The sequence below is a fragment of the Monodelphis domestica genome, chromosome 2, assembly GCF_027887165.1.
Source record: "Monodelphis domestica isolate mMonDom1 chromosome 2, mMonDom1.pri, whole genome shotgun sequence".
NCBI classification, from domain to species: domain Eukaryota; kingdom Metazoa; phylum Chordata; class Mammalia; order Didelphimorphia; family Didelphidae; genus Monodelphis; species Monodelphis domestica.
In genome coordinates, this window is record NC_077228.1 from 269,921,093 (window position 1) to 269,992,468 (window position 71,376).

Below are 71,376 nucleotides of genomic sequence, written 5' to 3' on the forward strand. Positions count from 1 at the left end.
TTCCTTCCTTCTCCCCTTCCCCTTAATCTTACCCCTCTTTCTCCCTCTTTCTTTCCTTCTCTATCTTTGTCTCCCTCCCTCCTCTTTCCTTCTCTCTCTGTCTCTTTCTCTGCCCCTTCCTCTCTTTGTCTCTAGGCACTACAGAAGGACCTCTGGCTTCCTTCAAGTCCTAGCTAAAATCTCATCTCTTGTATGAAGCCTTTCCTGATCCCTGTTAAAGCTAGTTCTTTGTCTCTCTTGATTACCTCCAATTTATCATATCTCTATCTATATATCTTGTTTGTACATCATTATTTTCATGTCTCTTTCATTATACTATGAGCTCCTAGAGAACAGGGACTGTCATTTGCTTTTCTTTCTATACTCAGAACTCAGTTCAGTGCCTGGCACATAGAAGACATTTAATAAATATTTATTAATTGCTCAGTGGACTAGAGGGTGCAAAGAATAACAAAATCAAAAACATCTGGAATTTTCTTTCATTAGCTATCAGATTACTATTCTATAATTCACTTGTATGATCTAAGGGTTGGGGGTAGCTAGATGGCTCAGTGCATAGAGAGCCATGCCTGGAGTTAGGAGAACCTGGGTTCAAATCTGGCTTCAGATACTTCCTAGCTGTGGGACCCTGGGCAAGTCACTTAGCCCCCATTGCCTAGCCATTACTGCTCTTCTCTCTTGAAAGCAATACACAGTATTGATTCTAAAACAGAAGGTAAAGATTAAAAAAAGAGAAGGCAAGTGGTGAAGAAAGTGTTGTTTAGCTTTTTCAGATTCTTCATGACCCTATTTGGTGTTTTCTTTGCAAAGATACTGGAGTGGTTTGCCATTTCTTCTCCAGCTCATTCATTATACAGGAAACTGAGACAAACTGGGTAAAGTGACTTGCCCAAGCTAACACAGCTAGGAAGTATCTGAGGCCAGATTTGAACTTAGAAAGCTGAGTCTTTCTGGCTCCAGGCCTGGTCCTCTATGCACTGCAATACCTAGAGCTTCACAAACCAGTACATTTGAAAGGTCATGAGAGACCTCCAGGGTCTCAATATTCTAGTGCCTGGTGTTCTAGGTGGAGTGTTACAGGCAGCTCAGCACTGATGCTCAGAGGAGCAAAGAGTGACTTTCTGCATCTAGGTCAGAGTTCCCCAAACTTTTTACACAGGGGCCAGTTCACTGTCCCTCAGACCGTTGGAGGGCCAGACTATGAGAAAATTGAACAAATCTGTATACCACTGTCTGGGATAGCGGAGGCTGCAGTGCTGGAACAGGCAGCAGTATACACAGTGAGGAATCCCCTCCCCCAGATCGCTGCTCACCATGCTGACGTCTTCCATTGTGCAGCCCCATAATCCTTTGCACTGCGCCTCGTTCTCATTCAGTGACTCTCAGAACAAGGTGCTGTGCAAAGGATTATGTCACCTGAAGTAGTACTGTACCTGGGTGACGCTGCGCTTTGTGGCGCTGCCACATACAGCGCTCCTCTCACCACCAGCGAAAGAGGTGCCCCCACCACACTTCCGGAAGGGGGCCTGGGCTGCTCTTGTCTCCTCTGCACTCTCCATACTGTGCTGTTGCTCTGCTACAGTTCTCTTTCTGGCTGGCCTACATAGCCTCTAGCAGTTTCTGCTTTTTGCCTCCATCCCCTTTTGACCGTTGCATCCTGTCTCTGTCTCCTTTTCCTTGTGCAATCAATCTTACCCACCAAGACTTGGCTTTGTCTTCTGCTGAGGTTCCCTCAAGCACAGATTTTAGGTCTGCTTCGAAGGCCATGATCTACTGTGAAGAACCAAACCATTATCAGCAAAGCAAGTCCCCAAGATAACCATAAGGGGCCACGGATGAAAATGCTCTCTATAGCTGAAGGAGGGTAACTGTTGAGTCTTGAGTGCACATCAAAGCGTGCCATCTTCCACTCTATTCCTTCATGAGACTTTTATCATATGTGTCATATATCTTCTATCAGGACATGAGGAATGTGGAAATAAGTATTACATGAAAGTGTGGGCATAACATATCAGACTATTCACCATCTCTGGGAAGGGAGAGAAGGTAGGGAGAAAAATCTGAATTTTAAAATGCCAATAAAACAATTGTCAAAAAGTTTTTCTACATGTAACTGAAAAAAGAAGGGTCCCAGGGTGCCACTGCCTTGTCTCCTGGATCCCCAGGTGAGGCCCCCCCAGCCCCAGTTGCCCAGGAGCTTCTCCATTTCTCCTGGGCAGTTCCCAACTGAAGGGCTGGCTCTTGTCTTCCAGGGCTCCAAGGTGAGCATAAACATTATGCAAGTTATCTTGCATGAAAGTCTACTTGCATAGTGACTTAATAGGGTTAAGTAAGGCTCCAGCAGTGGTCGGGGCCTAGAGCCTGCTAGCTTCAGCTTATTTACCAAAGATCAGTTCCACCTGGGCATCCCATTCAAAGCACTTTCTTGGCTGTCTTCTCGTGTGGTCCTTGACTGAACTGAAGGGCTTACTAATAATTAATTTGGTGGTAGTGATCACTGCTTCATCTGCTGCTTCATTTCCACTTCACATCTGCTGCCTTGCCTGCTTTCAACTCCAGGGAGCAAGATGCCCCTCTCAGAATAAGCTCATCACTTTTATTTTTTCTTAAACCATTACTTTCTGTCTTAGAATCAATACTATGTATTGGTTCCAAGACAGAAGAGCAGTAAAGGATAGGCAATGGGGGTTAAATGCCTTGTCCAGGGTCAAAACTGCTAAGAAATGTCTGAGGCTAGATTTGAACCCAGGACATCCTGTCTCCAGGCCTGGCCCTCAATGCACTGAGCCACCTAGCTGTCCCCATCACATCTAAACTCACTACCACAATAATTTAAACCTTGAATGACAACATCTTCTCCCCTCTGATTAGAGGATCAGAGAGCAGAGTACCAAACTCCTCCTAGTGTCTTCCTTCATCAAGGGCAGAAAATAGACTCAGCTCACACATATCTGCTACCCTGCCTGGTTTTAGTTCCATAGAAGATGCCCCTGTGCTGAATGTCCCAGGGTCTCCTGTCCCCACAATTTTCTGCCTCCTTTTGTGTATTGCCTCCCCTTTAGATTATAAATTCCCCAAGGTCGGGGATTGAGTGTATGTGTGTATGGAGAACTGAAGAGTCGTTTACTCTGCCATTTTAGTTCCCTGCATGCCAGAGTGCCATTTTATTCATCGTATCCTCAGTATTTAGCACCATACCTGGCACATAATAAATGTTTATTGGATTGTCACCCATTTAAGTCTCTTTTGGGGAGTTTCGAGTGGCTGAACTCTTTCACATTAGCCTTTTTTTTAACCCATACCTTCTGTCTTAGAACAGATACTAAGTATTGGTTCCAAGGCAGAACCAATACTTTCAAGATCACACAGCTAGTAAGTGTCTGAGGCCAGATTTGAACTCATTCTGGCTCCAGGCTTGGCACTCTAACTATTGTGCCACCTGAATAATTAGAGATGTAGGAGAAATAACTTGGACTGGGAGTCTGGATCTAGTCTTGGCCCTTAATCTGCCTTGGGTTTTGGTTTTCTCTTGAGTAAAATGAATGGCGTAGACTGGATGAGCTCTAAGGCCCATTCCTAGATGAATTTCCTATGCAATATGAGAGACTCTTCTCGATTTTTGTTTACAGTAGGGTCTTTCTCCCTCTTCTTTCAGATACAAGGTGGTAGGCTGAATAAGTGGTGTAAGACTTTCTTCTGACCATAAATCTTGTGCTATTGCAGTGACTCCACACCAGACTTCCCGTTGAATTTCACCTCTACTCCTTATGGTCTCTGTACACTCAGGCAAGTCTTTCTAACTTCTTTGGTCCTCATTTCTCTCTTGGTCATATAATGGGACTGTTCTAAGAGATCTCTAATGCCCTCTTGAGCTCAAATACTTATGTATTTAGGATCAGAAGAGCTCTAGCCTCATCAACCTGGGGACCTCCCAGTGCTGATGGACAGCTCCCCTGGGATCTTTGCTAGGCTGTCTTCATGAACTAGATGAGAGGTAGGTGAAGAGAAGGATGACACAGGACCTCTGGGGGGGGTGAGGTTTCTGGAGATCTACATGTAAAAATTGTAAGGCAGGAGTTGTGGGATTGCACATTTATTATGAAATCACCTTAAGGTGCTCCTCAAGGCCACCGAAATGGCAGGCAGTTCAGAATCATTGGGGAGCAGGGTTGAGTTTTCGGTGTCTTTTATCCCTACCCCAGATAATTACACTGCCCATCTGGCTCTTGTTTGGGGGTTGAAAGAGTACCCCACAAATTGCATATTAGTGTACAGGCCCACCTTCCATAGATGTATAGAAACAGGGTCAAGGCTGAACTCCCTCCCCATTCTTTGGCCCAGGCAGCCTACATGACATCCTCTATTTTAAGCAAATATAGAGGTGTGGGGTAGAAGGGAAAATATAAGGCAATTCAGGGACTGAAGCAGGACTTGGGTCAAGGTCAGAATGGGGGAATAGGCTAGTTAACGGAACTATGAGAAGTGAGGGTTGGAACAAGCTAGGTGAAGGGTTGCCAAGTAAGCAAGCTAGACCCTGGGGTCTCCTTTTGGGGAAGTAAGGAGAGGTAGAGTCCCCACAGGCCAAAGAAACCTGAGATAAGGGCTACAAAGGCAGCCTCATCAGAGTTGGGAAGGGAAGCAGTAGCTTCAGGTTGCCATTCTGAGCCTCAGTTTTACTCTCTGTAAAATGAAGAGAATGGATTGGATAGTCTCTATGGTATTTCAGCTCTGCCCCTTTGAGTCTTTGAATCTAGCCCTGGCACTGACATTAAACTTATTACGGGAATAAGTGACTTCCCATCTTTTATGCCTCAGTTTCCTCCTCAATAAAATGAGGTTAGATTAAATCAATTCCAAGGTATCTTCCAATTTTAACCAACCTATAAAATATATCTAAGTTCTGCCACTAATTCACATGATTAAATCAATTCATTTTCTTCTCTAAGCCTCTATTTTTCACTTTGGAAAATGAGGGAATTGGGACTAGATGGTCACAAAAGATTCCAGCTCTAATATTCCACATTCTAACCCTGATTTTCATGTTCTTGGTGGGGAGTTTCCAATTAGCATCTGTTCTTGATAACTATTGACTATTGGCTGACATAATGCCTCTGCCCCACCCTACCCCCCAAACAGAGAGGGGAAAGGTAAGCAAATAAGCAATCTAAGCAAATATAAAAAAACCTAAACTAAACTAAAATACAAAAAAAAAAACCCTCTTCTCAGGGATTAGTGGTTTTAACCCACCTGCCTCCAGATGAATCAAGAAGTTGTGTGTGCATGTATGTTTTGAGGAGGGGGTAGAAGCTACACTCACACAGCTGTGGCCTCTTCTCTGACATGATGATGGATCGAAAAGAGAAGGACCTGTTAGCACCAATAAGAGCTACCCCTGGCTCCTATGAAGATGTCAGGGGACTTGAAGTAACCACCATCCCATTTGTTTGTCATAGAGGCTAGCAGAGGGCCTGACCCTTTTCATCCTGGAGGAGGAATTGGATAGGCCCAAAAGAGGATTGATGGGGGAGGCTCAGGCCTTGTGTCTTCACAAATGCCTCCCCCTCCTGGAGTCAAGGTTGGAAGAATCTTCGGATCAAGAAGCGAACAAAGAGGACCACACCCAAGACTGTCACCACGTACAAGATAGAGTTGTTGGTGAGGTTCAGGGCTGCCACCTAGGGATGAGATGGGCAACACCATGAGGTGAGGGGCAACATGGGAGGATAGAAGGAGAAATCCACAGTCAACTACCCCACCATCATCACCACCAGTCCCCCAGCCCATTTCCTGGACTCTACTTTGATTTCTGAAACATTTCGCCTTTCTCTCTTTTCTTTTCTTCTTTTTTATTTCCCCCTTTTTATGTTTCCTCTTTCCTTTCTTTTCATTTTTTTCTTTTCTTCTTTTTTTAAACCCTTGCCTCCCATCTTAGAATCAATATTTTGTATTAGTTCCAAGGCAGAAGAGATTAGGCAATGGAGTTTAAATGACTTGCCCAGGGTTACATGGCTAGTTGTGTTTAAGGCCAGATTTGTACTCAGGATCTCCCTCTCTCAATCCACTGAGTCACTCAGCTGCTCCCCACAACCCTTTCCTTCTTTTCCTCATCACTGTTCTCTCTCCCTATGCCTCCCTCCCCCCAGGGCCCCATGCTCACCCAGCCCCCATTCTGGGCAATCCAGCGGGCAATGCAGTGATGGAGCATGAAATCAGCCACAAAGTGAGCCACTCGGCCCAGGAAGCCGGTCAGGCCCCGCTGATAAACATGTAGTGCCAACCGGTAGCCAAAGCCCAGCAGGGCCACCACTCGGCCCCAGTTGATGCCGCTCTCAAACAGGCTGTGGGGGGCAGAAATTCTTGAGTCAGTCTTTTCTCTTCTTATCCCTTCCCCTTAGTCCTACCCCCTGACTGGAGACTAGAGAAGGATGCTCAGGTGTATGCCACAGCAGCCTGAAGGAAGGAGGTAGGGAGCATCTCTCTCACCACCCAGGCTTCTCCCTGGGGTTGGGGAGAGACTGTGTCTGTCAGTTCCTGGAGAAACGGAGGGCCACCCATAATGTGGGACAGCAATGCCTGCTGAGAGGTCCCCTCCAAAGGATGCCATCATCTTAGTGAAGCAGCTCTTGACCATTTGGGAGTGTAGTCCAGATCCCCATTTATTCAAACCCACTGAGCCTCAGTTCAAGCAAGCATTTATGAATTGCTGGTTAGTGCCCAGGCACCCTGGATTCAAATGCAAGGAAAACAGCAATGCTTCCTCTCCAGGAATTTACATCCTAATGGAGCAAAACTCTGAGTCTGGCTCTCCTGAAGGGACAGCATCTGGGCCTGAGCCCCAAAGAGGCCAAAAGCTGGGCACAGCTAGATCCCCTCCCAGGTTGGTGGTTAGAGACAGTCTCTCCCTGCCACCTACCCACCCACCAGCATTCAACTTGCAGGTCATTTCCAGTACAGTGATGACTCCCACCATTGCTCCCAGTACAGAGTAGCCAAAAGAGAGAGCAACAAGGGAGGGAAGGAGAGTCTGAGGCATCATGGGGGGAGGGAGAAGGAGGAAGGGGAGTTACCTGCAAGCCGAGGAACCACTGCTAGCCTGACATCCCACAGGGACAGCAGGAAGAAAGAGGATAGAAGAGGAGGTTAGGTCCTGGGAAGCTCAAGTGGGAATGAGGGGAACACCTCAGGGAATGGGGAATGGCCCCCACTCACTCCCCTGAGTATCACATTCCCTGCCCACCCCTGGAATCTGAGCCAACAAACATCTATTCCTAATGTCAACAGTAAACTTAACCCTAATGAAGGATAAGGTAGCTTTTTGTTGTTGTTGTTCAGCTATTTCAGTCATGTCTAACTCTTCTCGACCACATTTGGGATTTTCTTGGCAAAGATACTGGAGTGGCTTTCAGTTTCTTTTTCCAGTTCTTTTTACAGATAAAGAAACTGAGGCAAACAGGGTAGAATGACTTGCCCAGGGTCACACATTCGTAAATGTCTGAGGTCAGATTTGAACTCAGGAAGATAAGCCTAGTCCTGACTCTAACTGTAATGATAACCCTGATCTAAGTGTCCAGTGTTACAACAGCTCTCATTCCTCATTCCTATTTTCAGGGGATGGAGGGGGTTTTTAGGGTCAGCTGTCTTTAGGGCTCAAACTCTTTTGCTGCTTGTTCAATGGAGACTGGGCTAAAAGCAATCCCTCCTACTCCATCCCTATCCCACAAATTCATGAAGGAAGTCTGTTGTTTGGAAGACCATGGGATTTAGAGCTGAACAAATCCAATAATCCATCTGGAACTATTCAATCCAACCTCTAATCCTACAGATGAAGAAGAAATGACTTCCCCAAAGTCACACAATTAGCAACAAAATCAGAATGAAAACTGTGGTTTCCAAATAGCAAACACACTGTACTTTCCTTTTTATTATCTTGCTTCTCAGGGGAAACAAACAAAAGAGGGAGCCAACCACAGGGAGTGACTGCCTACTCTTGCCCTCCTAACCCTCCTACTTCTGTTCCGGTAGGGCTTTTAAGGTTCACAAAGGGCTTTCCTCACCACAGCTTATGAGGGACAGATACCCAGTTTTCACAGATTCTCAGGAACACAGCCCCTCATGCTCCCAGGGGCAAGGCGTACATTTGTACTCAAATCCTAGCCATGGGGGAGAGGTGGGGAGCTGGGGCTATAGAAAGGGGTACGCCATATAGCAATAGGACAGCACAGAAGCCACACAGGGAGAGAAATTGCCACTGAGACTTGGACAGGGCATAGAAGGGGAAGGAAGGAAAAGGAGTTACTACAAAGCAACCTTGGAGGATTTGGGGGAAGTGAATACCTGGAGGCGATCTTGGTGAAGTACTCATAGGCAGTGTCGGGGGTGGGCTGCAAATGCTGCAGCATGGCCTTGAATTCTGAGTCATACCTACGACTGATGTCATCCCCGATGACGGCAAGCTGTCGGCCCACCTGCTCGGTGGTGCTGGGGCAATGACAGATAAAGAGAGGAGGTCAGGACTGCCACAAGAAGAGCTCTTAATTTGCACCCTAATCTTTGGAAGATAATTCCACACCCCAAAGTGGAGGACTCTGATCTGCAAACAAGTGCTGTGGAAGCCTAAAGATTCTAGAAGTTGGGGGGGGGGAGATGGTTGAGGGCAGAGGAGTTGTCAAGCAGTTTTGCATGCATGAGCAAGTATAGAAAAGGGACAAGAGAAGGAGAAGAACTTGAAGAAGGAGTGTATGTGTGTGTGCCCGAATGTGTGCAAAGGAAATATGCTAGACAGGAAGCCTTTCCAGTTGAACCCTGGTTGCCAGGGCTGAGGCTCTCCTCTCTTTCTAAGTTCTTCCTTTTTCTGGCTTCAGAGTTCATCTCTATTCATCTTACTTGTAGTCTATCTAAGCTAACATCCCCCATCCTTCCCTATGGATGCCATCAAGTCAGGCTCCTGATTATATAAGCTCTTCTTTTTTTTTTTAACCCTTACCTTCTGTCTTAGAATTGATAGTAAGTACTGGTTCCAAGATAAAAGAGTAAGGGCTAGGAAGTTGGGGTTGAGTGATTTGCCCAGGGTCATACAGCTAGAAAATGTCTGAGGACAAATTAGAACCCAGGACCTCCCAGCTCCAAGCCTGACTCTCAGTCCACTGAGCCACGCAGCTGCCCTAGGGCAGGTTCTTGATGTCTCCCCTCCTTCTTATGCCTTCCAGTTCTTAAAATCAGAGTATTTGGAGCCTTCAAAGGAAGGGATCTTAGGGATAGCCTGGGACCAGTTGCCATGATCCCTGGAGATGGCTATACCTATAACAACTTATCTGCCAATACTCCAAACCAGCTTCAAAGTTCATCTTCTATATTTCAAAGTTCATCTTCCACTCTGTACCTTCTTGGTGATTCTGAAGCTTGACTCACTGGCAGGGACCAAGCAGCATTGATACCTTTCCTGTGTTAAACCATTTCTGTTTACCCATCTAGTTTTTTTGATACTTTCCTCCCAACCCTGCCCTTCTTCCTGACTTGGTTCCCTTTTAGTGGTTACCCCACAATCTTCCTTACAATTTAATAATGTTGTTATTTAGTTTTTTCCATTGTACCTGACTCTTTGTGACTCCATTTTAGGTTTTCTTGGCAAAGACTGGAGTGGTTTGCTGTTTGTTTGCTTTTTTAAACCCTTCTCCATTTCATTTTACAGAGAAGGAAACTGAGACAAACGGGATTGAATGACTTGCCCAGGGTTACACATCTAGTAAGTGAGGCTGGATTTGAAGTCAGGTCTTCCTGACTCCAGGATTGGTGCCCTATACTAGATAGATAGATAGATAGATAGATAGATAGATAGATAGATGGATAGCTAGATAGATGGATAGACAGATAGACAGATTAGTTAGATAGATAAATAGGTAGATAGATGGATAGATAGACAGATGATAGATAGATAGATAGATAGATAGATAGATAGATAGATAGATAGATGGAGATAGATAGATAGATAGATAGATAGATAGATAGATAGATAGATAGATGGATAGCTAGATAGATGGATAGACAGATAGACAGATTAGTTAGATAGATAAATAGGTAGATAGATGGATAGATAGACAGATGATAGATAGATAGATAGATAGATAGATAGATAGATAGATAGATAGATAGATAGATAGATGATGGATAGACAGATAGACAGATTAGTTAGATAGATAAATAGGTAGATAGATGGATAGATAGATAGACAGATTGATAAATAGACAGGGTAGATGGGTAGGTGGATAAATAGATAGAGATAGCTAGATAGACAGATAGGTAGAAAGATAGATTGGGTTAGATAGAAAGATAGATATAGAGAGGAATGGATAGATGGAGGGAAGGGCCATTTTATCACTGAATGGTTTTGTGCATACATGCATGTATATGTGTGTGTGTTTGCACACATGGGGAAGTGCTTGCCTGTGCCTCTTGGGACACCTGCTTCCCCCCCTAACCTGCTGAGCTCTTGGGGTAGGGTATCCATCTCTGGGTCTGCAGGGACAGCTTCTCCCTCAGTTTCCTGCTCTTGTTGGTGGCGGTAGTAGACATAGCTTCGGAAAACCTCTTCAGTCTCTCGGGCCACCTGTTCCTCTGTGAACCAAACCCTCGTGTTAGGGCCAGGTAAGAAGTGGAGGGTGAGGCATTTCATTCTGCTTCCCCATCCTACCTTTTTTCCACAAGGGTCTAATGCTATCTCTTTTTCTTTTAGGGAACAGATCTGAAAATACAGACTACAAAATATCTAAGCTGGAAGGGAGAACTTAGCCCAACCTTCTGAGTATGCAGACAAGGAAACTCAGGCTCAGAGAGGGGGGAAAGGGAGGGATTTATCCAAGCTTATATTGGCAGTAAGTGGTCTAGGCTTTGAACTCAGATCTCTGCCTTGAAATCTAAATGTGATTTCCCCCTGCACTTTGCTGCTTCTCAGTTCTGTGTTTCTTTATTCTCTTTGTCTTTAGCTAATCATTTTGTGTCTAGGGAAGCATGCTAGAGAAGCAAGGTACCTCCCTTACCCCTAGAACTCTGGCCCATAACCAACTCCACTGATTTTTCTTTCTTCCCAGAGACCACAGAAGTACATGAGATAAGTCAAATCACAGCAGCCTGGTGCTTCCCCACCCAGAAGAGGCAAAAAGATAAACCCTACGTGTAGTTCCACTTTCACAAACCCACAAAACATTTAGTTTTTCCCATCTTAGGAGGGGTCATTAACACTAAGGAATTAGCATTAAAAGCAGGTTCAAGGGGCAGCTAGATAGCATAGTCAAGCACAGGCTTGATGTCAGGAAGACCTGGGTTCAAATAGGACTTCAGACACTTCCTAACTGTAGGGCCTTGGTCAAGTCATTTACCCCACCCCTCATTGTCTAGCCCTCTCCACTCTTTTGTCTTAGAATTGATACTAAGGGGGAAGCTAGGTGACTCAGTAGATAGAGTCAGGTCTAGAGATGGAAGGTCTTGGGTTCAAATTTGACCTCAGACACTTCCTAGCCCTTGCTGCTCTTCTGTCTTAGAACTGATAATAAGACAGAAGAGTTAAAAAAAGAAGCAAACTCAAAAAAGTCAAGTTGGTCCTACGCAGTTCCTACTCTTAACCCCAATTCCTGCCTCATCTCTTCTCCCTCCTAGAGGTATTCCCAAGAGTTAGAAGGTAGGAGGTGAATACTCTTACCTGCAGTAGATGATGGGGCTCGAACCCGGTTCACCTGCCTAGAAGCCATGCTGTAAGGGATGGTGCCAGCCTGGGACACAGGAAGAGTGATGTTGGGAGAGAAAAAAATTGGTTTCTAACTTTTCAGTAGGAAATGAGCTGGGTACCCTAACTGCCCGCATGCACAGTAACATCCTGGATAATGTAGTATGTGAGGAATTCCTGGTCCATAACCTAGCCCAGGCCCCTCCATCACCCCTGCACCACAATAACCTAGCAGGGCAGGATTCCTTTGTTTGAACCTCCCAATCTGGACCTCCCAGTAATGAGGCAGGGCAGAGGAGGGAAGAGAAGAAAGGGAGAGATGATGGAGAGGAGTGGGGAGGCCATAGGATCAAAGCACCTGGGACTGAGAGGGATACACTTAAGGCGTCATCTAATCCAAATCCCTCCTCTTGGATATGGAAAATGAAGAGTTAACTGCTTGGGACTTGTCCAAGGTCATGTAGATACTGAGTGGCAAAACTAGGATTTGAATTCAGTTCCTCTGCTCCTAATTCCAGCTCTCTTTACATGACTTCCATCATACTCCAGCCTAGGTGAAATCTGGTAAACATCCCAGGTAGTGGGGGACAAGGGGAGGTACAGAAGGAAGGGGCAAGAGGCTGTTGTGAGGATTTTTGGGTGAGGGTGGAGGTAAATAATGCTATCAACCAAGCATTTACTATTGTCTTGAATTGCATTGCTATGGCCTTCTCCACATCCTGCTTTGGGCCACAGAGAAGTTCCACCCCTCTCTTGGACCTCCTCCCCCCAGTCAGGGACCTCAGTAATACTCTGATCTCTCTCACCTAGAACTCCACTAATTCTTTCCTTTTTATTGTTAATAATGACAGCTAGCAGCTTGAAGGTTTGCAAAAGGTCATCTTGAACATCTCATTTTGTCTCACATAAACTCAGAGGGGTTGTCCTATTATTATTACTATTCCCACTACTATTATTAGTAATATTATTATTATTTTGCAGATGAGAGAACTGAGGCAGGCAGAGGTCAAGTGACTATTCAAGTTTCTGAGACAAGATTTGAATTCAGCTTTGCACTACCTAGCTGTCTTGATTAGTGTAGAAATCTTTTCTCTACTTAGATTGAGCTGCTTACAGGTTTCTTGAGAGTAGGGCCCATGTCCCATCTTTGTTACCATCAAATATACAGTAACAGTCGCTCTTAATGTTTTTCAGATTTCTGAGTGAATGTTGCTCCATTGATACAAAGAGACCTATACTTATGGGTCATGGTTGGGTCTTGCCAAGGATGACTCAGTAAACCATCTATTTTTTTTTCTAGGAGACCCTGTAGAAACTGGCACCCTCAGGTTTGGAGATCTCATTACTAACATGTTTATGGGCATGATGAAAAATTTTCAGTCAGTCTGGAAGCAAACAAAAAGGAAAACTCCAAGCCAATCACAGGAATATTGAGAGAGATCAGTGTCTCGCACCTAAGACCCTTGAATGAGAGTTTCCCATCCTTTATATACCCTAACATTACATTGTACACCATCTCAAGAGGCTGCACAAATAAGTCAACCCTTTTGGTTATCCATTCTGGCCAGCAATTCTGGGACAGTTCACACCTCCTGCACTTGGGGTGGTGTTCTACTTCCTTGAAGGGGTGCCTCAGTTTCTTATTGTGTCCTGATTCATTAGGATGTCCCTTAAGATGATACCATAGGTCACAACCTCAGTCATGAAAGGTCCAAGACCATTGCTGCTCCCCTAGATATGCCCTATGGTCAGGAAAGGTCCAAAGCCCCCACCAGTCATTCAGATATACTCTGTATGGTAGTCTAAGATGGCAGACCTTCTGCTTAGAGGGCACAACCTGTCCTAAGAATGAATCACATCCTGTTGCAAAATGCTGGCTAAAGAAAGAAAAATAGCTAAATCTATTGTATTTTTTTTGCTTAATAATCTTATAGATTATATTTACTATAATTCTATTAATCACTAATCAATCATTATCCCAGCTTAATCACTTCCTTTGGCTAAATCCTGATTAATTCTAACACCTGAGGTCTTATTGAAAGGGGTCAGGGAGTCCCATTCTCTTCATGGCCCAGTCTCTCCAATATCATTAAGGAAGCATGTTCCATCTCCCTGATTCCCCAGCACAAGTCAGGAGAGTTGACAGGGCCAATCCAGTCATTTCTGCTTTAATTAAGGGTGAGAAGCCCAAGTAGCTTATCTAAGATCATGCAGTCAATTAATAAACTAGAACCTTCCTTTCTATAAAAATCACCCATAAATGTCTTTGAAGTGCTGCCCTGGTAGAGGATCCTGGGATAAAGATGAGAAGACAGAGGAGCATCCAGGGCAAAATGCACCCTAAAACCTTTCTCTGTATGCTTGAGGTCAGCAGGCCTACTCAGATTCACGCTTATGTCTCAATTTTGTAATCAAGAAGGTTAATTACAAATAATAAATAATAGTTCATAGTGGGCAGCTGGGTGGCATAGTAGATAGAGCACTGGACTTTGAATCAGGAAGACTCATCTTTCCTGAGTTCAAATTCAGCCTCAGACAATATGACCATGAGCACATCACTTAACCTTGTTTGCCTCAGTTTCCTCAACTGTAAAATGATCTGGAAAATAAAATGGTAAACCACTCTAGTAGGTCTGCCAAGAAAACCCCAAATGGGGTCACAAAACATAGGACACAACTAAAACAAAACAATAATGACATATTTGGATTATAGGATCTGAAAGGAATGTTAGTGGCTACCCTTCTCATTTTATATATGAGGAAACCGAGGCCCACATAGGGGAAGAGACTTGTCCAAAGACACCTATAGTAAAAAAGCAGGGGCAGGATTTGGAACTAGTTTTTTTTACTCCAAATCCAATAGTCTTCCCAATCCATCCCCCACTTTAAAGGGTCTTCCCAAGCTATCCTCCTGTCTGAAGGATTGGGAAGACCCTATTGGATTTATTGGTTTACTAGTTCCTGTTCCATAATCACCCCATGCAATAAGCAAGGCAAGTATTATAATCATCCATTTTTTTGGATGAGGAAACTGAGTCTCAAAGATACCCTGTATCACATGGATACTAAGCTAGAACCTGGGCCCTCTGTTTCCAAGTCCAGTGTAATTTCTTTCAGGCTAAAGGACACAAGAAAAAGCAATTGAGATAGGAGATCCTTAGGGCTTGTATGTCTCTTCCCCAAAGCCTCAGAAAATCCTTGGGGCACCTCTGCCAGGCCTAAACATTACCCCACCATCCTGGGCCACTTTGCCAGCCTGCTAATGAGAGGTTGAAAGTGTCTACAGAGCAGCCCATGGAACCACTTGGAGAACTTTTTTCTAGATTCTGGAAGCCTTAGATGGGACCAAGGGGAAGAACCCCTCCAAAATGCTTCTCTGGCCTCTCACCATAGTGCCCCACCCTGCCTGGCATGTGATGTCACCCATCATGCACCTGTGCCACCACCTTGTCCGTCTATTTCCTGCTTACCACTTCCCTACTCATTCCGTGTTTCTTCTTCCCCCTACCCCTATTCTTTGGACCCCAAAGGGGGAAGGGACCAAATTTCCTGAACTTGAGATATTTCACTTTCAGTTTAGGGGCTTATCATCGAACCTTGCTCTTTGCCTCAGCAGCTGCCACCATATCTTCCATCCATTCCATCACACCAAGGCTGCAATTCCCCACCCCATTCTCAGGGAACCCCAGGCCCCTATCCCAACAAAGCTCTAATTCCTGATGGCCCTTATTTCATAGAATTTTAGATTCAGAGATGGCAGGGAAATTAGAAATCATCTAATTTAACTCCATTTTATAGATGAGGAAACCGAGGTCCATAGAGTCCAAGGGATTTGTCCATGGTCATACAGGCAGCTTGGGATCTGAATCCTGATCCTCTTACTACAGTACTGCACCCACTGTTTATGCTCCCCTCCTTCAGGACAAGAGCCATTTTGGAAGAAGTTCCCTCTGGTTTCACCCCCAAGGTACCCTAATTTAAGGGACCAGGAAGCCTGAGAGTCTCAAGTTTTCTCCTCTTTCAATGACCATCTTCCCCAACTCCCCAAACCAAGCTGTCAAGTATATTGAGATCAAGGGATTTACACCAGAGTCAGGCCTCATTAAAACAGACCTTTGCCTGCCACCCCCACTCCCATTCGGTTCCAGAGAAGTTTGTAACACCTTCTGATAAAGCTTTCTTTTCTTCCATCCTCCCCACTCTACTGGTCTCTAACTATGACACCCCATGAGGAGCAGAGAGCCTCCCCAAGACTGTGGTGTACTTTCAGGACCCCAACAACGGGGCTGATTCCAAAGGAGGATTCCAGGTCCAGAAATACCCCCTTTGCCCTGCCAGTGACCTAGCTCTGAAGAGTGTGTTTTGGGGGGCAGGGGAGCCAGGAGAGGTCTTGGTTTCAGAGCCTCAGATTGTCCCCATTTAATGCCAACACTTCTCTTCCCCTTGGGTTCAGAGCAGTTTAGGAGGAGACATCTGGGGAGGGGTGTCCAGCTAGGGGTATACAGCCCCTACTAAGCTTCTCCCCTGCTTTGCCTTGGCTCCCCCCTCTAAGAGACCCAGGAGGCCTTACTCAGGGAGCACTACAAGTTTGGAGCCCGAGGGCATGAAAGTCAGGCAAACTACCCAAGGAGTGGGAGCCCCGACTCAACTCACAGCCCAGGCAGAGGCTGGCTTGGCAGGGCCCTACAGGTACAACCATGGGGTCAGTGGCACTGGTCCACTCCGGAGAGCTTCTCCTTGGGCCAGCGAGGGGTGATCTCTATATCCTGGGGAGGGGGGGTCAGGTCTTTCCACCCCAGCTCTCATAACCAGGCAGAGATCCTAGACAGGGTGGGGATGGGACGAGGCTCTGTGCCTAATGTCCCGGGTCCCAAAGGATTAGGGGTGATGGGGCGGGACTCACCCTGGGACCGCTGCCCTGGTGTCCCCAGGAACAGAAACCCTAAGGCCCCGGCTTACGGAACCGGCAGCTGCGGGCGGTGGTAGTAGCAGGAGCAGCAGGAGCAATGGGTCAGTCCATCCCCCTGCTCCCAGACGCTTCTCTTTCCTGCTTAGCTCAGGTCCAATCACAGAGTGCAGGGGCTGGGGAGGTCCCTCCTCTTTTCAGGGAGAAGTTGCACTTTGATGGCTATTGGCTAGCTCTCTCCTTGTAGGAGTGTCAAGGAGCCCCGAGAGCAGAGAGGATGGTGGACTCCCTCTAGAGGCTCCTTTTCAGGGAGCAACTGATGGTCTGACTCCCCACCCCCTTGTAAGAGTGTCCTGGGGGCCTGGAGAGCCTTCAGGCTCATGTAGCGGCCCTTCAGGAACATCTCACTTCCCCCTGGCTCCTACCACGAATTTCAGGGCTGGTCAGAGAAACAGTCCGTGGGAATACATGATTCTCCTTGACTTTGTCTTCCTAACTTAGCCCTTCTTGTCCTAGCCCCAGCTTCTCCCACGCTCTCTGCTATCTCAGACCTCTTCTCCCTTTAGGCAGCCAACAGATCAAGCATTTGGTGAACTTCTGTGAGCAAGGTCTGTGCCTGAGTTGTTTGAGGACATGAATCTAAGTCTTTGCCTCCCAGTTTATTGTCTAACTGGAAGGGCAACAAGAATAATAATGGCATAATGGACCAAACCCTGGGCTTGGAGTTGGGAAGACCCATCTTCCTGAGTTCAAATGAGGTGTCAGATGGCCTTGTGTGACTCAAAGAAAAGACATCTCCAAACTCTTCTCTTTTACCTTCCTCCAAGGAAGACTTTCATTTCTGTCAGGAGGGCAGCAAGAAGTTAGTGTCAGAGACCACCTCTCTGCTTTCTTGTGAGAAAAAGGGAATTCCTTAATTAGGGTTCATTTAGGAGATACATTTGGGTTTGATCTAATTTTTGATCACTTTATATATTTTGGGGGGAAGGGGAGTCCCAAGAAACCTATTTATTCAAATTATACCAAGTCAAAAATCAGAGAAGGCATAAATAGGTGAAGTTATCCCAGAAAATACAAAGTGAAGGAGTTCTCCCTTTAGGAGTGAGATAGCTCAGCTCAACAAAGAGAAAGGATCCTAGATCTAACCCAAGGGGAAGCTCCTGGAAGCCTCTAGAGTAGCAAGCTGGGAATAGGAACATGATGGAGACTGCCTGCTCCTCTTATGTCTTCCCAGAGTTGTTTCCTTCAGCACCTTGAAGTGGAGTTGACCCCTTCTATCATCTCTCTCAAAGCTAGAAACCAGAAGTAGGAAGCACCTCAGCACCCAAAGACTTCAAGGTTGAGAAGTCCCCAAGGAGACTGGTAAATGCTTGAGTTCTCGCCCTGAATGCAAGCATCTCCACCAATAAAGAGAGAGTTCCATACCAATGGGCTTCGGGAAAGAGGTTCCATTCATGAAGCAGAAGAGAGTCTGGACCTATGATTTAACTGCTAGAATAAACATTTTCTACCCCTGTATGTTACTAACTGTGTGACCCTGGGCAAGTCACTTTATCCTGTTTGCCTCAGTTCTCTCATCTGTAAGGATGAGCTGGAGAAGGAAAGAGCAAACCATTCCAGTAATCCTTTCCAAGAAAACCCCAAATGAGGTCACCAGACACCACTGAAAAAGACTAAACAACAAATCATTTTATGCTAACACCTATTCTGTGACTTATATTCTTTGAGAGCTGCCTCGGGGCCTTGAGAGGTTAATGAGTCAGCCAGAGTCACAGGACCAGCAGCTGTCAGAGGCTGAATTTGAATCCGTATTTTTTTCAATTGGAGCCCAGCTCTCTCGGCACTCTTACACACTTTCTCTCCATTACAGGGCATCCCTGGTTACTCTTTCCAGTACCAGCTGTACATTCATTCATATGCAACTGGCTTTGGTTGGAGACTTGGTTATGCTAATAGCTTCCCTAGGTAGCTAGGTTGCATAGAATGCTAGGGCCAGGAATCAGGAAGACCCATCTTCCTGAGTTCAAATCTGGCCCAAGACACTTAATAGCTATGTGACCCTGGGCAAGTCACTTCACCCTGTTTGCCATATTTTCCTCATTTAAAAAAGAGCTGGAGAAGGAAATGGCTAACCACTCCAGTATCTCTGCCAAGAAAACCTCAAATGAAGTCAAGAAAAGTTGGACATGACTTGAACAACAACAGGTGGCACAGTGGTCACTGAGTTAGAAGACCTGAATTCAACTCTGACCTCAGAGACTTATTAGCTATGTGATTCTGGATAAGCTGCTTAACCTCTGCCTGCCTCAGTTTCCTCAACTGTAAAATGGGGATAATAATAGGACCATCTCCTGAGGTTGTTATAATGATCAAATGAGATAACATATATATATATGAAAGCTCTTAGCAAAGTGCCTGGCCTAAGCACTTAAAAATTCCTTTCTTTTCCACTCTATTTCTTGTCTGTACAATTTTTTTTTACATGTATCTCCTTCATTTGAGTGTGAGCTCCTTGAAGGCAGGGACTATATTTTTCCTTCTTTGTATCTATATCACTTAGCACAGTGCCAGCACATAGAAAGAAATTTATAAATGTTTGTTGATTGTCTAGGAAGTAGGATGGATTCAGCTTCAAGTCTTCCAAATTTGAATCTAGCATTTCTTCCTTGGTAGTTGATTTGTTGCCCTTCATATTGCAAATATTTTTCTCTTCATTTTATAGATGGGGGAAAAGTTCTGAGGGCATCTGTAACATAATAAAATTGTATACCTAGGGGCAGCTAGGTGCCTCAGTGGATAGAGACCCAAGCCTGGATATGGGAGGTCCTGAGTTCAAAACTGACTTCAGATACTTCCTAGTTGTGTGACCCTGGGCAAGTCACTTAACCTCAATTGCCTTGGCCTTATTGTTCTTCTGCTTTGTAACAGATACCCGGTATTGATTCTAAGAAGGCAAAGGTTTAATTTTTTTAAAAGATCCTTTGGCTAGAGGTAGAGTGATATAGTAAAAGGAAAATGGAATCCCAATTCAAATTCTAGCTGTTACTTAGTATCTATATGACCTTGGAAAAGTTATATTCCTCCAGACTTTGGTTTTCTCATCTGTAAAATAAGGAGACTGGAGTCCTTTCTATATTTAAATCTATGTCCCTGTGAAAACTCTGTTCTCTTAACTCCTTTGCAAGGCAGTTGGTACTAATGTTAGGGTCATACCTCCCATTTAACAGATGAGAAAATTAAGGTGCAAAGAAATGAAGTGATTTTAAAAAAAACCTTACCTTCTGTTTTAGAGTCAATACTGTGTATTGGCTCCAAGGCAGAAGAGTGGTAAGGACTAGGCAATGGGAGTTAAATGACTTGCCCAGGGTCACCTAGCTAGGAAGTATCTGAGACCAGATTTGAATCTAGGACCTCCTTTCTCTTAGGCTGATTCTTAATTCATTGAGCCACTTAACTGACACCAAATGAAGTGATTTTATCTAAGGTCACTAGGGTTCGGGGACAAGTTTCCACATTCCAGACCCAGTATTCTTTCTACTACATGACTCTGTCTATCTTTTAATGATATATGGATCTATCTATCTAGCTATCAATCTATCTATTATCTAACCATTATCCATCCTTTCATTTCTCTATTGATCATTTTTCTATCTATCCCTTCATCCCTCTCTTCTATCCATTTATCTATTTATCCATCTATCTGTCTATTTGTTAATACCTCAAATACTTTCCTAAATTTTCAGATACTTCTCTTGTGTCTATACTGAACTTCTGAATCCCTGATCACCTCATGCCCTGGATCTAGAATCTCTGGAAGGTTCCAGTTGGAGGTTTAAATTTGAAAACTCTCTCTCCTGTTCTTAAGCAGTTGGATCTGTGTGGCAGCAGTCAGCCTTCTCTCAGCTCCTTCTCTTTGACACAACCACTGTCTCATCTTCCCCCTACGGATGGAGCTCCCAGCACCAGTGACTCCCAGCTCCAGTCGTTCCTCAGTGCTCCGTTTCTTCAGGAGCCTAGTAGGGGGCAAAAGCAGTCATCAAGACCCTGACCAGACCCTGGTCTTGGGCAGAAGCCATAGCCTCCGGGAACAGGATGTCATCCCACTGATGGGGAAGCAAAATACCCCAGGGCCTAGTCAGGAGGAACTGGTTCTGGAGGCCAAGATGCCCCATACCCTCCACCTGTCAAGACCCAAGGGTTCTCATCACCCATCTCAGATGGATGTTGCAGGACTGGGAATGGGGGACTCTGGCACCCATTCTCCATCAGAGCTCCAAGAGGATGGAATTCAGGGCCCTGAGGAGAAGCAGGCACTGGTGGTTGTAGGACAGGACCTACCCATTGACCTTTTGGAGAAAGAGAAAGAGGAAGAAGCTGGAGAAGCCTCAGGCGATATGGGGACTATGGGCAGGTAGGGAAAGGTCTAAGAGAATCAGAGTGGCCTGGGAAGAGCAAGAAAGATTTGGAGACCAGGGGGTCTTGGGCAATTGGTTATCAATGGGATCCCAGTCTCTGATAGCTTAAATCTCTCCATCCTTTCCACCAGGCTCTCTTTGTTTCCCCAAGTCTGCTGAAGTTTATCTAAATCTTTCCCTAGGAGTCTAGTATTCCTGTCTTATCACTAACAGTTCCTGAGAAGTGAAATCTTGAGTCTGGCTTGATTTTAATCACCATCACTAATTTTCTTGACCTTTTTCTGGTAGTAGTACCTTTTTAGCTCTATCCACCTCCCCAAAGACCAAAGAAATCCTTATAGCAGATGTGGACAATGTGGGAATCTGAATGTGTCTGGACTGTGGGCTTATGGCCTTCAGGAGGGGAATTTAGGTTTCTTCTGATCCCTGAACCCAAAGGGTCCAGAGATAGGGAGAGAACTATGAGAGAAGGGAATGCTTTTCAGGAGTTTCAGGGAATAAGATATCTACCTTCTTTGTTCCCTTCCCTCTGTCTTTTTATTATTATCTCTGTCCCCACTTCAACCCCAACTTGCTAACTGTGCTTTGTGATCAGAGGGCCTTTTGGCCAGGCCATGTATGGGGAAGATGAAAACCTCCCGATGGCCATGGGGTCCCTGGAGATCAGCCCAGAGGCCTTCAAAGCAGAAGAAGAGAAGGAGTGTCTACTCCAGAGTGAGTAGGGTTGACTGATGATGGGAGGGAAAAGAGATAAGAGGTTCAAGCTGCCTGCTTTGCATTTTTTGCTTTGGGGCTGGGATGGGGGAAATGGCTGTCTCTCTGGTCCTAAGGAAGGGATAAGATTTGATGCCAAAGGGAAAAAGAAATGCAGGGGAAAAAATGCAACCGTTGACAAACTACAGAAATAAATATCTTCCCATTTCCTAAGATGGCAAGTTACAGGAGTCCTATGCTCTTGGGATTGGGAGAGTGGCATGGCTTTTGTAGAAAAATGAGGGGGAACTTAATTATTATTATAACTTATTTTGAAACCCTTACCTTCCATCTTAAGATCAATACTGGTTCCAGAGCAGAAGAGCAGTAAGGGATAGGCAATTAGTATTTATGACTTGCCCAAGGTCATATAGCTAGAAAATGTCTGAGGTCAGAGTTGAACCCAGGACCTCTCATCCCCAGGAGTAGCTCTCTATCCACTGAGTCACCTAGCTGCCCTGAATAACTTAAAAGACAGATAGACACTATGATACTCAGTTAAAAGGACCTCTTTCTTTCCCAAGTAGGACTTAGTATAGGACTTATGGTCCATATCCTTCTATATCCCATGTCCCTGTCCCCTCCTTCAGGCCCTGGCTCAGGGCTGTCCAGCTGTGATGGGCACTTCTCTCTGCAGAAGACCTTAGATTGGGCTCAGCAAAAGCTGAGGGAACCCCATGGAATCGACTCCTCAACATGTACAAGCAGCTTCGGAAGCCAGCAGCAACTAAGGTCTGTCTGAGGTACCATGAACGGGCCTAAATGGGAAATGATGATGATGACTGGCCCTTGGCCCCCCTTTAAAGCATCTCCTCCCCTCTGCTCACTCATACAACTTTCTTGACCCCCGCTGGAATACTTGTTTTGAGTCATAGGTCTCTGATGCCTTGGAGTTTGATAATTAAGTCATTTATTAAGCAACTTCTACACACTTGGCACTTGCATTCCTTCCTACATGTATGGGGACCAGTTCCATGAGCTGCCATACTTGATGACTTACTATCCTAGTACCTGACTTCTCACACCTCTGGCTTAGGGCCCCTGGAATCCTATACCCCTCAGTTCCCTCTAACAGGAAACCCTGACCCATCAGAAGAATGAGGAGGATGGAGCAGTAGAAGAGGAAGAGGAAGTAGAGGAAGAAGAGGGCAATTCTTTCAGTCTTAGTGTCCATGGTTTTGCCACTCTCCAGTCACCATTACACAAGACTTTCAAATCTACAGACACAGTGGGTAAGTAGCCTCCTCCTTTCCTTTCCTCTTAGATTCCCTCATCCTACTGGTAGAGACACAGAAGGCATCCTCACACATGTCCCTTCAGCCATGGCCCTTGAAGACTCTGTCCTTCCTTTCCATTTCCTTCTTTCCTTCCCTCCTCTCCATTTCTTTCCTCCCTCCTCTCCATTTCCTTCCTCCCTCCCTCCTTCTTCCCCTTCCTCCCTCTTTCCCTTCCTTCCTTCCTTCCTTCCTTCCTTCCTTCCTTCCTTCCTTCCTTCCTTCCTTCCTTCCTTCCTTCCTTCCTTCCTTCCTTCCTTCCTTCCTTCCTTCCTTCCTTCCTTCCTTCCTTCCTTCCTTCCTTCCTTCCTTCCTTCCTTCCTTCTTTCCTTCCTTCCTTCCTTCCTTCCTTCCTTCCTTCCTTCCTTCCTTCCTTCCTTCCTTCCTTCTTTCCTTCCTTCCTTCCTTCCTTCCTTCCTTCCTTCCTTCCTTCCTTCCTTCCTTCCTTCCTTCCTTCCTTCTTTCTTTCCTTCCTTCCTTCCTTCCTTCCTTCCTTCCTTCCTTCCTTCCTTCCTTCCTTCCTTCCTTCCTTCCTTCCTTCCTTCCTTCCTTCCTTCCTTCCTTCCTTCCTTCCTTCCTTCCTTCCTTCCCTCCTTTCAGCTTGTGGTGACAGAATTGGGAGTCAAATTGGGAGACTTGGGTCAAATCCTGGCTTTGGTTATGGTTTGTTGTCCTTCATACTACTGGAAGTGGATCAAAATGGCATCACTGGGTGATGTCTTTAGACTCATGCATAAATTGGATTTAAATGAGATAGAATTGCACAAAGTCATCAGCTTCACTCTCTCTTCCAAAGTCATTGAAGTCCAGTGGCAAGACAAAAGTCAGTATGACTGGCAATGGCCTGGGATGCCATGAATATCCTTGGATGTCTGACCTAGCTCTAAGCACTCTGTCATGCCTGCTTTTGTTGCTTTCAAGGCCATTAGAACAAATTGTTTTTTATTCAGCCCCTTCATCTTCACATGGTTGGTATAGATACCCCATTAACTCACTGATGGGTTTGAGGCCCATTGATTACCCTCAACTTGGTTATCCCATCTACCAAAATGGTTTATTTGAGGGTGGCTACTAGCATGGTACAGCTTCTTGGAGAAATGAGTATCTGTGTGACCTCTGTCAATAGCATATACAGTGTATTGCAAACCTTAAAACAATATACAAATGCTATCTTTGATTAAGTCATTTTCCATTTCTGAGTCTCAGTTTTTCTTTACATTAAACTTTGAGACTGGACTGGATCATACACTATCAGAGCTACAATGGCAATTCCCTCACTTTACAGATAAAGAAACTGAGGTCCATGGAGTAGGTGGCAGAGCTGGGATTAGAACTCAGGTCCTCTGATTCTAAATCAAACACTCTTTCCATTGTTCTTTGCTGCTTTGCCTGCCTTATTTATTTCTTCAGGTTTGCTAATTCCTAGAAAGAACAATCTACTTCTTTCCCCATTTCCTCCATTGAGCCCTATCCCTGTCTGTCTCTCTCCACTACCAGGAGGATACTTATCGGTTTCTTTCATTGGTTTCTTCTAGTTGGCTATGCCTTCCCTATCTTAGGCACAGAGGTTCTACAGATAAGGAAAACTCGGAGACTCAATGTGCTCTCTGGGCAGTGAGGTGATACAGTGTATAGAGTGTCAGGTCTACAGTTAGCAAGACTCATCTTTCTGAGTTCAAATCCAGTCTTAGATACTTACTAGCTGTGTGATTGTGGGCAAATCACTTTATTCTGTTTGCCATAGTTTCCTCATCTGTAAAATGAACTGGAGAAGGAAATGGTAAGCCATTTCAGTATCTTTGCCAAGAAAGCTCCCAATAGAGTAAGGAAGAATCAGACATGACCTAAGAAAATGAACAACAATGTATGCTCTTGTCTAGCTCTAGACCTATTATAGTGAGAATTTGCCCTCTCTTTGGACGAATGGTGTTTAAGCAAATGCATGCTTAAGGACTGAGAGAACATATGGTTTTCTTCCACCCCACTTCCCTTCACCTTGGGTGAAGTAGGTAGGAACATGACATGAAGGTCCTCAGCACTCTCCCTAAAGTGCTTAGCCATGCCCTCCAACATTCCTGGGCTATGAGGGCAAAGTGGAATGCTGGTGTTTCCATTTCTAACCTAGGCAGACCATGGCTTACAGGCCCTCTGTGTGTCTCTAAAAATGCCAAGCAGGATTTAGATTTCTCTGGGGCATCAGTTAAATGGCAACTTCCTCCCAGAGATTCAAGTGGCAATTTTGCTGGCTACATTCAGGGCATTTCGGAGAACATATCCCCTAAAGGGCTGGGAGGTCACCCTCTCACTCTAATGGCGATGCCATATTTGATGCAGCATGTCTGTCCTTGAGGAAGTGGGTCTCTGCAATTAACCCACCAACCAGTCAACAAGGGCTTGTTAAGTGCTTACCAGGGTTACAAGTAACCAGGCTGTGTTATGGTAATACAAAGAAAAGGCAAAAAATGGTCCTTGCCCTCTGGAGTTCATATATATATATATATATTTAAAAACCCTTACCTTCCGTCTTGGAGTCAATACTGTGTACTGGCTCCAAGGCAGAAGAGTGGTAAGGGCTAGGCAATGGGGGTCAAGTGACTTGCCCAGGGTCACACAACTGGGAAGTGTCTGAGGTCAGATTTGAACCTAGGACCTCCCATCTCTAAGGCTAGCTCTCAATCCACTGAGCTACCCAGCTGCCCCCTGGAGCTCATATTTTAAAAAAGACAAACTAGAGAAATACAAGACAGGAGGTCCTGGGTTCAAATCTATTCTCAGATATTTCCTAGCTGTGTGACCCTAGGCAAGTCACTTAACACTAATTTCCTAGTCTTTATCACTCTTCTTTTTAAAAAATCCTTACCTTCCATCTTGGAATCAATACTGATTGTACTGATTCCAAGACAGAAGCATGGTAAGGGATAGGCAATGGGTGTTAAGTGACTTGCCCAGGGTCACACAGCTAGTAAGTATCTGGCTCTCAATTCACTGAGCCACCTAGCTGCCCCCTTTATCACTCTTCTTAAGGAACCAATATTTAGTATTTAAGTATTCTAAGACAGAAGGTAAGGGAATATACACACACACACATAACATACATATCCTTATATGTACATATGCATTCCCATATACATCTCTTTATATATATACACACACATATACACATACATACATATATATGTTACAGACCCCTCCAGGCTAAGAACCTTTATTCTAGTATCAGAAGACTCTCAAAAGGAGCACATTCGAATTTGCATTCCTCCTGAGCTGACTGTTAAGTGGCACAGTGGATCAAACACTGGGTTTAGAATCAGGAAGACTCATCTTTCTGAATTCAAATCTAACCCCAGATATTTCCTAGCTGTGTGACCCTGGTAAGTCACTTCACCCTGTTTGCTTCAGTATCCTCAGCAGCAAAATGAACTGGAGAGGGAAATGGCCAACCACTCCAGTATCTCTGCCATGAAAATCTCAAATGAGGTTCCAAAGAGTCAGACAGGACTGAAATGACCAAACAATAACAACCCTCCTAAGCAGCTCAGAGTATATTCATCTACCCAGAAGTACAGTGGAAAAAATATTAGTTCTGAAGTCCAACGGACCCAGGATCAAATCTGTTTTCTGAGGCTCACTATATGTCTCTGGGAAAATCACTTCACATGCCTTGGCCTCAGTTTCCTCATCTGTAAAATGAGAGGCCTTGATGGCCTGAGGACTCTTTTAGAATTGGAATGTTTTCAGCTCAGTGTAGCCATCCTTTAAACGAGTAGTATTTTGTGTACATCTGCCATCCAATCCTCTAACAAGCATGAAGCCATTTCTATAGCTAAGCTTTATACTACAATGCATAATAGTGCTAGTTCAGATTATGTTTTGAGATATTTCTTAAAAGATTTGATAAGATAAGATGATAAGCTATTGATAAGAAAAACCTGGAAAGATACATGCACGATCCTCCCTCCTCCCCACCATATTCTGAACCTCACTTCCCCTTTTTGAGTTCATAGTTCATAATAAAAGGAAATAATACATAACTTTTGAGAACTAAGGAGGAAACATTCTCTTTCCAAGATCTAAAGTAATTCCTGGGCAATTTACAAGTGATCATCGATCACAGGAAGCTCTTTTCTGGGTTACCTTACTCCTCTAAGGAATCGAAGAATGTTTTCCTGAAGTTCCTTCGTGTCACCAGGAGATATCTGAAAAAAAAAGAAAAGAAAAAGGAAAAGGGGTGGGGAGAGGAAAGGAAGGATTATGCTCCGACAGTTACTGTGTTCCTAGCCAGTGTCTACCAAAACATGTCAAGGCTTATTCTGATGTAGCTCCTCTTTTCCACCAGCAGAGGTATTTGCTTGCATTTTCTCTTGTGCCAGTGGTCTTCCTGCAGTTTCCAGTAACCTTCTTTATCCGTTTCTTGGTCAGATTAAGACAAGACTTGCAAAGCAAGAGGTAAAGATTTCTCAGCCTTTGGATGCAGAGGGGTAAAAACTCCCAAAGATTTCCTTGTTTAGGGAGACACATTCTCCCTATTCTCATCAGGACTTCTAGCTCATGGGTAGTACAGAATTTTTTCCAAGGAATAGAAAAAGCTGTTAATCTCCAACTCCTAGGAGACCTCAACACAGACACAGATATAGTACCTTCAATTTTTTTTCTCATTTCCATTCCCATTTGCATGTTGACTTTTAAAGGAACATATTAGAGACCTAAAAAAGATCCCTCCAATTTTTACTGTTCTTCTTTTATTTCTTTGTTTCTCTTTCTTTCCTCTTCCTCCTTCTTTTCCTTCCCTTCCCTTCTCTTCTCTTCCTTTACCTCCTTCCCTCTTTCCCTCCCTCCCTCCTTCCTTCTCTCTTTCCTCCCTCCTTCCTTTTTTTCCCTTTCTCTTTTTGTTTCCTGAAGTTCCATGGTGTCACCAGGAGATATCTGGTGATTATTTTTTTTCCTTCTCTTACCATCAATCCCATGACAAAAGATTGGCAAATGATTGGCAGTAAGTGGTGGTAAGTGCCCAGGGTCACACAGCTAGGAAGTGTCTGAGGTCACATTTGAACCCAAGTCCTTCTGACTCCAGGCTTCTCACTCTATCCACTGTGCTACCTAGCTGCCTTTACCCTATCTTTCCTAAGCACCTGGTAAGGATTATTCAAACCACTTAAGGGTTTTACAAAAGTGGAAGGTACACAGGAACTATACTTTTAAAAATCTAGTTTTATTTTCATATCTGTATTTTCTTCCATCTTCACCTCCCCCCCAATATTGAGAAAGCAAGAAAAACACCCCCTTATGAACATGTATAGTCAAGGAAAAATGAATTCTTATTAATTTATTTTAAAATATTTTCAATGGTTCCATGATTCATGTTTTCTCCCTCTCCTCTTCCCTCCCCCCTCCCAGAGCTGACAGACAATTCCATGGGTTATACATGTATTATCACTATTTGATCATCTCAAAAGGGAAAAAAACAGCAATCTGTGCTCTTGAGTCCTTCCTTTCTCTATCAGGAGGAAAGTAGCCTGTTTCCTCATTGGTCATTACATTGGTCAGAATTCCTAAATCTTCTCCAAATTGTTTTTACAATTTTATTATTGTAAAATCTCACTTCACTTTGAAGAAACTATGCTTCCCAGATCTTCTGGTATGTCTTTCTTTGGGAAATACCACTTCTCCTTTGAGGGTAAGGAGGTTACCCAGAACCAATTTAGCTAAGAAGCTTTCTCCCTATTCATCCATTTCTGGTCTTTGACTGGTTGAGCTGACTAGAGGCAGGCGAAACACATCATTACCACAAGGGGTCACCAGATGACAAGATGAGGTGTGACGTTAGGACGTACAGATAATGTGGACATTGGGAGCACAATGTGGTGGGGTATCTTTAATAAGTAGCTGCATTGGCCCCGATTAGGTTAGAAATATGATTTGAGGCTATACCTTTTTTAACTGTAATCTAGTCCTCTTCAGCTGAGGGGACAGGAGGAGGTGAGAGAGGTATAAACTATTGAGATAAAAAGGTTCATTTTTGGCAGGGCAGTTAGGTGGCTCAGTGGATTGAGAGTCCGGCCCAGAGATGGGAGGTCCTGGGTTCAAATTTGACCTCAGATACTTCCTAGTTGTGTGTCCCTGGGCAAATCACTTAATCTCCATTGCCTAGCCCTTACTACTCTTCTGCCTTAGCACCACAGTATACAGTATTGATTCTAAGATGTAAGAGTCTTAGATTTAAAAAAAAAAAAGTTCCGTTTTCCTTATTCTAGAACAACATTCCATTCCCTTGCCTGATACTTTATCTTCCAGGACAGGGATAAAACACAGGTCTGTCTCATTCACCGTACATTGGGCCTATCCCATGGTTATTTCACTTGCTTCGTTGGCTTCTGGGGGCCTCCCCCAGCTTGGGAATGAAAGAGTTAGCTGGCATGGTTTGGTAGCTTATCCTTAGAAGGGTCACAGGTTAGTGGTCAGGCAAAAACAGTGGCTATGTGTTCATGACAAGAGAATGCTGTCATAAGCCAGACTTGGAGGGCACAGACAAGAAGGACCCAAATCTCTGGACCAAGATCCTAGAATGACAGTGTTTGCCTGGAGACACTGAGAATAACCGCTTGTTTTATACTGATATAGTGGAGCAGGATAGAACCTAGGAATAGAGTATGTATAAGTGTGTGTTGGGGGGGGAGGGGCTGAGGGCTTAGTCCCATGCACACTGACTTACCCAGAGAGGGAGGATAACTGCTGTCTCCACACTTGTACAGCCTCTGAAGCTTCCTCAGTGGGTTTGGCCAAAAGAAGACAAAGCACCTTAGTTAGACCTCTCAGATCATTCACTTTATAGTTGGAGAGACAGCCTCAGAGAGGGGAAGTGATGTTCCTGAGTTCCCAAAATGAGTCATAGGGCAGAGCTAACCTTCAAACCCAGGGCCTCTGACCTCAGTCCATGGCTAGTTCTATTTCTCTGATGAGTGAGCACACAATCTGCCCATAAATACTTGGGGATTGTTCTAAGTAGGGGTAGGCAGCAAAGAGATTTGTAAGAAGGGATCATTAGAGACTTGAACAAGCTTACATAGTTGGTGGCTTGTTCTAGAAGTCAAAGGTTATGGGCAAGAACCATGGCTCCATACAAGGGCTAGGCAGGAAAGGAGGAAGTAGCTGTCAATGGCACAGAAAATAAATGGTCCAAACCTCTGGTGAAGGAATTGTAGGGCACCTTTATCCTACTCCTTCTCCATGCAAGTCTTTTGTGGCTAGAGAAAGTTCCCCAGGAGGGTTTGAATGGAGAGTGGAATAACTGTGGGAGAACAGAGATTTGTGGTAGGGTGTTTAAGAATGATGCAACATCCAGGTTGGGGCAATATTGGGCTTGGAGTCAGGAAGACCTGAGCTCAAATCTAAACTTACTAGCTGTGTGACAAGTCACAACTCTGGGCAAGTCACTTCACTCTGTTGGCCTCAGTTTCCTCATCTGTAAAATGAGCTGGAGAAGGAAATAGCAAATCACTCTAGTAATCTTCATTCACCAAGAAAACCCACATGGAGTCACAAAGTCAGAAACAACAGAAACTGAACAAATTCAAGAGTGACAATTTTAGGGCCAGCTCAAAGAAAGGGGTGAATGACTCAATCTCAGGATCCTCACCAACTCTCCAGCTATATTATTTCCCTTTAGCTCTATGCTTCTCGAGGTAGAGGATAAAGGAATCTTGTTGGATAAGTTATTGAGCCTAATGAAGGATCCATAGAGGAAAAGATCCCTGAACATTGAGGGGAGAGACTTAGGAGAGGATGGGGTGTTTCTGTCTGGTCTCTGTTGAGTACTCCCCATCTCACCCCTACCAGCATGCTATAATGGAAGAAGGACCCAATCTAGAGTATAAAAATCTGGGTTTGAATTCCAGTTCAAGCACCATTATTGAGGAGGGCAAGTCACTTAGAGGAAGAATCTCAGATTCTAGGTGTAACGTTTTATTCACTGAGCTACTTAGATGGTCCCTCTCATTTTTCTTCATGGGATTCAGATAGAAATAGTATTAGTCACTGTGTTATTCTCCCATGATTTAAGAAAATACAATGTTGAGATGTAGCTAGGTGGCTAAGTAGATAAAGAGCCAGACTGAGAGGCAGGAGGTCCTGGGTTCAAAACTGGCATCAGACACTTCCTATCTGTGTGACCCTGGGCAAGTCACTTAACCCCCATTGCCTAGCCTTTATCACTCTTCTGCCTTGAAACCAGTACACACATATTGATTCTAAGGTGGAAGGTGAGGGTTTTTAAATATATATATATGTATACATATATGTATGTATACATATATATATATATATATATATATGTATGGTTATATAACATTCTATGGACTATGTGTTAGGTGGATAAATTAATTGCCCTTTATAGTTGCATGAAAGTATTAGGATGTAAATTGACTGTCAGGGTCTCACTGAAAGTATCCTTTGTACAATTCTACCAGCAGACAGGACAGCCTGGGATGATATACACCTCATCCTATTCACACATGATCTGCATTTCTTCTATTGTTTCTACATTTTGAAAAGTTTTCAACCCACATAGCTTGGAAATGTGCTGACTTAGGGATGGTAACATCTATTTAAAACCTTCTTAAATCTTTATGGAGCAAGGCTAGGTCCATGTGATTAAAGACAGAAATTCGGTCTGTGATAATGGTCAAGTTCTGATCTGGTTTATTGGCTGAGAACTCTGGGTTATTTTGAGATATGTATTTTTAATATGAGAATTTGTCATTCCATGAAATACAGTGAGCTTCTGATGTATAACTCTAGCCACCAGGTCATTTCTTGCTAGGTATTTGGTAGGTGTTAACCTTTTATAGCCTGCAGTGATATGTTATGCAACCCCCACTGTTTCCTTCCTGTATTATCTGCATTGGCTCTAAAGTCGGAGCTCCTTAAAATAACCCCTTTGTAGTTTCTGGTGGCAGTGACCTAGTCCTGAGTTGCTGTTATAAACCCTCCATTTCCATGATCCAATTTGCCAAAATGACTCAGCCATTTCTTCAGTGCTCCTTTGTCAAAATAATGTTGGCTGAATTTGAACTAATGTCACCCAAGGTGAGGGACCCTTGAATTCCACTCTTAGATCTTTGCCATTTTTGTTGGCTTTATCACTTCAAAGGTAAATCACTTCTGATTACATTCAGTGCTTAAAGAAAGTCCACCAATCCTCTTCCTCCTTTAAAAAATTATCTCCTTTTTCTCATCTTCCTCATTGGGGTTCTGATTGATACAGTTCTGATATGAGCAACTATTCTGCTTATTATTCTTCTAAATTCTTTGTCCTAATGAAAGAACAATCTATTGTCCCTTCCACTGGGAAAAAAAGGTTGTCCATCTCTTTACCCAATATGCCATTCTGTAGGATGAAGGGTGAGGGGACCTAAGACTTCAAAGAGACAAATGGTGAATAATAAAGAAAATTTGAGTTTCAAAAAAAATCAACAACTATTTTGTGCAGGTGTGTAAAATAGCTACTTTTGGTAGTTGTGTCCAAATACTAAACTATAAGCTCATCCTCTGCAGGCTCACTGCAAAAATCCTTGATTTAGCTCCACCAGCAGATAGGATAACAGGAGCAAGATGTAATCCCATCCTGTTCCCACATGATTTTGATCTCCTTGGCCAGGTCTGTATATGGTAAGAGCTAACTGGTCCATGCAGCTTAGAATTTCTGAATATGAGGATGATGATACTCATTAAAAATGTTTTATGAATCCATATTGGCTCCTGGTAACTGTGGGCAGGTCAGAATTAATATTCTAGTTTAAGTATAATACCTTGGTTGAGTTATCAAGATATCTTGAGAATTTTTTAATACTTTCTGATGTGAAATCCTAGCTGCCAAATCATGGTTTGCTAGATATTTGGGAAATAGTAGATGCTTATAGTCCACAGTGACATGTTTCCTAGCCCCCACCATTCCTTTGAATAGTTTACATTGATTACCAAGTCTAGGCTTCTTCTAGGCTTCTTAACAATGGTCTTTTTTGTAGGTTCAGATGGCAATGACCTGGTCCTGAATTGCCCTCTTGAACCCCTTGATTGCCACAAACCATTCAGTCATCTCCTTGATATTTCTTTGTTGACATATTGTTGGCTGAGTTGATGTGTATGTCACCCATGGAGGGCCTTTTGATTCCACTCTGGATCTTAGCTATTTCATAGACTCCATTTGATGAATCTAATGGCATATTTATATTATTAGCCTTTACTATTATGTGATAAAGTGCTGTCTGTTTATTCCATATGTATTTTTGTAGGTTTTTGAACTATTGACTGTGTACAAAGAATCTTTGTCTATCTTCTTTTTTGGAGTGAAAGTGTTCCACCACCCCCACCACCACCCCCAATAAGCTGTCTGAGGGTGATGGTGCCAATGTTTCATCAATATTCTATAGCTTTTTTGTTAGGATTTTTTAATTAAATGTTTTTAAATTCTGAATTTAAACACTAAATCAAAAAGAGGGAGAACACATAAGATTCTGTGTAAAAACATGAAAATCTATTTCACATTGCTTGCATTTTAAATATATATGTTAAGGAATTGCACATATTATGTAAAATTTGTTTTCAGTTATATGTAGAAAAAATTGACAATTGTCTGACATTTTAGGATTCAGATTTTATCCTTTCCTCCCTCCTTTCCCTCCCTTATCCAGATGGTAAATTGTATGATAATAGGTTATCCCAGTGCTTTCATATAATACATATTTCCATATTGCTCATGTCATGATCGAAGAGATATCACACATAAATAAAAACACTCATGAAAGAAATGAAGTAGAAAGTGGTCCCTTGTGGTTATCTTGGAAACTTGCTTTGCTGATAAAGGTTTAGTCCTTCACAGTTGATCATATAAGGTTTCTATTATTATATACTTTGTTCTCCTGGTTCTGTTCTCTTCACTTTGTATCAGTTCATATAAGTCTTTCCAGGTATTTCTGAACTCATCTTGTTCATCATTTCTTATGGCTACATATTACTTTTTGAACCCTGTACTTCTTTCTGATCTTCCTCCTATGTTTTTCTTTGAGTGAATAAAACAATGTTACAGTGGCTTTTCTCCCCATAACAAATGCTAATCTCCCTTCTCCCCCGATCCTCCACTTGCAATTAACTAAGGGTAAGAAGAGAGGCAGCTTGCAATAGATAAGCATAATAAGGCAAAACAAGTCTTAGAGTGGCCATACCTAAATATGCTTGTCTGTGTCCATTGTGCCTGTCACCTTTCATGTTAGGAGGCATCTTGCTGCTGCTACCTAGGTTCTTTGGAGACATACATTCTTAAGTCTAAAGTAGTTGTTTTTCTTCACAATGTTGACCTGGTAAAAATTCTTCTCCTAATTCAGCTCACTTTGCTCTGGATCAATTCATATTACCCAGAACTCTCAGAAATTATCTTTGTCATTATTTCTTACAGTGCAATAATGTTCAATTGCATTCATATGCAGTTTGTTCAGCCACTCCCTAATTGTCTAATTGGTGATTGGAACTACTTGTTTAGCCCCAAGTTCTTTTCCTTTTTTTCCCTTCCCTTTTAATTCTCTTTCAGAATTAGAAAATTTGCTTTGCTTTGCAGCTATTCCCTCCTTTTTATCATCCTCCCTCTTAATCTTTCTTCTACTACCACTTGTTTCTCCATTGAGTTGTATGGATTTTTCCATTTCTACACCAGATATGTTCTTTGTTACAGAGAAGGGTGAGGTTCATCTGATCCCTAATTCCCTTACTCTTTCTTCCATGATTCTACACTCTTCTCACATATACCGATGACTCAGAGTACCATAGTTTTCACCCTACCTTCTCTTTCCCTTCTTAAACCCTCAGAACAGAATTAATCTATGCCCCTCCCCCAGATTTTTGTTTTTCTTATTTATCTCACTCACTATCTATTTTTAAACCCTTACTTTCTGTCTTAGAATAAATTCTAGGAGCAGCCAGGTGACTCAGTGGATTGAGTGTCAGACCCAGAGACAGGAGGTCTGGGGTTCAGATCTGGTCTCAGATTCTTCTTAGCTGTATGACCCTGGGCTAGTCTGATCTTTTCATCAGAAATGCTTGAAAGTTCTTTATTCCATTAAAGATACATTTTTGTGTCCTCTAGAGGATTATATTCAGGGCAGTTAGGTGGTACAGTGGATAGAAGGCTGGGCCTGGAGTCGGGAAGATTCTTCTTTCTTGAGTTCAAATCTGACCTCAGACACTTACTAGCTGTGTGACAGTGAGAAAGTCACTTAACTCTGTTTGCCTCCATTTCCTCATCTGTTAAAATGAGCTAAAGAAAAATGGCAAACAATCCCAGTGCCTTTGCCAAGAAAACTGCAAGAGATACAAGGCCATGCAAGAGCAGGGCTGTTTGAAGATACAATAACCATTCAAAAAATTAGAATTCTCCTCCTACAATAACCGAGTAGCCAAACCAGAAAAAAAAAAGATCTCAGAATTTACTAGATTTGGGACCCTGGATAAGTCACTTACTCTCCACCTGCCTCAATTTCTTCAATTGTAAAATGGGGATAATAATAACATCTACCTTCCAGGGTTGTTATGAAGAGAGAATGAGATATTTAGCACATAATATCAAATGTTTATTCCACCTATTCTCTCTGAGGCTTAACCACTGCAAGTTACATGTCTCTAGGAAGCTCTCTCCTAATAGGGTTAGCTCTCTGTGTGTGTTAAGATGGGGAGCTGATTTTTTGGATTCTTCTAAGGTAGAAGACACTTATAATTTCTTTCTCTCTCTTTTAAACCTTATCTTCTGTCTTAGAACCAATTCTTTAAAAAATTTTTTTTCTAGATTATGTTGATAAAATTTTTAACATTTCTTTTCTGATATTTTGCAATCCATGTTCTCTCCTTTCCTCTCACTCTTCTCCCCTGCCCAAGAAGGCAGGTAATATGATATAGATTGTACATACATTGTCATAAAGTACATATTTCCATATTCTTCGTGTTGTGAAACAAGACACATAAATATTGCTTACAATAGAGAAAAATCAATAGAGGAAATAGATCACGAAGAATGGTATGTATCAAACTACATTCAGGCTCCTTCTGTTCCCTCGGTGGAGGTGGATATCCTTTTCCATCATGAGTCCCTTGAAGTTGTCTGGGATCCTTGTCTTTTTGCTAATAGTTGAGTCATTCATAGCTGATCATCAGACATTATTGCTGTTACCACATCTAATGTTCTGGTTCTGCTCACTGTACTTCGCATTGAATCATATAAGTCTTTACAAGTTTATTTTTTCTGATTATCTTGTTTGTCATTTCTTATGGCAATTCTAAGACAGAAGAGTGGCAAGGGCTAGGCAATGGGGGTTAAGGAACTTGCTCAGGGTCACACAGCTAGGAAGTAACTGGGGCCAAACTGGAACCCAGGTCCTCCCGATTCTGGGCCTGGTGCTCCTAACTGTGCTACCTAACTACCCTTCATTGTAGTTTCTCCATTAGTTTCTTGATCATTATTCAAGCTGATGTGAACTTTAGGGTTTTGCTGGAGCGCGAATGGGTTATGATGTAGTCATATTGGCTTGATGTCAAAGATGATGTCGACGATAATGAGGAAGATAGTGATACTGATCGTGATGATAATGACGGTTACTATTTTTCTCCAGGCTTTGTGGAAACTGAGCTAAAGAAACTGCTGTCAGTTCAGAGAGAGTCCCGACTCTGGAAAACAGGTGGCCAGGAAGGTAGAGAACTTTTAATCCAGCCTGAAGTCACTCTGGAAGAAGCAGGCATTGTGGATGGCCAGGTATAGTTCTGTCCAGTGACCCAGTTCCCTTCTGGGCATCAAGAAAACTAGGGTGTCAGGAATCCCAGAATCCTAGAATGTTAGAACTGAAAGGAACCTTTGTGATCCTCCTGTCCAATCTGAAAATACTCTAACCAAGACTGGGAAGATCCCTTTACCAAGAGCCCATCCCAGCTCTCCTCCAGCCTAGCCTTTCCTTCCTGAGGGCCCCCCACTTTTTTTCTGGTTTGGCTACTCGGTTATTGTAGGAGGAGAATTCTAATTTTTTGAATGGTTATTGTATCTTCAAACAGCCCTGCTCTTGCATGGCCTTGTATCCTCCCTCTGATATCCTTGCCAACATATAAACACTTTTACACATAACCTGATGGCCCTTTCCTCCCACCAGAGTTTGTATAGACTAAGTTGTAGGTGGCCAAAGATCTGTAGAGGGATAGAGTTCTGGCTCTGTTACCAAATTAATTTCACCTTGTTAATGTTATTATTGTTGTTGTTGTATTAATTTAAAACTCTTGCCTTTGATTTTAGAATCAGTAATAAGTATTGGTTCCAAGCAAAACAGTTAAGAGCTAGGCAATAGGGGTTAAGTGACAGCTAGGAAATATCTGAGGTCAAATTTGAACCTAAGACCTCCCCATCTCTAGGCCTGGCCCTCAATCCACTGAAATATTTAGCAATCCCATTACCATTAAAAAAATACTTTTAACACATACCTTCTGTCTTAGAATCTATACTATCTCAAGGCAGAAGAGCAGTGAGGGCTAGGCAATTGGGGTTAAGTGACTTGTCCAGGATCACATAGATAAGAAGTATCTGAAGTCAAATTTGAACCCAGGACCTCCTGTCTCTAAGGCTGGCTTGCTATCCACTGAACAACCTAGCTGTCTCTCATCTTGTTATGGTTGAAGTTAGTAAGTCAATACACATTAAATGCCTACTATATGCCTTAACACTGTGCTAAGTCATGTGCCTTGGTATATAGTCCACACCTTCACAGATTCTCACATAAGAAATAATAGAAATTGCCATGAGTCAGACTCGTGATCCATTTGGCCCATGGTTCCAGTGCCAAAAGAGGTCCCAAGGAAGTTGCTGTAGGAAAGCTTGGTTGTTCCCCCTGATTGTTAGAATTAGGTATTTTAGAATTAGGTATGGAGGTAGCTACATGGCTCAGTTGATAGAGATGCAGGCCTGGAAATTGGGGGTTCTGGGTTCAAATGTGGCTTCACACATCCTTGCTGTGTGACCCTGCCTGAGCAAGTCACTTAACCTCCAGTGCCTAGCCCTTTACTGCTCTTCTGCCTTGGAGCCAATACTTAGTATCAGTTCCAAGATAAAAGGTAAACGTTTTTTGAAAGGAAAAAAAAAAGATTAGTTTATAGTTCATTTTCTCTTAAAAGATTATTTAAAGTTTAAACTCATAGAGGTAGATAGATAGATAGAGACAGACAGACAGACAGATGGAGTTAAATAGACAGAGATATAGATATAGAGAGATAGGTAGATATAGATATTGAGATAGATAAATGGATAGATAGATGAATAGATGGATGGATGGATGGAGAGAGACAGATAAATGGATGGATGGATGTATAGATAGAGGATAGAGAGATAGAGAAAGAGATGGATAGAGAGAAAGAGAAAGACAGATAGGTGGATAGATATAGACAGACAAATATAGAAATAGACAGAGAGAGATTGATAGGCAGAGAGAGACAGAGATATAGGGAGAGATAGAGACAGATAAATGGATAGATGGATAGAGATAGACAGAGTGAAATGGAGAGATAGAGAGGTGGAGAGTAGATAGATAAATAGGTATGTAGGTAGGTAAGTAGGTAAATCATACAAGATCAAAGTATCTGAAATTTTAGAAATGAAAGATACTTTAAATTCCATGGTGTCCAACCCCATTTTACAGAGGAAAAAGCTGAAGCACAGTTATACACCCAGTTAGTTAGCTATGAAGTAGGATTTTAACTCATCTTCCTGACAGTGCCCAATCTGCCCTACTGTGCTGCTCAAACCTTTTTCAAGCTCATTAACTTGACTCCAGCCTACATCCATTCAATTATTCAACAAATATCTATTTCTGTCTGGATGACCCCTTTTCATAATGGGGAGCTTCATACTGCTATGTGAAGTGAAGAAGACTCTTGCTTGTCTTAAAGTTCCCTTCCAAAGTGTCAGAAGGGCCCCCCATTCCAGTTTTGGAGATCAAGACCCTGTTCATCTTTTTTGATTTCGATCACACTCTCTACGGAAGGCAGCTCCCTCCTAATGGAAGGAGCCCTGAACGGAGAGACGAGAGACCAGGGTTTTCATCATGCTTTTATTAGTTGTATGATATTGGTGTCTCTCCTTCCCCCCAAGAGCATCAGTTTATTCTTTTGTAAAATGTGTGGTTTGGATTAGATGATCTTTAAGGTCTCATCCATTGCTAACATTTTATGAATCTATTGTTTTCTAATAACAACTTATGATACTTAGCAATATGACTCACTTTCATACAACTCTTGCCCAAAAAGTTTCACAATCACACAGACACAAAGACACACATTGCCATGTTTACTCACAAAGCATAAATCCCTCTATGTTCAAATGCCTTTGTCATTCAGGGAGTTGGACTGTGATCCAGAATGGAAACTAAGGGTAGGTGACAGAGGCTTTGTCTCTAGACACCAAGCCCAAAGGATGCAAAAGTGTGATGATTATAATGTTGTTACCCTCTATTGAATCTGTCTTAATTATATGACTTTCAAAGTTGATCAATATGTTTACCCAGGACCTAAAATTTGTAGTTATGGCTCTGTGGAGACCCCTCCTCCTAATGCCAATCCTCTCCTCAACTTTGGCCACTAGGCCTTCAAAACCATTCTCACTCTTAATCCTCTAAAGAAGAGTCCAATTAGGGACAGCTGGATTGAAAACCAGGCCTGGAGACAGGAAGTTCCAGCTTCAAATCTGGTCTCCGACACTTCCTGGCTGTGTGACGAGTCACTTTACCTAGCCCTTACCACTCTTCTGCCTCAGAATCAGTACTGATTCTAAGATAGAAGGTAAGGGTTTAAAAAATGTTTTTTTCAGTTACATAAACAGTTGTTGACAATTGTTTTGACTTTTTTAGAATTCAGATTTTCTCCTTCCCTATCCCACTCCCTTCCAGGTGGTCTGATATAGGTTATACCTGAACTTTCATGCAATAATATTTTCATATTGTTCATAGAAGCCATATTTCACACATGCCCTAGAACTCTCATGAAGGAAATGGAGTGGAAGATGGGTGCTTTGATCTGCACTCAGACTCCATCACTTCCTTCTTTGGCTGTGGAGAGTCTTTTCATCATGACTTTGGGAAGCTTTAAAAAGTGTGTTCTGGAGTAGCTAAGTGGCTCAGTGGATAGAGTACCAGGCCTGGAGTTGGGAGGACCTGGGTTCAAATATGACCTCAGATACTCCTTTCGTGACCATGGGCAAGTCACTTAACCTCAGTTGCCTACAATGTGCCCTTCTGTCTTAGAGTTGTTTCTAAGACAGAAAGTAAGGGTTAAAAGAAAGTATGCTGTCCTCATCTCCTTCTACCCTTAAAGGAACTAGGAGTGGGTAGGATGATACTCAGCTTCAGGGGCATTCTGGGGACCTTGGAAGGGAAATGGCCTCCCTTTGCTTCCCATTTAAAGACAGAAGAGGCATATTGGGTATCAAGGGCAGGATAAACCTGCCCTCCTTGTGCCTACTTTGACTCTCCACCCCTTGTAATGAGGTAAGGATGAGAGTCAAGGTAATTAAGGTGGAGATGTGAGACATGGGGCAGGAAAGCTCAAGCCTTCCCTGTTTATCTGCTATGTGCTATAGAATTCTGGGCTTGGAATTAGGAATCCAGTCCAGGGTTTGACTCCCATCTTTGCTACTTATTAGTTATGGGACCTTGGACAAGTCACTTAACATTTGTTTGTTTGTTTTTTAAACCCTTACCTTCCGTCCTGGAGTCAATACTGTATATTGGCTCCAAGGCAGAAGAGTGGTAAGGGCTAGGCAATGGGGGTCAAGTGACTTGCCCAGGGTCACACAGCTGAGACGTGTCTGAGGCCACATTTGAACCCAGGACCTCCCGTCTCTAGGGCTGGCTCTCAATCCACTGAGCTACCCAGCTGCTCCCTCACTTAACATTTGTAAATGGGACAATAATAACTAAAGTATTTGTTAATTCTGTTTCTAAACCTAATTCTATTTCTAACCCTAATCCAAATTCATAGGGTGGATGTTAACACAAATGAGAGCATGTGTAAAGTATTTTGCCAACCTTAAATCTCTCTATAAATACCAGTTTTTATTGTTGTTATGTGACTGGGAAAGAAGTCATTTCCCCCATAAATGGGTGGGTTAGTGTTAAGAGGGCAGCAAAGAAATAGGGAGATTGAGGTATGGGCTGGCGGTTAGGGTTGAGAAGGAACAAAATGGGGGAGATATAGCTTGGGGTGGGACCAGGTTGGAAGAGGCACATAAGGGGAAGTGGGGAATTGGTAGTAGGGGTTGGATGGATTTGGAAAAAGTGGGTGAATACTGAATCATCCTCCCTCTTCTTCTCTGCCTCACCAGCACCTGCTCCTGGAAGAGATGGATGAAATGGGAAATTGGCCCCCAGGCTGAGACCTGATGGTGGTTCTACTGAGTCTGCTCTCTCCCTCTACAGACACCTCAGATGGGGGAGGAATTGAGGTGGACAGGATGTCCCTCTCTCCATCTGGCACTTTCATGAAGATGGTGTCCTGGGTTGGGTTATTACCTCATGTCTATGTGATGGGCTTGGGTGGCACAGTCTGTTTGTTCTCCCATTTGGGGCATATGACTGCCATTGCTGGTATTCATACCCAGAAGGTGCCCCTCACTGAGCAGACTCAAGTCACTACTATTAAAAATAGTTTGGCTTTGCATATCACTTCCTTTTTGATTTCTGAGCTCTTTCTCTTATTCTTGGCTCCCAAGACAGGCCGGATCTATGGGGAAATTCTTGCTTGGGTTTTTCAGTCTCACTCCTGCTCTAGTCCACAAGGGAGTAGTTCTGTCTTTCCGATACCTGCAGAGACCAGGTTGGGAGTGTAAGAACTCAGGCAGATTTGGTGATGGGATGTGGGGAGGAGGGGGAAGGAGGCTGGGTCTATTGGAAAGAGATCTAGGCTTGTTGGATAGAAGATCTGCATTTATGTTGTGTCCAAGCTCTGCAATTTACTCACTCTCAGCCTCAGTCTCCTCATCTGAAAAGTGAGATGGTTGCAGCAGATGACCTCTAAGTTCCTTCCCACTCCAGAATAAACAATGGCAATCAGGTTGTCCCCACCCACCCATCAAGGACTGCCCCTTGGGAAGCTTGTCCCTAAGGTGTTGTGTCCCAGACCTTCCACAGGGGACCCTGCCTTACAGTCTAGTTTCTTCTGGTCACAGTAGACAGGTGGGGCCAGGAGGATCCGGGAATTCTCCAGCAGGAAGTTCCTGCCCAGGCAGAACTGAGACAAAGCCAGGAAAGCCGCCCCAGGCCCCAAGAGACTAGGCTGGGTTTTTTTTTTCCAAGACCCCTGCCCACTGTGAGGGGTTCCAAGTGGGAAGACTTGAGGGGCTCTTAGATTATTGGGGTAAAGGGGGAGGATATCCCTTGCAGGGTGGAAATGGAGGATGTCTGCCTGCTATAGTATTGGTAACATGGTGCCAGGCTCCTGAGGGTTCTGGCTATTTCAAGATCAATGTTCTCTCTCAGACCTGCAGACTCAAAATGTGAATGGAACATCAAAACCAGTGGTGAGGAGTCTTGGAGGTGGACCAAAGGGACTCTTTGGCCTCTCCTGGAATCTTTATAATAAGGAAGCTGATTGAGAGCTCTGTGATTTCTTAGAGCCTCAGTTTCTCCAAAAGAGAAGGATATTCACCCTAACCCAAACTCCATGGACCAGCAAAATCATGGACATCAATCATAAGCCCTTCAGTGTATGTATGGATCAGCAAATGAAAACACAGAGGAATTAAGTGATTTAACCAGGACCATACTATGTGACAGAGATAGGGAAGGGCAGGCAAGGGAATGAGTATTAAGAAACTTTTGCAGCTAGATAGCACAGTGGATAGAGGACTAGCCCTGAAGTCAGGAGGTTCAAATCTGGGCTTAGACACTTCCTAGCTATGTGACCCTGGGCAAGTCATTTAACTCTGATTGCCTAGCCTTTACCACTCTTCTGTCTTAAAATTGATACAAGATAAAAGATAAGGGTTTAAAAAAAAAAAGGACCTTTGAAGGCAGCTAGTGAGAAGCAGGCCTAGAGACAGGAGGTCCTGGTTTCAAATGTGGCCCCAAACAGTTACTAGCTGTGTGAGCCTGGACAAGTCACTTGACCCCCAATGCCTAGCCCTTACTGTTCTTCTTCATTGGAACTGATACATAATATTTATTCTAAGATGGAAAAGAAGAAGTTGTTTGTTTGTTTGCTAATAAGTACTATACATCAAATCTGGCCTCTGACTCTTCCTGGCTGTGTGTCCCTTGACAATTCACTTAACTCCCATTACCTAGCTGTTACTGCTCTTCTGTGTTGGAACCAATACACGATATTGATTCCAAGACAGAAGGTAAGGGTTTAGAAAAAAAAAATCAGCACTATGCATTTGCAAAAAAATCTCATTAAAAATTGTATTTAAAATTTTTTATTTGTCCCCAATTACATGTAATACTAATTTTTAGCATCTGTTTTATGCAAATTTCTCCTTTGATGAGGATTTGAACCCAGGTCTTTCTAATTTTAAGTCCAGCTCCTTATTCAGGGAAATTACATCCAGCTTCTTTCTGCTAGGGATCCCAGGATGGGACAGTCCCATTTTCTCTGCAGCCTTCCTACTCTGGACACCAGGAGGTGCTGTGGTCTGTTGTGTTGGTGCCACAGATGCTATGAGGCTGGTTCACTCCTCTCTGGACCACCTTCTGAACATCACCATTTCCTAAGGTCACTGAGGATTCAGCAGTCCCCTGCTTCAGAGAGAGACTGTCTATTGAGCCAGTGGAGATGGGACAAGTGGATTGATTAGGGCTTGGAGAGAGGGATTCCCCCTGGGAGAGTTGAGGAGTCACACTCCTCTCCTCATCCTCTACCAATCCCACTTTTAAGAGCCTGGATAGTTGTTATTTTTTTTCCATTGGATAAGAAGGGAAGAGACTCAATAAGCTATGCCAACAACTTCTGTCTGTAATGGTTCCCAGATGCTCATACCTGCCAACTGTATGGGACTCTATGATCACATTGGGATGGATCTCTATTAGTCAATGGGGCCGCTCCCCACCCTGCCATATCCTCCCAGGCCTGGGATCTCCCAGCCCCGTGACCAGATGACTCAGAGCTGCACCCTAATTACTTGACTGGCTAATTATTATTATTCTGTCTTCCCTTGTTGGAAAGAGAAAGCAGGTGGCGGGGGTAGTGAGAGAAGGGCTTTGCAGAGGGGGATAGAAGGACGGTTAAGATTAGACTTTCCAGTTCTTTTCTCCCTCCTCCCCTTGCCCACTCTGCCTTATTTTCTACTGATGTCCCCCAGAGAAGAGGAATTTTCCCATTATCTCAGCTCAGTCCTGGCTCCAGGATCCTTATGCTCAGGCTGGTGAAGGGATTAGGTGAACCCCTGTTAAGAATAGCTGGAAGATGTGTGGAATTGGGGTAAGGCCAATTCTGCTGCTATCGCTCGGGCTCCTGGGTCTGCCTTTGGCACAAAACTGGCTCATGGCAGTGCTATTAAGGAAGGGCTGGGCCCTGGGCTGAGAACGGAGAGTCCTGGAGTGCCAGTGGTATAGTGGATAGAGCCCTAGGACTGGAGTCAAAAAACCTTGACTTCAAATCCATCCTTAGACAGCAGCTGTGTGACTCTGGGCAAGTCACTTAACCCACTTGCCTCAGTTTCCTTATCTGTCAAATGGAAAAAATAATAGTACTCACTTTCCAGGATTGTTGTGAGGATGAAATGATTGAACACAATAATTGTAAAGTGCATATCACAATGCCTGGCTCTGAGTAAGTAATATATAAATATTGGCTATTATTACTGGAACCAATTCTTTTTTGAGGGGGTTTGGATTTCCCTCACCCATAATGAAGGAGCCAAAAAGAAGATTTCAGGGACTTCCCAGGTAGGACTGTAGGACCCTCCATGTGGGGCTGTAGGACCTATACCTGCCTGGAAATCAAATTAAGATCTTGTCCTGGTCCTACTAGTGGCTAGCTGTGGCTAGACTTTGGGAAAACCTTTCCCTCTCGGGGTTTATTTTCTAATCAAATGATAATGTTATTAATACCTGATAAGATCAAGCTGAGGTAATGTTTGAAAGTATTCTGGAAAACTGGAAATGCTTTACAAATGGAGAGATTATCCAACAGAATAGCCCTAGTTTGTAGGGGCAGCTATGGGGTCCCTCTTTGGGATTGCAGAGCCTAGGCTCATATAACTCTAGCAAGACCTGTTTTCTTTTTAGTCCCTTTAAAAATGTTAATTTTAATTTTTAAAACTCTTACCTTCTGTCTTAGAATTAATACCAAGTATGGGTTCCAAGACAGAAGGGTGGTAAGGGCTAGGCAATTGGGTTAAATGACTTACCCAGGGTCATACAGCTAGGAAGTGTCTGAGGACAGATTTGAACCAAGAATATCTGGTTCTCTAAACACTGAGACATCTAGTTCCCCATCCTTTTTTTTTTTAATTAATTTTTAGTGATTTGTTTACTTTGCCTAGTTTTGGCCTTCTTGCCTTCTATCTCCTTCTTTTTCCTTTTTCCAGAAAGTCATCCCATAGAATTAAGAATGTTTTTTAAGGAAAAAGAGAAAAAAGTCAAAGAAGAGGAAAAACCCTCTATACATAGTTATTGTTCAATTGCGCCCCAGCTTTATGACCCCCATGGACCATGCTGTCTATGGGTTTTCTTGGCAAAGATCCTGCAATGGTTAGCCTTCTCCAGTGTATTAGGCAAACCTAGGTTGTGACTTTTCCAGGGTCATACAGTTAATAAAGTATCTGAGGTCAATTTGAATTCAGATCTTCCAGACTCCAGGCCCAGCACTGAGCCATCTAGCCACCTTGAATACACCTCTAACATATCTAATGCTCCATACCCATGAGCCTTTGACATCTAGCAGGGCCACTTTTACAGAAAGATGGAGTAGACATTGAAAGCTACCACCAACCAACCCGCTCCCAAGTAAAAATAGACATTTATCACCTATATCTATCCAGATATTACTTGGGAGAGGTAAACCAGTAAACCATGAACAAGGATTAGTCTATCAGATTAGCTGCTGGCTGTAATCTTTTAGAGCCAAGAACCAGAGAGAGCCTTGAGGGAAAGGGGGACCCAGATCAGGGAAGTGTTGTTGGGGATCAAATTGGTGAGAGAGCAAGAGTATATAATGCTCTTGGGGCAGACTATGTAAGACCACAGTAGCAGATCTTAGGGAGTGGGAAAGGGTAGAGACCATGTAGGTGACAAACTGCCCTAATAAGAGACCACAGGAGGGTTTTGATTTCCAAGAGCCCTCTTCTTTCTGATTATGGAAAAGCCCAGGGACATCCCTTAGTCAGATCTGTCCCAAAGTGCTTCAACAGGGCAAAGAATTCTTTGTCACTGAGTTTGGGCTGGGGGTGGGGGTGGAAAATGTCTTTGACTTTCATGAGAGTCTTGGACAACTATTTGTTCTGGATGGGGTGTTTCCTGTTTAGGTACCAGTTGGATTAGTTGACTTCTGAGATCTCTGCCATTTCTGCGGTTCCATAATTCTATAACCCCTGGATGAAGCTTCCTGTAAAAGGCAGTCTTTTCTTTTGTTTTATTTACATTTTATCTTTATTTTATTCCACTAACGGGTTTACACATAAGTTTTCCAAGGTTACATGATCCATATTGTCTTTCTCCCTCTTCCCTTCTCCTTCCTGGAGTTGACAAGCAATTCCACTGGGTTATTCATGTATTATCACACAAAACAAATTTCCATATTATTCACTTTTGTAAGAGAATAATCTTAGAGAATAAAAACCGCAGAACATATACCTAAATAATCATATATTTTCATCCTCATTTCTGCTCCCACAGTTCTTCCTCTGGATGTGGATAGCATTCTTTTTCATGCATCCCTCAAAATTGTCCTGGATCATTGCATTGCTGTTAGTAGCAAAGCCTATCACATTTGACCAATCCATAATATTTCAGTTACTGTGTGTAATGTTCTCCTGGTTCTGCTTATTTCACTCTGCATCTGTTCATGTAGGTCTTTCTGGCTCTTTCTGAATTCATCCTGTTCATTCTTTAGAGCACAATAATATTCCATCCCCATCATATACCACAGTTTGTTCAGCCATTCCCCAATTGAGGGACAGCCCTTTAATTTCCAATTCTTTGCCACCACAGAAAGTGAAGCTATAAATATTTTTGTACAAACAGATCCATCCCCAATTTTTTCTCTTTGGTCTACAGACCTACTAGTGGCATTGCTGGGTGGAAAGGTATGCATTCTTTTATAGCCTGTTGGGCATAATTCCAAATTGAAAGGCAGTCTTTTCAAGGGCTAAAAAGAAACCAGGCACTGATCTTAAAGGAACTGGGTGAAAAGAAGAGTGTCAACCAGAAATCTGAGGCACAAATGAAAGATTTGATTCCTTTCTTCCTCGCTTCCTACAGGTTTTGAAATCTGCCCTGTAGTCATGCAGCTAATAAACACTTATACCCAGGTCTTAAGGCTACAGAGCAGTTGTTCTTTTAATTATGGTTCTGCTAATGTTGTTCAGTCTTTTCAGTTCCTTCTGACACTTTGTGACTCCATTCTGGGGTTTTCTTGGCAAAGATAGTGGAGTGGTTTGCCATTTCCATCTTTAACTTATTTTTTAGATGAGTAAATTAAGGCTAGTAATGACTTGCCCATGATAAAATAACTAATAAATATCTGAGGCCAGATTAGAACTCAGGAAGATGAGTCTTCCCAACTCCAGGTCTGGCACTCTATCTACTGTACCACCTAGCTGACTTCTTCCACTAAATAAATCTTCATGAGGCCAAATTGCCAAAGATAATCAAGTGGTTTGCCATTTTCTTCTCCAGTTCATTTTACAGATGAGGAAACTAAGGCAAATAGGGTGAAGTGACTTGCCTGGGGTCACACAGCAAGGAGGTGTCTGAGGCTGGATTTGAACACTGATCTTCCTGATTCCAGACCCAACACTCTATCCACTGTGCCACCTAGTGCAGTGGGCTCTCCCTTTAGCCCTTGGCCAAATGAGGATGATCTTGAAAGGTGAAGAGAACCTGACCCTGATGGGCTGAAATACAAAACACAAATACTTTAGAGGGAGAAGTCAATTACTGCAGTGTCCGGTTCTGGGGTTAAAGGAAAGAGTATCAACGTAAAGGCCTTGGACTAAGAGAAATAGTCGGTACCATGTAGGACTGGGCTGCCTGTAACATGCAGATGGAGATGAAGGCTATTTGGTGCCACAGTTTTACCTAGTGCTAGGCTGCCCTCCAACTTCTTCAGTCTCCCTTCATTGCATTATCTCTTATAAGGCAGTTCCTCATGACCTAGATTCTTCCTGCTTTCTCTTGGGGACATTAGAGGAGCTCCATGCTACTCCCAAGACAAACAGAACATCGTGTAGCTTGGAAAGGCATGAGGTCTTGGGGCTGGGAGGACCAGGTATCCTAGGATGGGAATATGCCGGTCAGCCAATGCTTTACCCAGACCCGAGCCATCTTTCTAGAGTCTACATAAAAATACAAGGACCTGGATGGCTCTCCTTCTATCTGCCCCTCATCCCCACTTGCCCAAGGTCAAGATGATGATGCCGAATGCCCTAGGACCTCCTGCTTGCCAAGCACAGGCAGCATGCCCAGCTTACACCCTGTCGATTTCCTCTGATAAAATGCCTGCTGCCTCCTCTTACAGGCACATGGAGCACGATGTGTCTAGTCGCTTAGAAACCCTCACTAGCACTGGACAGGGCACTACAAAACAGGCAGAGGGTAGGGGCATTCATCTTTTTGGCAACAACCTAGTAGAAAGTAGGACCTGAGACTTGAGAAAGAAGAAGCAGAGACTAGCTCCAACCCTTGCCCGCAACTGCCCCCCAACATATATAATGTCCTCCCAGCCCACCCTTCAAGAATATGGACGTCCATAGGTGTTCTATAAGGCCCAAGTTTTTGGACTTTTTCAATGTATCAATCAGTTATGCTGATTTTCTTTCCTCTCTTAAAAATACTATTTGTTATATGGTATGGCTTTCTGGGAGGGCACAGGAGGGCCAGTGGAGGGCCTCTGGACCTCAAGTTAGGAAGACTCATCTTGTGAATGACTCATCACTGTACTACCTAGCTGCACCCCACAGCTAAATAAAACTTCATGATCCCATGAGATTTTCTTGGCAAAGAGATTAGAATGGTTTGCTATTTCCTTCTCTAGTTCATTTAACAAATGAGGAAACGGAGGCAAATAGGGTTAAGTGACTTTCCCAGGGTCACACAGAGAGTGTGACCATAAACACTTCCTACTCTGTGTTACTCTGGGCAAATCATTTAAATGCTGTTTGCCTCAATTTCCTCATCTGTAAAATGAACTAAAGAAGGAAATAGCCAACCACTCCAGTATCTTTGCTAACAAAACCCCCAAATAAGGTCATAATGATTCAGACATGATTGAAAACAACTGAATAACAACAAATTCTGAGAGAGGAAGGAGAAGGATATTTGGGGTGACTATAAATGTATAAGAAAAAGAAAATATCCATAAAAATAAATATGTAAATGCATATTCATGCATACATATATAGTGTCCCAAAGGTTTTAGGGCAGCTTAAAACTAACCTAAGACCTTTGGGACACTATGTATCCTCATCTCTCCTAATGCTAGAGGTACACTGAGCTATTGAGCAGGCTAGTCTCTGAGTCTCCCCACTAGGGGACCTGCCTTTTTTCTCTATGTGGTAGCTGCTATTTTGGGCTGCCAAGTCTTCTAAGCTCTTTCTGGCTCTTCCCATTTCCTCCTGTATCTCCCAAGGACACCTTGGCGTATGAATATATTAAAAAGATCTCTGAGTCTAGGGGCAGAAGGATCCTGACACCTGCTAGCTGTGCGGCTTTAAATTGCTTCCCTTCTCTGATGCTGTTTCTTTCTCTGTCAATAGGGAGGGCTGAACTAGATATCCTCTAAAGGAGAGGTGTCAAACAACTAACACTCCTGAATGAGGCTGGAATCAGACGAACATATCACAGGGACATATTAAATGAAATCAATAAAAATTCCATTGAATATAATGTTAACATGGTTTTCTAAGTAAGCATGTGACTTACAGGAATCCTTATGCACCCAGACCCATTTCTATTTGAGTTTGACATCACTTTGGTAAGGCTTCTTCCAATTCTAAGCCCAACCATCTATTTATAAAACCATGAAATCATCAGAAAACATGAGTTTGGGAGGGTTAAAAGTATCAAGAACCACTTTTCCAGGTGTAGATTTCAAGCTAAGATTGACATTTTTATTAATCTCAGGGCTGGGTCTATAGGAAGACAGAGGAGGGAAATCTCCGTGAATAAAACCCCCAGAACTTATGGAGGAATAATGGTATATCTTACCTCTACAACAGCCTTCAAATCTGCCCCCTTCTAGCCATTCTGGGAGCAATTTGGAACTACTGCCAAAGTGCTATATAACTATACATATCCTTTGCCCCATCAATACCACTACTAGGTTTGTATCTTAAAGAGATCAAAGGAAAAGGACCTTTTGGTACAAAATATTTATAGTAGCCCTTTTTAAAAAACCCTCACTTAATGTTTTAGAATTGTTAAGTATAGTTCCAAAGCAGAAAAATGGTAAAAACTAGGTAATTTGAGTCATGTGACTTTCTCAGGGTCCCCCAGTTGGAATCTGAGGCTCGACTTGAACCCAGATCCCCACAACTCTCTATCCACTGATGCACCTAGCTGCCCTATAGCATCTATTTTTGTGGTGGCAAAGAATTGGAAATTGAGTAAGTGTCCATCAATTGAGGAATGGCCGAAAAGTTGTGGTATATAATTGTAATGGAATACAATTGTGCTAATAATTGACTAGCAGAATGGATTTCATAAAACCTGAGAAGACTTGCATAAACGGATGCAAAGAGAAGTGAACATAACCAGGAAAACATTGTACACAGTAACTGTAATTGTGTACCAGGAATGTCTTAGCTACTCTGATCAATTCAACAATCTAAGATAGTTCTGAAGGACTCATGAAGAAAAATGCTATCCATCTCCAGAAAAACTACTCATGGAGTCTAAATATAGATTGGAACTTAAAATTTTATTTTTCTTAGGTTTTTTAAAAAATCTGTATTCTCTTTTGCAACATGTTTAATATGAAAATATGTTTTATATGACTGTGCACATACAATGGATATCTAATTGTTTGCCTTTTCAAGGATGGGGAAAGGGAGAGAGGTAGACAATTTGGAATTCAAATTTTTAAAAAACAAAAGCTATAAATTGCTTTTACATGTAATTTGAATAAATAAAATTAGACCATCAGAAAAAAATAAATTTAAGTTTTATATACAATTGAGAAAAATAAATTAAAATTACATTTTTAAAAATCTGCTGCCTCTGTTCACACTTGCACAGGCACTACCCTAATTCTGAAATAGACCCTAATTGATCCAGCACCTAGCACAGTGTCTGGCACATAGTAGGCATTTGATAAACATTTATTGATTGATTGGTCTGTCTACCTCAAATTTCTCCCTGCTGTCCAAAATGCATTCCCTCTTCACCTTCCCTGCTTAGAATCCTGGATCTTTTATGACAAAGAATATTATCCACCACCGGAGAAAGAAGTGGTGGAGACAGATGGATATAGATCAAAGCATACTGCCTTTCACATTTGGTATTTACGGTTTTATTTGGGGGTTTCGTTTTGTATAAGTGTGCTCTTACAATAGAGCCCAATATGGACATGCGTTTTGCATGATAATAAAAAATATAAAACAAAATAAAAGAATTCCAAGCCTTCTGCAAGACTCAAGTCATTTTCTACGGGATACCTTCCATCTATCTGCCCAGCTATGGCTGTCCTAATCTTGTATCAATTTTGTATATACCTATCCAGGAGCATGCTGGCAAAAATTTAACAGGAAAAAAAAAGAGTACAAGAAGACAGACTATTTAGTTTAATCTGCATTATTAACATTCTCTTCACCATTTTCTTATGTCTAGACAATCAACAAAGCAAGAGCTGATTTCTGAGGTGTATGTGCTCCCAATGAAAATTTAACAATAGGCTCTGGTTCCAGCATACCCTGGCACTCATCTATATTATGCAGTATTTCCTGCAATAGAATGTAAACTCCTTGAGTTGTCCTTTAGTCAGTTAGTTGCATCAGATTCTTTGTGACTTCATTTGGGATTTTCTTGGTAGAAATACTGGAATGAATTACCATTTCCTTCTCCAGCTCCTTTTACAGATGGGGAAACTGAGGCACACAGAGTAAAGTGACTTGTCCAGGATCACACAGCTACAAAGTATCTGAGGGTAGATTTGAATCTAGGTCTTCCTGACTCCAGGTCCAGTGCTCTATTCACTGAGTCACCTAACTGGCCCTCCCTCTGTATCTCTCAAAGATGATAGGGTTCATTATGTAGAAATTTGTTATGAAAATAAAATAATGAATAAAGTAAAAAAAATAAAATAAAATAAAAAGATGATAGGGTTCAGAGGGGACACATGTATCATCTCCCCAAACTAGACTATAAGCAGTTTGCCCTTGTTTGTTCCCTTCATGCTTATCCTTCAAATAACATTTTATTAATTTTTGTATATTGCATTTTCCGCATGTTATGTATTTGGGACAGCATGGCTTAGTGGTCAGAGACTGGGTCAGGAAGAGCTGGGTTCAACTTCTGTGACACTGGACAAATAGCTTAAACTCTCAATGCCCTAACTCTCTTAAGATTATAAATTGTCGAGGAGATGCTGATCAACGTTGGTAGAGGGAATTTCCTCACTGGGAGCTTCCTATTATGATAAAATCATAAGTCTAGTAATTATATATGTGTGCATGTATTATACACACATACATATATATGTATACACACACCTATATAATATACTTTAGGGATAGAAGGGACCTTAGAGGTCATCAAGTCTATCCTCCTCCTTTAATAGAAGAGGAAGCAGACTCAGACACACAGCTGGTTTGTATCTGAGGCAGAATCAATCAATACATCAATCAATAAACATTTATTAAGGGCCTACTACAGGGTATGTAGGTGGTACAATGGATAGAGCATCAGGCCTGGAGTTGAGAGAATCTGGGTTCAAATCTGGCCTCAGACACTTCTTAACTGTGTGACCCTGGGCAAGTCACTTAACCCATCACTGGCCCTTACTGATCTTCTGCCTCAGAACCAATACACAGTATTGATTCTAAGATGGAAGGTAAGGGTTTAAAATAAATATTAAAAATTCTAAATTACAAAAAAAGAGCCTACTAGGTGCCAGGGATTTCACTAAGTGCTGGGTATACAGACCTACCCTCAAGGAGCTTACAATCTAGCCCCTCTGGTGTGAGGGCTTGCCAAACCCTTTTCTGGTGCTGCTCATCCACATTTGGTGTCCACCTTTCACCCAACTCTCACCTCTGACTCCGAGAAGTTGTAGCATGCACTGAGGCCGCATCTTCAGTTAAGCCATCTTGGCAGAGATGATCCACAAGGCTCACACCTGTCAGTGAGCTAGGACGAAGGCTACCCAAGCATGCACTGATGTCCCCTGGCAGAACCGACAAATGAGAACAATTTGTTCCAAAGGCCATGAAGGCAGCTGGAGCAGGTGCCGAGGGGCACTTAGAGCTCGGGCAGACATTGAAGAGGCCAAGTTAGAGCCGTTGCATCCCGGGTCATTATCATTCATCTTGATTTTTGCCCCGCCCACCGATGAACTTGGAAGACTCTGGACCACAGAGTGAGGCTGATGACTTGGTGCTGCTCTGCCTCACTGCAATTCGGTTCCTGTGCAAGGCAAGACATCACCCTGGGATATCATTGGTCCTCTTCAAAACAAAGGACCAGCAGCATCTGACTTCAAGTCTAATACGCTCTCCACCGCATCACGGGGCCTCTCTACAGAGCAGGGGTCTAGAAACTGGTTGTTTTTTTTAAAGAAATATTTTGATAACTGTATTTTAATGGAATTTGTTTCATTTTAAAACATTCTGGGGAGTCTATAGGCCCATGTTGTCTCCCCTATAGAAGAACGTAAGCTTTTTGAGGGCAGAACCTATTTCATCTTTGTCTTTGTACCTTCAGTGTCTAGTACTAGGTAGGAACTTGTTAGTGGATTGTGGTCATCTGAGCTTTCCAGCTTTTACCTCCCTGAAGAGTGAGGGGGACTGATGCCAAGGCATCAGCAAGTGGCTTCCACTGCTCAAGAGTGTGGCCCTGGCCTGGTGCTCAGCCTCCCTCCCTCCCTCCTCCTTCCCTCTGTACTGACCCTGTGACCTCGGCCCTCCACCCCAGCTGCTCCACACAGCTCCCAATTGTTCCTTTCTTCCTCCATACACACTTGATCTTAGCTCCCTGCTCCTGTATTCTTTCCTCTGGACTTAATAGCTTAGCTTCCCCTGGGGGTGGGAGCTGGTGGCAGTCAAGTGATTCAGAACTGGACGAGTTCTTTTTAACTCACCATGAAAACCCTTTCAGTGCCAATCTGGCATACTCATTTCCAAATTAGCTAGCCAGGCAGGCTTGAAAATACATTCAAAAGAGATAAGGTAGGAGAGCAATTTACAATCCTTAAAGCCTATGCAAATGCTCCTCCTCTTCCCCCTTTTCTCTCTTCTTTCTCCTATCTTCTTCCTTCCTTCTTTCCATTCTTTCTTTCCTTCTTCTTCTTCTTCTTCTTCTTCTTCTCCTTCTTCTTCTTCTCCTTCTCCTCCTCCTCCTCCTCCTCCTCCTCCTCCTCCTCCTCCTCCTCCTCCTTCTTCTTCTTCTTCTTCTTCTTCTTCTTCTTCTTCTTCTTCTTCTTCTTCTTCTTCTTCTTCTTCTTCTTCTTCTTCTTCTTCTTCTTCTTCCTTCTCCTTCTCCTCTCCTCCTCCTCACAGTGAATATTTTCATTTCTTCATTTGATAAAACCTATGAGATGACTTGCTTTGATCATTTGGTCAATGTGGTGGCTGGCGGATGGTTGGTCATTGTGGTTGCTGAAGCTAAAATCTCATCTACAGGAAGCCTTCCTTGAGCCATCTTTCTGTTGATTATTCCCTATTTATCTTGCTTGTACATGGTTCTTTGCATGCTGTTTCCCCACTGGATTGGGAGATCTCTGAGATCAGGGACTATCTTTTTTTTTTTAACCCTTAGCCTTCCATTTTAGAATCAATACCAAAAAATGACTCCAAGGCAGAAAAGCAATAAAGGCTAGGCAAAATGACTTGCACTGAGTCTTGAAGGAAGCCAGAGACGCCAGCAGGTGGAGATGAGGAGAGCCATGGGGGGCAGACAAGCCAAGAAAAGGCACTCAAGAGATGGGAGTGTCTTATTGGAGGAAGAGTTAGAAGGTCAGTGTCACTGGATTGTAGAAGACTTGGAAGAAGGGAGAGTTGAGGAGACTGGAGAAGTAGGAAGGGGGCCAGTGACTTGCCCAGAGACACACAGCTAGGAAGTATCTGAGTTCAAATTTGAACTCAGGTCTTTCTGACTTTAGGCCTGGTGCTCTTTATTACCTAGCTACCCCAAGTCTATAAAGTAGGGAGACTATCATTTGCATTATTCCCTTCACAGAGAGAGGGATTTTGTGACTATATAGTATTATAAACCACATAATACTACAGAAATGGGAATTTATTCCTGTGAGATTAATCTGGAAAGGTAGGTAGGAACCAAACTCGTGGGTACTTATTTGCTAATCCACTTATCCAGTCACACTTACAATATCTTTTCTGATTTCACTGATAAGAGGATTTTCCTGGCTTCCTTTGTTATAATTTCCACTCATTCTCTGGAAAGCATTCTTAATTTTAGCCAGATATCTTCAATCTGGTCAGCTAAGTGGGTGCAGTGGATAGAGCACTACACCCAAAGTCCGAAACATTCATCTTCCTGAGTTCAAATCTAGCCTCCGACACTTCCTGGCTGTGTGACTCTGAGCAAGTCACTTGATTCTGTTGCCCTCAGTTTCCTCATCTGTAAAATGAGCTGGAGAAGGAAATGGCAAGCTATTCCAGTATCTTTGCCAAGGAAATTCCAAAATGGGGTCATGAAGATTCAAACACAACTGAAAACCAACCCTCAGTTTGCCTGCTGTCTTCTTGTTGCCTCGCTGCTAATTAATTAATCAAGCAAGGAAGTAAGCATTTTCCAGGTGCCTATTATTTATCAGGCATGGATGAAAATCAGAATCATGCCCTTAGGGGGCACTTTTCCATTCCCACCCCCAACTCCACCTTTCTCTCTGCCTTTTTAGATGTTGTTTTCACCTTGTAGAATGTAAACTCCCTAAGGGCAGGGACTGCTTTCTGGTTTGTATGTGCATCCCCAGAGTTTAGCACAATGCTCGACTTATTAATTAATGAAACAATTCATGCCCTTTTCCTCTCCATCCCTACTTCCTATCTATCTGCCTAATCTAGGTAACTAGGCATCTAGGTAGTACAGTGGATCGACCTCTAGATCTGGAGTCAGGAAGACCTGAGTTCAAATACAAACACCTACTCCCTGTGTGTCCCTGGGTAAGTCTCTTAACTTCTGTTTGCCTCAGTTTCCTCATATGTAAACTGGGGAAAATAACAGCTACCTCCCAGAATTGTTGTGAGGCTCAAATGAGATAATAATTTTAATGATTTAAGACTAAGTGCTATATAAATGTTAGCTGTTATTATTAACCCATTACTTCCTCTGATTTCTATACTGTTGCTAAGGATCTTAAAATGGCTCTGTGTGTGTGTATGTTTTATTAGGGGAATTACTCTGTGTCTCTAAAAAATGCCCTGTGCTTTCTGACCTCCCTCTTCCTGAGATGCTTTCCTTCCCCTTCTTTGCATGTTTCTTTTTTCTTTTTTAAATGCTTATCTTCTGTTTTAGAATCAATACTAAGTCTCAGGTCCAAAGCAAAAGAGCAGTAAAGACTAGGTAATAGGGGTTAAGTGACCTGCCCAGGGTCACACAGCTAGGAAGTGTCTCAAGTCATATACTTTTTTAAACCCTTACCTTCTACCTTCGAAACAATACTGTGTATTGGTTCTAAGACAGAAGAGTGGTAAGGGCTTGGCACTGGAGGTTAAGTGACTTGCCCAGGGTCACACAGACAGGAAGTGTCTAAGATCAGATTTGAACCCAGGACCTTCCATCTTTAGGTCTGGTTCTCTATCCACTGAGCCACCTAACTGCCCATCTTTGTATATTAAAATTCAACTCAAGTGCCACCATCTCCATGAAGCCTTCCCTGATCCCTGTTATTAGTAACAATCTCTGGCTCACATCCCCTATGCTTCTCTCAGCATTTTGCTTTGTCCTTCTGTAATTCTCTTATAATGGAATATTGTTTATTCTACCTCCCCCACCCCCTCAACTCCAGGAAGGGAGGAACCTTGATTTATTTAAACTTTTTTATCAGCTCCCAGACCTGGTAGGGTGTTTTGAATACAGTAGGGAATTAATAAATGTTTGTTGATGTGAACTGAACTGCGCGCACCCTTGGCTTTCGCCCCTCCTGGAGGCACAGCTTGTGACTCCCAGATTCTCCCACCAGTCCTCCAAGTGGAACAGCTGGCTAGGCCCGGCCCAATGCCCTAGAGTGAACCTCGGGGGCCAGCCCAACAGGCAGCAACTCCTACAAGTCTGCTTCCAGGGCTTCTCTCCTTCCCCTGTTTCTGAGGCAGCTGTTTGTGCGGAAGCCCAGCCCCAGCCTCTCCTCGCTTTGGGGCCGAGGGGCCTCAGAGGCCATGAAATTCAGCCTCTCCTTGATCTAGAAACCCTTTGATTGACAAGCAGTCCTGCAGCATCTGCTTGAACAACTCCTCCTTCCCTCCTTCTTCTTTGAGCTCCAGTCTCATCCCGCAGGTTCTAAACCATCTGCACACCAGACAATTGGGGATTATGGGCTTAAGCTAGCAGAGAGGAGGGGGCCCTGATGCTGGCTTCTTCCATCTCTGCCTTTGCTCTTTTCCCTGCCTCTGAGCTGGAAGGACCCTCCTCCCTCCCTCCTCCCTTTCACTGGCCTCTCCAAAGTCATGGAGTGGTACAGGGTCAAAGCCAGGCTTCAATTCAACTGCAATCATGAAATGGATTGAGGGGGCAGCTAGGTTAGCACAGTGGCTAGAAGGCCAGGCCTGGAATTGAGACCTCAAATACCCAGGGCAAGTCATTCACCCTGTTTGCCTCAGTTTCCTCATCTGTAAAGTGATCGAGAGAAGGAAATGGTTAACCACTATCTAGTATTCTTGCTCAGAAAACCCCCCAAAAGGTCATGAAGAATTGGAAATGACTAGACAACAACATCTACCTCTGGTGTCCACCTGTCTCCTAACTCTCATCTGGGGGTCCAAGAAGCTGTAGCAGCCACATCATGGCAAAATTGTCTTGCCAGATGGGTTAAACCAGGGTAAGAGTCACCCACAGATCCTCAAACCCATCGGTGAGTTAGGGGGGTGTCTACATATGAAGATTTCTCCTGATGGAAGAGGCTGAGGAGTACAGTTTGTTCCAACAGCCATGGAGGCGGCTGTAGGTGCTGTGGAGTGCTTAGAGCTTGGTCAGACATGGAAGATGTCCTGGTCATCCACTGTGTCCTGAGCCATCACCAGTCATCTTTTTTTTTTTAATCCTCATCTTCTGTTTTGTGCTCTCCATCCCATCCTAGTCTAAGGCAGATGGGTTTAGGGCAATTGGGATTAAGCAACTTGCCCATGGTTAAACAGATAGGAAGTATCTGAGGTCACATTCGAACCCAGGTCCTTCCAAATTCAGGCCTGGCCCTCTATCCCTGGAATCATTTAGCTGCTTCATTACCAATCATCCTGACTTTTGTCCTGTCACTAGATATCAATGACTCTGAAAGGGATACTGAGACCAAGACCAAAGTCTTGTAACTCTGCCTCATTTAAATCCAATTCATGGGGGGCAGCAGGGTGACTCCGTGGATTGAGAACCAGACCCAGAGATGAGAGGTTCAAATCTGACCTCAGACACTTCCTAGCTGTGTGACCCTGGGCAAGTCACTTAACCCCCATTGTCACTCTTCTGCCTTACAACCAATATACAGCATTGATTCTAAGATGGAAGGTAAGGGTTTAAAAAAAAGTAAAAAAGAAACAAACAAATAAATAAATCCAATTCATGAAGGAGTCAGGTCTTCCTTGTATGAAGGACAACCAACCAACTAGATGGCAGGCTGGTATAGAAATACAAGTAAGTAATCCCTGCCCTCCTGGAGCTTACATTCTTTTTTGTTGTTGCTGTTCATTTCTATGTTGTTTATGGTTGTAAGAGAATTCTCATGTAAAACCAAAACCTCAAAATAAAAACACAAATTAACTAAAATGAAAAACCATATTCTTTGATGTGCATTCCTATTCCAACAGTTCCTTCTCTGGAGGTGGACAGCATTCTTTGTCCTAAATCCTTCAGAATTGTCCCAGATGCTTGTATTGCTGAGAGTCTTTCACAGTTGATCATCCCACAATTTGCTGTTTCTGTGTACAATGTTCTCCTGGTTCTGCTTATTTCTCTCTGCATCCGTTCCTGGAAGTCTTTCCGGCTCTTTCTGAAATCATCCTGCTCATCATTCCTTACAGGACACTAGTATTCCGTCCCCATCATAAACCACAGTTTGTTCCTCACTCCCCCATTGAGGGACATCCCCTTAATTTCCTATTCTTTGTCATCACAAAAAGAGATGCCATAAATATTTTTGTACAAGGAGGTCCTTCCTCTTTTTTATGATCACATTCTAAGGGGGAGGGAAGACAATACGCACATGGGAGGAGAGAGAGAGGGCATAGCCCCTAGGGGCATGGTACAGAAGTCCAGAGAGTCAGCAGCACAGCCAGCAAGGAAATGACTCATGTCCAACCTGGACCCATTCCCAAAATAGAGGCCTGACTAGTAGGGACTCGCCGATAAGAGAAAGGGGCCCCAAGGTAGAGAAAAGTACCGGGGAGAGAAGGCCACTGAGTCACAGGGGAAAGTTTGGAAAGTCAGAAGCATGGCGGATTATTAAGCACCTGTCACAAGCCAGCTACTGTGCTACAGGTTAAAAGATACAAAGACAAAAACGAAACACACCCTGTCCTCAAGGAACATACATTCTAGCAGGTGTAAAAACAGGTGCACATAGAAGAAGGGATGAAATCTCCATGAAAAGATGCAAAGACAGATCTCTAAGGAATTAGCTCACAGTCTTTGGGGAGACTTTTGTTCAGTTGTGTCTGGCTCTCCATGTCCCCATTTGGGGTTTTCATAGAGAAGATACAAGAGTAGTTTGCCATTTTCTTTTCCACATCACTTTACAGATGAGGAAACTGAGGCAAAGAGGGTTAAGTGACTTGCCCAGGGTCACACAGCTAGGGATTTTCTGGATTCATATTGGAACTCAGGTTTTCATGACTCCAGGCCTGGCATTTTATCCACTATACTACCTAGATATACTCAAAGAGAAGAATAAAAGAACAAGAAATACTAAAGCACTAAATTAAGTACCATATAAGCAAATACTAAAATGTCTAATCAATGAGTTCTGGAGTTGTCTGGGGAGGCATTGTGGAGAAGGAAGGATCTCCTATGGGACAGGGAGAACAGGTGAAAGGGGGTGAGATCATGATCATGAGGCTGGAAATCATGGATTTTCCAGTGTTTGAGAGTCCATCATTTCAATTCCTTTCTTTTCCATTCCACGTCCTTATGGACAGAAACGAGGTCACAATTGAGTCTCCTGGGAACTTGGTTAGCTGCTCAGCAATAATAATAGCATTGCTCACATTTACACAAAGCTCTGGGCTTTGGTGGAAGACTTTACAGCTCTAGTTTCATTTGTTTATCTAAAAAATCTTGTAAGATGGAGAAGGCGGATGTCCTTATTTCACAGAGAAGGAAACTGAGGCTCAGAAGTGGAGTGACTTGCCAATAATCAGACTAATAAGTGGCAGTGTCCCTTGAACTTAGGTCTCCTGACTCCAAGATCAGTGTTCTTTCTGATTCATTACAATTGTCCCTAAACCTCAGAACTCTCCTTTTTTAAAATAACTCTATAGCCAGGTGGTTCTAGGTTCAAATGCGACCTCACATACTTCCTAGCTGTATGACTCTGAGCAAGTCACTTAACCTCAATTGCCTGCTCTTCTGCCTTAGAATCAATACTTAGGGGGCAGCTAGGTGGCTCAGTGGATTGAGTGCAATGCTCAGAGATGGGAGGTCCTGGGTTCAAATGTGGCCTCAGACACTTCTTAGCTGTATGACTCTGAGCAAGTCACTTAACCCCCATTGCCTGCTCTTCTGCCTTAGAATCAATACTTAGGGGGCAGCTAGGTGGCTCAGTGGATTGAGTGCAATGCTCAGAGATGGGAGGTCCTGGGTTCAAATATGACCTCAGACACTTCCTAGCTGAGTGACCCTGGGTAAGTCACTTAACCCCCATTGCCTAGTCCTTACCACTCTTCTGCCTTAGAACCAATACATAGTATTGATTCCAAGACAGAAGGTAAGGGTTAAAAAAAAACAAAACGAACCAATATTTAGTATCTATTCTAAGACAGAAGGTAAGGATTAAAAAAAAGAACTCCATAGGGGCAGTAGATAAGAGGAGGACCTGGGTTCAATCTAGCCTTGGACATTTCCTAGCTGTGTGACCCTGGGCAAGTCACTAACTCTTTTTGCAGGAGCTTTGTCCTTCTGTGTTAGAGTTGTTCCTAAGACAGCTGGCAAGGGTTTAAAAAATAAAATAAAATAACTCTGAAACCCTGTGAGGTTATCTCTCCCTCGATCTCAGGTCCGTGGCAGCCTGGACTCTCTTCCCAGGATCTACCGTCCACCCTTCCTGCCCTTCCATACGGAGCCCAGGATTCTGTTCAGCAGGCCGTCACTCATCATATGTGGAATACAATGAAAAAGGAATGAATTAGGGTTACTGCAATTAGAGACAACTCTGGTATTCAGGGCAAGCGCCCACAGGAGATACATGGGCAGATTCTCGGACCTACCAATCAGATCCCTTCCCGGGGGAGGAGAGGCAAGACAGGGCCCTACAGTAGCTGCTTAGCAGTCAGACCCACCCTGTTTGGGTGGGAGGAAAATCGAGAGGATGTCACCCCCAGGACTTTCACCCTGCCTGGCTGATGGGAAGAGAGGGAAGAGGCTGGGGGCAGGGTGTGGGTTGAAGAGAAGGCAGGGCAGACTTGAGGGGAACATGGGATGGAAGGGAGGCAAGAAAGGTGGGGCTTGGGAGAAGGAGAGGGAGAGAGAGACAAGGGAGGACCAGGGTGTGAAAGAGGAGCTGGAGATTAGCCTTGCGGTAGTGCGGATGGGTGGAGAGGAGGGAGGGAGCCTGGCAGAGGCCTCCTCAGAGACGCTGGCCCTTGCCAAGAAGGCCACCCAGCTGTTTTAGGCTCCTCATCCAAATCCAGGCATGCCCAGCTCAGCGTTCTGGCCAGGGTGGGAGATAGGGAGGGGAGGCGGCTCATGCCTCTCCCCATTCATTTTGGTCCCCCACTTCAAAGGCCTGGTGACTTTCCCCAAACCGATGGGCTAGAGCTTCAGGTGGGATCAGAAACCTTTCCCAGCCCATAGTGATTTCTCCCCTTTTTTCAACAGGAGAGCATGAAATATCTCACATCACTCAGTGGAGGTATTTAGTATATACTTCATATTCTTGGTTTTCTTTTCCTGGCTCTAATTAGGTTGTGACCAAGCCCTTTGGGGAAAAGGACCAGACTCCCCAAATATTGTGCTCCCTTCCAGCCCTTAGCCCATTAGCCAGGGCACACAGTATGTGTCTAAATGTGGTCCACTATCAAGTGTAGTAGACTTGGAGTCAGGAGGTCTGACTCCTCATCTGTAAAATGGGAATGATTAAACTGCACTGCCTGCTTTCCTCCAGAATTTTAATGAGGAAAGTTCTTTATTAGCCTTAAAGTGCTATAGAAATAGAAATTATTTTTGTTAAATGTTTTTTGTTGTTTTTCAGTTGTGTCTGATTTTTTAAAATCCTCACCTTCTGTCTTAGAATCAATACTGTGCATTACTTCCAAGGTAGAAGAGTAGTAAGTACAAGGCAATGGCTGTCAAGTGACTTGCCATCTGAGGTCATATTTGAACCCAGGACCTCCTGTCTCTAGGCCTGGCTCTCAATCCACTGAGCCACCCAGATGCCCCCAGTTTTGTTGGATTCTTGGCAAAGGTACTAGAGTGGCTTGCCATTTCCTTGTCCAGCTCATTTTACAGATGAGGAAACTGAGACAAACAGGGTTTAGCGACTTGTCCAGAGTTATCTAACTAGTAAGTATCTGAAGTCCAATTTGAATTAGGAAGAGTCTTCCTGACTTCAGGGCCAGCACTCTATCTATCCCAGATGCCCTGGTAAATATTTACTGACTCATTAGTTCTGCCACCCATTTCTGCCACTCAGTATCACTCTTCAAGACTCAAGATAAGAAAAAATGGGTCTCCTAAATCTTTTGGGTTCATAGATAAAATGCTGGAAGGGGCCTCTGAGGCCATCCAATTCAACCCTCTCATTTTCCAGATGAGGAAACTGAGGCTCAGTGAGGAGAAGGAAGAGTCTTGCCCTTCACCATCAGATAGGAAATAAGTTCCAGAAGTTGGATCTTCTAACTCCACAGTCAGCCCTCTCTTCATTGTACCACAGTGCATCAGTTCCCTCTGGCTCCTCTGACAAGAGGGGCAGCTGGGTGGCCTTTCCCTCTCAGGCCTCTTGGGGCCCTCGGCCTGGACACAGGACCCTGTCAAAGACAGCCAGAATTTGCTGGCTCTTGGGAAGAGAGTGCTCTCAGACTCTGGAATGATTAATCCTGTTAGGATGTTAAAGCCTTAATGTGTTACCCTTCCCAGAGAGTTAACAGACACTCTGGTACAGTGTGAAAACTCCTGCTATCAAAAGGCTCGAATTAAGAGGGAGGCCTCCAAAGATCAGGAACAGTTTGCCTCTAGGCAAATCTCTTAAGCCTTCAGAGTCTGTTTCCTCATCTGTAAAATAGAATTAAAAGGACTTGAGTTACATTATAGGATTGTTGTCTGAAAAAGTATTTTAAGACTTCGAAGAGGTATATATGGGGGAGATATTATGATGAATTTCAAGGCAGTCCAGCTGGAGAGGGAAAGGTCCAAGCTGAGACCCAAAGTGCCAGTGATGGGGTTTCAAGCAGCATCTCTGATATTTGGGAGAGGCCTTCCCAGGGCCCAGAAGATGATCTACATCTTCTACAGGAAGGACTACAGGTCCTTCCTCCCGGGGGCCCTGACTGGGCTTCTCTGGTGTCTCCTCCTGTTCATTCCTCCTCCTCCTCTTTCCTTTCCCTCAAAAAGTCCCTACCTCTTTCCATGAGTCCATGATTCTATGACGTCTAGGTAAAAAGTGTACAATTCTTCCCCTTGGGGTAACTACACCCTGTCTTGGTCTCTCATCTCCCTCCTTCAGCTCCTGGGCAGGTCAGGACAGAGCCAAAGCTGATGTGGGGAAACCCCTAACCTGGGCCATGTATAAACCACACAGTTTTTGTTAATTGGAGAGGAATGATTTAACCTGTCTGGGCTACCATTTTCTTCTCCTACCTAGGAAATCAGTGAATACTGTGAATGTCCCTTGGATTTCAGGGACTAACTCTGCCTTCAATCTGACTCAGGGTACCTTGGAAGACTTGTTGGGAATTACTCAGTGCTCAAGTGAGGTGCAGAAAGTCCTGGGCCAAGGGAGCAGTTAGGTGACTCAGTTGATTGAATGCCAGGCAGTCCTGGGTTCAAATATGACCTCAGATGCTTCTTATCTGAGGCACCCTGGGCAAGTCATTTAATACCCATTGCCTAGCCCTTACCATGCTTCTGCCCTAGAACAATACAGTATTGATTCTAAGATAAGGTAAGGGAGAAAGAAAGGAAGGAAGGAAGGAAGGAAGGAAGGAAGGAAGGAAGAAAGAAAGAAAGAAAGAAAGAAAGAAAGAAAGAAAGAAAGAAAGAAAGAAAGAAAGAAAGAAAGAAAGAAAGAAAGAAAGAAAGAAAGAAAGAAAGAAAGAAAGAAAGGGAGGAAGGGAGGAAGGGAGGAAGGGAGAAGGAAAGGAGGAAGAAGGAAAAAAGAAAGCAAGAAAGTCATGGGCCAATGGAACTATGGAAGAGTGAGGAAGAAGTAAGGGAATGAGGGGTAGCTGAGTGGCTGAGTAGAGAAAGCACTAGGCCTGGGGTCAAGAGGGTCTGAGTTCAAATCCAACACCTGACACTTCCTAACTATGTGTCCTGGCTTCACTCCACTTGCCTAGTCCTTGCCCCTTCTTACTAAGATGAGCCAAGATTATTAAAAAAAAAAAAGTAGGGAAATGAATAAACCCAACTCCTAGACCCAGTTTTCCCCACTCCCACTTAAATGAGTGCTTTCTATTCCTACTTTTCCAAAGCCAGTTCAGGTGGAATATCTTCTATCAGGTTTTCCTATAATAATAGGAGGCTCCAGGGATAGAGTGCTGGACCTAGAGTCAGGAAGACCCAAGTTCAAATCCAACTTTAGACTCTTAGATGTTTCTTGGCTGTGTGACAGTGGGTAAATCAACCTCTGATTGCCTGACAAAAGGATCCATGGAGAAGGAAATATTTGTTAAACCACTCCAGTAGCCTTGTCAACTCCACCCGCTCAGCCCACCATGAATAACTATGGTCCATGGAGTCACAAAGAGGCACACATGAATGAACAACAACACAGTAATAATACTAGTCCCCATCAAACATCTCTTTCCCTTAAACTACCTCAGACTAGAGAACTATTCATATTTCTGCAGTGATTCAAGTTTTACAAGAAGTTTTCTTTACAACAACCGAGGGAGGTTGATATTATGAATATTCTCCCCACCCCTTTACAGATGGAGATCAGGTAAGTAATTTACCCAAGGTATTTAATGGGTCTTGAATCCAAGACATCTGTAAGATAGGAAGAAAGACAGATAAATGTTCCAGAAGTAACACTGGATTTCTATCAGAGGACCATGCTTTAAATCCTAATTCTTCTACTGGTTTTCTGGACTCCATCACCCATGACTCATCTGCCTTCTCACCCTGAAACTGCCCTCAGTGCCTGAGGCTGTCTCACCTTGGAATATCTCTCTACCCCACTGGCTTCTTTCTCCCATTGGTGGGTCCCTTCCATGGCCTTCATTTTGGGGGCAGCCCAGGCCATTTGTGCTCCATTCCCTTTGCAGCTGTGCTTCTAGTTCTCTGGACTTTTTTTTTTGTCTCAATCAAAGTTTCTTTATTTTTTTATTTAAAAATTTTTTTCAGACTGCATGTTGATATAGTTTTTAATAATTGTTTTCTAACATTTTATGATCCATTTTCTCCCCCTCCTTCCCCAAGATAGCAGCCAATATGATATAGATCATATATATGCTATCACACTGTGAAGGAAATCGTTGAGTGGACTCTTACAAGACGATACCTATTTCCATGTTCTTCATGTTATGAAAGAAGCCATGCACAACTTATACTAGAGAAAAATTCATGGAGGAAATAAAGCAGAGAATGATATGCTTCCATCTGCATTCAGATGCCATCAGCTCCTTCTATGGTGATGAATGGCCTTTTTCATCATGAGTCTCTTGGAGCTACTCTGTAGTCAGCCAAAGTTTTCACCCCAGAATCTCCCTCAGTATCTGGGGCCGTCTCAACCTGGGACATCCTTCTACCATGGTGGGCCTTCTCTCCTTAGTGAGTTCCTCCTGGGTCCTCCATTTTGGGGAGGGCCCAAACTGGCCATACTTCAGTGCCTTGCTGGCTCTGCTTCTGACTTTCCAGTCTTCAGTACCATTTCCCCTCTGCTCTCCCCATTACACTGTAAGCTCCTTCAGGACGGGGACTATCTTTCTTTTTTGCTTATATTGATATCTTCAGTGCCTAGCATAGTACCCAGACCCAAATAAATATTTAATAATTTTTTAAGCTCTAAAGAGGCAACCAGATGGCAAAATAGAGCACTGGGCTTGGAGTTGGGAAGACCTGAGTTCAAATCTTACCCCAGACATTTACTAGCTGTGTGATGATCCCAGGCAAGTCACAAACTCAGTTTGCCTTAATCCTCTGCAGAAGAAAATGGCAAACTGCTCCTGTGCCTATGCTAAGAAAAGCCCATGTATAGTATTGGTGTACTGTGATCCAGGGGGTCATGACGAGTGGGACCCAACTGAATGACTGAACAACAAAGTTCTAAAACCTAAGACTTCAAATCCAGGTGGCGTAGTGGAGAGAGCACCAAACATGGAATCAGGAGTTCACATCTGGCCTCAGATTTAACCTCTGTCAGCTTCAGTGTTCTCATCTATAAAATGGGCATAACAACATTATCTACCTCCCAAGGTTTTTTGTGAGAATCAAATAAGATTAGATTTGTAAAGAGCACTTAGCACAGTACCTGGCACAAAGTAAACTATGTAAATGTTAGCTATCATTATTTTTCAACATCATCTATAATTTCATTAGTTCAGAGAAATCCTAATGAGGAAAGGCACTCTACAAAGTAGATCACTATCTGGTGGTTTTTGAGCTTTACTTAAGGTACTAAGAGGTTGGGTCTAGCATACAGACCAGCAGGTGTGAAAGAAGGACTTGAATCCAGCTCTCTATACTACAGCTGCCTCTTTGGGGAACCATTGGCCAATCTCCCATTTTGTTGTTGTTGTTCAGTCATTTCTTGTTCTTCTTGACCCCATTGGGGTTTTTTTGACAAAAATACTAGAGTAGTTTGCCATTTCTTTCTCCAGCTCATTTTATAGATGAGGAAACTGAAGTAAACAAGGTTAAGTACCTTGCCCAGGGTCACACAGCTAATAAGTGTCTGAGGACCACTGGCCCACCTAGCTATCCATTAAACCACCTACTCTCCCATTAGGATAGTTGATTATCTTTTCCTGTTCATATCCTATTCCATAGTCTGTAGGTATGGTTTATAGCCAATGAAAATAGAGTGTGGAACTAAGGAGGAGTGGACATGACAGAGAGAAATGGATAATGATAAAATTAAATTGATTAAGAACTGGCTGAATGACCATAATCAAAAAATGATGGTAAACGGAGGAACAGCAACTCCTCTGGAGGCAGGTCTTTGGTCTGGAAGGCCACAGGGCTCTCTTGATAGCTCTATACCATTCAACATTTTTCACCAGTGACTTGGATGAAGGCCATGATGATATACTTATCAAATCTGGGGACAAGACATAGCTCTGAGGAAAGATGAATTTGCTGCACAACAAAGATCTAGCTTCAAAAGTATTTCCATAGGCTGGAGTATTTAACCAAATTCAGTAAGAAGGAATTTAATAGAAATAAATGTAAAGTGTTATACATGCGTTCCAAAAATCAAGTGCACAAAGGCAAGATGTTCTTGTTAGGAATGTTGTAGAGATTCAGGTACAGGTTGGACTGGGTAATGCCTTATGCCTTTTCTAGTTCTAAGATTCTCTGATATAAAGCTGTCAGAAGTAAGTCAAGGGTGCAGCTTGGTGGAGAGAGCATCAGATCTGAAGTCCAGAGGACCTGGGTTCAAATTTGACCTCAGATACTTTCTAGCAGTGTGACCCTGGATAAGTCACTAAACCCATTTACCTAGCCCTTGATTCTCTGTCTTAGAATTATTAGTAAGACAGAAAGGAAGGGTTTAAAAAGAAAAAAAGATCTGGAATTCTATAGATTACAGATTATAGTAGCTTTAAAAAATAGTAAGTCGGGGGGCAGCTGGGTAGCTCAGTGGATTGAGAACCAAGCCTAGAGATGGGAGGTCTCCTAGGTTCAAATCTGGCCTCAGGCACTTCCTAGCTGTGTGACCCTGGACAAGTCACTTGACCCCCATTGCCTAGCCCTTACCACTCTTTTGCCTTGGAGCCAATACAGAGTATTGACTCCAAGATGGAAGGTAAGGGTTTAATAAAAAAAAATAATAAGTCAAGAAGCACTTATTAGTCATATGCCAGTCATTACTGTAAGTGCTGGAGAATTAAAAAAAAAAGGCAAAAACATCTCCTGCCCTCAAGGAACTTACAGTCTTACTGGGGAGAGACCATTCAAGTTCAGATCATGTATATAGACAATCAAAAGATGAAAGGTGTTAGCATTCAGGGGGATCAGGAAAGAGATCTTTGCAGAAGGTGACATTTTTTGTTGAAACTAGAAGGAAGCAGGGCTGGTAGATGACTAGGAGGATAGAGAACCAGGCCTAGAGATAGGAGGTCCTGGGTTCAAATTTGACCTCAAATACTTTCCAGCTGTGTGATCCTGGATAAGTCACTTAACTCTCATTGCCTACCTTTTACTGCTCTTCTAATTTGGAACCAATACCTAGTATTGATTCTAAGAGGAAAGACAAAAGGGCTTTAAAAAAAAAGAAACCAAAAGGAATCTAGAGTGCAGCTAGGCAATGGAGAGAGTGACAGGTCCTAGAGTCAGTTCAAATTTGAACTGAGTTCAAAAAGGCTTCTGACATTTCCTAGCTGTGTGACTCTGAGCAAATCACTTCACCCTGTTTGCCTCAGTTTCCTCAGTCATAAAATAAGCTGGAGAAGAAAATGGCAAATCACTCTAGTATTTTTGCCAAGAACACATCAAAATGGAATCATGAAGAGTTAGATAGGATTGAAATGTCTAAACAACAAAGAAGGAAGACAGGGAAAACAGGAGACGGAGGTTCCAGGCAAAAGAACCAGTGTGATTTCCTTCAGATCTCTCCCTCTCTTCCAAGGAAAGGCTTCTTCTTTCAAAATCCAAGTCTAACCTCCCTGTCTTCAGGAAGTCCCCTGGAAATTCAATTCTAATCATACCCATCACTCCTCCACTATGCTTCACTTGGGGCCTTGGGAACTTTTCTATTTCTTTGAAAATATTCCCAAACTATTTCCCTTTCCCACTCCCCCCCCCCCCAGGTACAAGGAGCTTATCTCTTCCATCAGATTTGGAGCTCTCCTAGCCCAGGGCCCCAACCCCAACTCCATCTCCTCTATCATACTGCAGTGCTGTCTTGGGGTAGGGACTGGGGCTCCTCTATCAGGCAGTGGGGCTTCTCCAGGGCAGCGACTTTGTCTCTCTGTCATACAGAAAAGCTTTTCCCTTGCTGGGAGAACCCCAGATCACTAATTAATGGCCCAGACCTCAGGGGTTTGGGCCTCTGAAATGTAGCCTAGCACTCAGCCCTTGAGGACACTTCAGAGAATCATTGTGGGTATACAGATGGGGCATTTTCTTGGGGGGAGGCTATATGGGAAAGAGCAAATCTGCTCCATAACCCCTCCCCCCCTGTCTGGAGCTGCTGCCTCTCTCTTATACCCTGCCTCAGGACAAGGGACTCAGTGTCTCTTCTGATCCAAAGGGAACAGCAGCCCTTTCTCTCCCTCCCTATGCCTGCAGAATTGCCTGTGCCCTGGCCAGCTTGCTGGGGGAGGAGGGGAGCCAGGATCTCCCAGGGCAGACACTGAGATGGGTTCTTGGGGTGACATCTCATGTCATCCCCCCCAACAATCCCCTCCCTTCACTCTTAAATAATCCAGGAAGAACAGGGTGGTAGGCTAGGGAGGAGGCGATTTTGCTTATTTCCTGCTTAAATGATTCGGAGATACCAAACTGATCTCAGACCTGAGATGGGCTTATTAGGCCCCACCAAGGCCAGGCTTAGCTCTCCAGAATAGACTGGGAGATGTGTGTGTGCGTGAGAGTGTATGTGTATGAGTATGTGTGTGTGAGAGATACATCCACTCACAGACAGATGGAGGAAAGATTAGGGGAGAATCTTCATACATTTCATGATTTCCTTATTGTCTCTGGGGACTTCTGAGAACATCTAGTCCAACTCCCATATTTTATGGATTAGGAAATTGAGGACTAAAGAAAGTTTTACGACAGCAGATTCATCAGCACCATCAAACCAAGCAGGTGTCCTATTTGCTTTTCCCCATTTCCACTGTGATTCTTTCATGCCCTAACACAGGCACATGAATTTTGACCCTTAGAGATTCATTTCTTTTCTACTTTACTTCACTGTTATTAGGAAAGCACTTAGTATACCTTACCACTCTTCTGCTTTGGAACCAATACACAGTAGTGATTCTAAGATGGAAGGGAAGGTTTAAAAAAAAAAAAGTAGTCAGGGCAGGTAGGTGGTTCAGTGGATTAAGAACCAGGCCCAGAGATGGGAGGTCCTAAGTTTAAATTTGGCCTCAGACAAATCCTAGCTGTGTGACCCTGGGCAAGTCACTTAGCTCCCATTGTCTAGCCCTTACCTCTCTTCTGCCTCGGAACCATT

General features: G+C 43.4%; 2 protein-coding genes across 3 annotated transcripts; one reads left to right on the plus strand and one right to left on the minus strand.

The window, feature by feature from the left end:
* Positions 1-4,077: 4,077 nt before the first annotated feature.
* On the minus strand, positions 4,078-27,341 carry BAK1 (BCL2 antagonist/killer 1). 2 transcript variants are annotated; one of them, XM_056818047.1, is made up of 6 exons: positions 27,199-27,341; positions 11,693-11,762; positions 10,476-10,611; positions 8,335-8,478; positions 6,158-6,338; positions 4,078-5,675 (listed from the first exon to the last, which is right to left on the minus strand). In XM_056818047.1, the coding sequence occupies exons 2-6, from the start codon at positions 11,739-11,741 to the stop codon at positions 5,571-5,573; spliced, it is 615 nt and encodes a 204-aa protein (XP_056674025.1). In that variant the 5' UTR covers positions 11,742-11,762; positions 27,199-27,341; the 3' UTR covers positions 4,078-5,570. The 2 variants fall into 2 exon arrangements, with proteins under 2 accessions (XP_056674025.1, XP_007483748.1); XM_007483686.3 differs by lacking the exon at positions 27,199-27,341 and adding an exon at positions 16,620-16,786.
* Positions 20,468-41,789, plus strand: LOC103103310 (gametogenetin-binding protein 1-like). The gene is made up of 6 exons (XM_007483687.3): positions 20,468-21,033; positions 21,633-21,751; positions 22,428-22,522; positions 22,866-23,022; positions 36,711-36,850; positions 41,450-41,789. Exons 1-6 carry the CDS (start codon positions 20,570-20,572, stop codon positions 41,498-41,500), a joined length of 1,026 nt encoding a protein of 341 aa, XP_007483749.1. The 5' UTR covers positions 20,468-20,569; the 3' UTR covers positions 41,501-41,789.
* Positions 41,790-71,376: the final 29,587 nt, after the last annotated feature.

Excerpts from the sequence above, each read along its gene's own strand:
- LOC103103310 (XM_007483687.3), top strand. The coding sequence starts at position 20,570 with ATGGAGCTCCCAGCACCAGTGACTCCCAGCTCCAGTCGTTCCTCAGTG. Across the intron at positions 21,034-21,632 it reads GATATGGGGACTATGGGCAG|AGGGCCTTTTGGCCAGGCCA; the intron begins GTAGGGAAAGGT and ends CTTTGTGATCAG. Across the intron at positions 21,752-22,427 it reads GAAGGAGTGTCTACTCCAGA|AAGACCTTAGATTGGGCTCA; the intron begins GTGAGTAGGGTT and ends TTCTCTCTGCAG.
- BAK1 (XM_056818047.1), bottom strand. The coding sequence starts at position 11,741 with ATGGCTTCTAGGCAGGTGAACCGGGTTCGAGCCCCATCATCTACTGCA. Across the intron at positions 10,612-11,692 it reads AGCCCCATCATCTACTGCAG|AGGAACAGGTGGCCCGAGAG; the intron begins GTAAGAGTATTC and ends TTTGGTTCACAG. Across the intron at positions 8,479-10,475 it reads CTACCCCAAGAGCTCAGCAG|CACCACCGAGCAGGTGGGCC; the intron begins GTTAGGGGGGGA and ends TCATTGCCCCAG.